Here is a 70,494-nt window from a genome sequence, read left to right on the forward strand (position 1 = left end):
ACAAACTGTGTGGCTGACAGAGTTGGTCTTTAAGACTCTGTTGTCAAACACCTGCCCACGGGTGTATGGATGAGCGAAGAAGATAAGAAGGGAGGGACTGTTTGCAGGAGCAGAGATGATTTAAAAAAAAAAAAAAAAAAAAAAAAAAAAAAAAAAAGATGGCGGCTCTGGGCAGCGCACAGCACACCAGTCCAGAACATTCCATATCTAGCACTTTCTTGAATTCCCACGAACACCTTGGAACACTCAGCTTCCTGTACCAACCTGGGCTTATCTGAGATTATAATTAGAAGTGTGTCCTTGGAGCCTCTCTCTCTCTCTTCTCGAGCCACTTTTCCATGACACTGCTCTGAAAGATAAGGCTCGCCTATAAAAGGACATCTCAGTGTTTCCTCATTGTCCGTGGAACCCGACGGATCCGCCACGGTGAGTCAGGAACCTGATTTGGAGACTCACTTGTTAGGCTGTACCCATTTTCCCCCCAAAGTCTGATTGAACGTGGATTATGGCGATCTGTTGTTCGTCAGACTCAGCCATGTTTTTGCCTCTGTGCAGATGCTGCTGCTGTGGACATTCGCAGTGCTTCTGGGAGCAGTTGCTGGTAAGAAAAGACGTGTGTGGAGATGGGAGAGGTCTTCCCAGGGCTGACAGCCGGGTGCAAGCCATGACGAGGATGTGGACTTAGTTACCGGTAATGTAGAATTAAGGAAGGCTAGAAATAAATTGAGCTCAACATAGGATTAAGAGCACCAGAGCTCGCAGTGTTGTGAGGTACAATTCCCAATGCCATTTCAATTTGTTTCAGAAAAGTAATAGTGCAGACAAATCATACGTGACTTTGAGCTAAACATACACTGTTTATCTGATCTTCCAATTAACTGGATATTTATTTTCTGAACCTAGCCCCTCAAAGGTCAAGAAAGGTGTGTGAACCTAAGTTCATCATCTACACTCCTGTGAGGCTGAACAAAATCCTCAAGCCCTCTGAACTTGAGGATATTTGTGCGTAATGGGTGGAATAGCATCCTTGAGTGGGATGACCATGAGGTTTCAGTCAGAGAAGTAAATCATCTTATTCAGCACCGGGCACATAGTGAAGTCTAGAGAAATTCCTTTACAACAGCTGTCACTCTTACCCTGCCACTATCCTAGACTTGACACGACTCCAGAACTCTTTCTTTGAGTTGTTCCTTCATGGAACACCAGACTACAGCCGTCACATCACCGATGATTTGTATGATGGTTTGTGAGTTATTCCTACATCACAGAAATCAAGAATGGTCCTCAAACACAATTCATATCTTCCACCAAGGTGAAGATTCAAAATTTGGCCCTGGCATGATACTTAGAATTCTTCACCCAAAGAGTAAAGAGAGAGTGCGGAGTTGAGAACCTCCGCACACTCAAACCAGTTCCTGAGACAAAGGGCCACCTCATATCTAGGCACCAATGGCCAAAGATAACATCTGGGTCAAAAGGCTATAATTAGTCCTTGACTGATCCTGAGCAGAGACCTGAGAGGAATGAGTGGTCTCAGAGGCAGAAGGGAGGGGCAGTAGCCTCTGCTATGAGCAGAGGGCGTTTGAGAAAGCCCAGGAAGAAAACCTGCCACAAGATGCAATTCAACTTACATTTGGTTGATCGTGCATTAAAAAGTTAAACTAATATCTGTGAAACATCCGTGGGTGATTTCAGGAAGAGAAGTTTGCTATGACAAAGTCGGCTGCTTCAGTGATGATGCCCCGTGGTCTGGAACTATAGACAGACCTCTGAAAGCACTGCCCTGGAGCCCATCACAGATCAACACCCGCTTTCTCCTGTACACCAATGAGAATCAAAACAACTACCAGGTAGGAATAGCTGTTGTTTTCAGGACTGTTTCACATGCTTTATGTAATTGATATGAATATCCAAGCCTTCTAATGAGAACATAGGAGAAGTAGAATTTGTATCTGTTTACACTGCTGAGCAGTCAGATTAAGGACTCTTTAAAAACTTGTTTATAAATGGCCATTCAATTCTTATTATTCATGTTTTATATCCAGTATACCATATAAAAATATTCCACATACAGGGATAGAATAGTTATATATATATATATATATATATATATATATATATATATATATATATTTCATACTGATGCATATAGTAATAAAGAATATGCTATATTGTATTTGTGTTATTTAAATAAATACTCCTAATATAGTGCAAACACACACATAAGGAATCCCCCTAAGATGATTCAACTTGACAGGATTTGCTTGGAAAGTGATGTGTTTTCAATAGAAGCGTCTAAACTAGCCATATGCTGACCTGTAGCCACAGCGAGGAGAATCAGTGAACGACAGCTTCCAGTCCTGCACCAGTCATGAAGGTGAATGGCTGATGGCTCTGTCTGTGGCAAAGGGATGGTAGAAAAGCTAGGTTTGGTGTTTATGATACATTCCAACGTGTAATGCTTTCCAGCCAGGTATAATAGCATTTTTAATCCAAGCACTTGAAGGGTAGACACTGGCTCAGGAGTTCAAGACCGTCCTCAGCTGTTTAAAGAGTTGAAGACATTTAATCTACATGAGACCTTGCCCAAAACAAAGCAAGACCCAGTTATATGTTTAACTTACACTGGATTTATTGAGCAACAACTCCATTATTATTATTATTATTATTATTATTATTATTATTATTAGATTATTATTAAGAGGATTATTAATTAAGATTAATTAAGGATTATTAATTAAGATTAATTATTAATTAATTAAGGTTATTAAGGAGGATTATTAGAACATGAACATATCTCTTACTGTCAATTATAAAGATAGATGACAGATAGATAGATAGATAGATAGATAGAAGGGTGGGTAGGTAGGTAGGTAGACAGTAGACAGTTAGGCATATGTACAAAGACTTCCACTGAAGATCCTAATGACAAACACCTCGGGAGACATACTGTCTGAGTCAAACAGTTACAAGGAGAGTAACAACTTGGGGGTGGCTGTGAATGGCTTGCCTATGTGTGCTTTTAAGAACCCTACCTACCATCTCTGCCCACACATATATGATCATAGAAGTTACTAGAAGAAACTTGACTCAAACACTTTTCTACCCCAAACAGCAAATTACTTCAGATGCATCAAGCATCAGAAACTCCAATTTCAAAACAAACAGAAAAACCCGTATCATTATCCATGGATTCATCGACAAGGGAGAAGAAAACTGGCTATCCAACATGTGCAAGGTGAGCCATGGTACTCTCTAAGAGAAAGTGTTAGAGACCATCATGACACTGGCCCCAACTAAGGAGGACAAAGGCTGGTCACCGCCAAACCAGAGTCTGAGACCTCCTGAGCCTGGAGCCGGGGATGGGGAGGAGGTAGTGGCAGGTACAAGGGTCCTGGGACACTTGGGGTATGGGGTATGGAGTTATGCAGGTCTCGTGACATCGTTACTTAGTAACTGATGTAGAGATATTTCAGACTTTACCAAAAGAAGCTACTATGCAGTAGCATTCAATTTAAGTATGGACCTTTAATGCTCATGTAATGACTCAATGCACCTGCTGCAATAGAAATACCAAGAATTTAGTTCCCAGAGTGGTCTGTAGCCAATAGTAGGCTTGAGGAAGGACTCCATACTCACTAGAGAGTAGGTTTTGGTCATAGCATTGGGGTTAACATGATAGCTATTATGCAGGTCAAGAAGAGAACTTACCAAATCTTCAAATACGTTAATCAGCAGTGAATAAAGAACCCGGGTTAACTGCACGCTGTGTGTCTCTTCCATCAGAACATGTTCCAAGTGGAGAGTGTGAACTGCATCTGTGTGGACTGGAAAGGCGGTTCCCGAGCTACCTATACCCAGGCTACCCAGAATGTCCGGGTCGTGGGGGCAGAGGTGGCATTGCTGGTCAACGTTCTGCAGGTAACTGAGTCCGAGTTATGTAAAAGCCCTTAAAACACTGCTGTCTGGATTCTCCTTCCGTAACAAAATCTGTAGGTATGATCACTGATAAGGACAAATTTAAATAAGATGACATTCCCCCTTTACTTAAAGATGAATCCCACCCCAATCTAGATTCAGACTTCATCAATAACCTATTTAATTCACTAACTAGTTTTGAACGTTAATTAAATGAACTTAAACAACTAGGTAGGCAATAGCACCTGAATTCCACCTGATTTTTTTACTTAATTTTAGTTCTGATCATGAGCCTGGGGCTGCTTGTACTAAGCAAGTGAGATACATCGCCAAACTCAGATGTTTTAATTTTCCCTTTGGTTATCGATTTGATATGCCGATATCAGCCACATATTTACATTTTTGTTATATTTATTTTTAGTGTGTTGCGGGGGTGCAATGTTCATGTGGGTCTGCAAGCATGTTTGTACACGTGTGTGGAGTCTTCCTGGATTGCTCTACATTCTATTTTCGAACACTGTCTTTCACTGAGTTCTGAACCCATCCATTCTGCTACACAGTCAGGACTGAGTTCCAAGGACCTGCCTGTCTCTGCCTCTCTAGTGCTGCGATTAGAGACATCCATCTTTTTTTTTTTTTAAATGGGTGTTAGGGATCCTAATCTGGGTCTTTGTGCTTCAGTGACTGAGCTATCTTGACAGTTTTCATTTATTTTTATTGAATAGAAACACAAAGGAAGCAATCTAGTCTGACTGGGACACTGAAAAGTCTTAAAAAATGTCAAACTCAAATGTAAATGTGTTTGAGTAATTTCCTCATGGTCCCTGATCCAAATCCTTGCCTCACCATCTCCAATTATGACCTCATGTGTCCTTCCAGGGTTTCTTTGTCAGCAGTGGGAGAACACACAGGATTCTAGGCCTAGGTGAACTAGTTTCCATTTCTTCTTAGTGATGTGGGGGTGCCTTCTCAAGGGGAGGGAACACGTCTCCTTAGAAACCAAGGTTTGGAGGCACCCTTGACCATCTGGCAATTTGCATTACTTGAAAACATTTTAATGAAGCTTTCCTTTCAACAGTCCAATCTGGGATACTCGCCTAACAACGTCCACCTTATTGGCCACAGCCTGGGTTCCCATGTTGCTGGGGAGGCAGGAAAGAGGACATTCGGAGCCATTGGGAGGATCACAGGTTGGTTCAACAGCAAATTCTAGATGTTGAGACCATATGTGCCCTCTGTGGGGACTACAGGGAGGCACAGGAGGAGACTTTGGTGGGGTTGCTCTGAACTTGTCACACTTCCTGAGTTGTGCCAGGTCATCAGAGCTCAGAGTATTGCGACCTGGTGAGTTGCATTCATTTCCAGTATTTGGTCATCACCCTATCATTTAGCATATAAATATATTGCATATAACCAAACCATGAATTAAGACTACCCAGAAGCACTGTGCCTATTTCCAAGCTTGTGTGTAACCAGCTGAATTCTGTTTTACTTCTAGTGGATAGCAAATCTAAGCTTCACTCACTATAATTCCATTGCTGGGGGAGGAGGCAGAGGCTCTGGCTGCCTGGGGCTTCTAGATTTGGGTAGGTCTGATTAGATTCAAAATGCCATGTGCAAGCTGCAGCTGGCTGTATTAGGCCAGGACCACAGGCTCAGGTAACCTGACAAAGAAGATATTACTGTCCTGGGCCTGAGACATGGATACTTCAGGGAATAAGCAGTTTCTTGCTCTGTCTTTCTACTTTGTAAATTGACCTGGAAATTTTCTTATTCTATATATTGGAAAAGTTGATTGCATTTGGGTCAATGGGAACAGCCAGGGTCTCCATTGGTTTATTGAAAACCCATTCTTCCAGAATATTCTTTCCTCTAGTTTACAATTGGTCACCACAGCCTGCTCTGCCAAGTGTTGTACCATGTGAGGCTGTGTACTCAGTCACATAAAGCACCTGCCTTCCCCAGAAGAGTAGAATCTGGCAGAAATTTCTAGCCTGAAGAACCTTTAGTTTGGCGTCTCCTGGGCGCAGCCATTTGAAGGGAACCGATGCTAACAAGTAATATTCTCGAGGGAGCTAGATATCCATGAGCAGAGTCCAGTCCCAACAGCTCTCCGTGCTCACATTACAATAGCGCCTGATACGTGACGAAGTATTAACACATTGACATAACTCTTGTACTGATGATACATCCTATCTGCTTCAGGGTTGGACCCCGCTGAGCCTTACTTCCAGGGCACACCTGAAGAAGTTCGACTGGACCCCACCGATGCTCAGTTTGTGGATGCAATTCATACAGACGCCGCGCCCATTGTCCCCAACTTAGGTGAGCTTCTCCAGTCTGTATGCTGAGTGACTTTAATCTCCGTATTCGAACGTTGGGCAGTGCCTCGGTCGAATAATAATAGAAACTTTCTATTACTTTTAAAAAATCTTCAGGATTTGGAATGAGCCAGACCGTGGGTCACCTAGATTTCTTTCCAAATGGTGGAGTCGAAATGCCCGGATGTCAGAAGAATGTTCTTTCCCAAATCGTTGACATTGACGGGATCTGGGAAGGTAAGAACATTGCGCACACGGATTTCCGCCGTGAAGCTTCGTGTTTCTCATTGTTAAATTTGCTAGCCACTTTGGAATTGTACAGAGATCATGGTTTTTATTTTATTTCAAAGGACTCCTACCATGTCCCTGAAACATAAGTTCCATTGTGACAAGTGAGTGCAAGGAAAGTTTGGGGTGGCCCTTGCATTTACAACCCAACTTTTTCGTTTCTTTTAAGATAATTTGTTTTTGTAGGTATTTTGTCTGTATGTATTTATGAAGATTTGGTGATTTGGGTATTTTGTCTGTATTTGAGTGTATCACACTGGTGCCTACCTGGTTCATGTGGAAGCCATAAAAATTCAGGTGCCCTGGAACTTGTAGTTACAGATGGTAATGAGCTGCCATGTGGGTTTTGGTTGTAGCAAGTGCTCTAAACTGCTGACCTAGTTCTCCAGTCCTTGTAATCTAGTTCTGAGTGACCTAATTTAGGGAAAGTATCACATCCTATATGTCTATATGGGGCAGTCTTTCTCTTCTCAAGTCACTTAATAACTATTGATTCTAAACTATGTTTAATTTCATATTTCTCCTTACACCCTACATATATTTCATAGTTGCTTTATGTTTAGAGCACACATTTGTTAACTCCATATTCTGACCATAATGGGACTTAGAGAAGTAAAATCAGCCATTGATGTCATGTCTGACTCCACAGGATCTCGCAACTTTGCTGCCTGTAACCACTTAAGAAGCTACAAGTTTTACACGGACAGCATCGTCAACCCAACTGGCTTTGCTGGATTCTCCTGCAGCTCTTACAATGTTTTCTCTGCAGTGAGTAACTTCCAGTTTCCCTGTGGGTTTCATTTTATGTTTTATTTTGTTCCCCTTGTGACTTGAGATCCAACTCAGGGCCATGTGCACGCTAATCTCACTCTTGGCACTGTGCTCTGTCTCTGGACCCCTTTTTGAATTTGTGATGATGTCATTTCCTGACCATTTATAGTTGAATATTTGTTATATTAACTCATGCATATGTTTTAGAGGTCAAAAGGCCTTAATGCATTACAGGGGTATAGAAGAAAGGGCTCATAAGTAGAAATGTCTTACCTAACATTCCTCTGTCTCAGGTAAATGTTCAAACTTGTTCCGGGTCAAGGACTCCTAACCAAATACATAGAATGCTGGTTTGTAGCAATCTGAATGCAGCGACTAGAAGATACTGATGAACTAGGAGTTTTATTTAATTGATGACCATTAAGCTATAGAATTATGGACATATGGATATGTCTTTGCTTATATTCATCAATAGTTTTTAAGTTTTGTCACATTTTCAGTGTAATCCTGAACATAATGTTTCCATTAATTTAGATTTTACAAAGTTGGGTTTTTTCACTGTAGCTTTTTCAAATAAAAAAATTTAATCACTATCATATAACAAAGAAAACTTCAAGTAACCAACATTCCATGTAAGAAAGAAGTACAAGAGAAATTACACCTTAGTTATTAAGAACAAGGACTTAAATGACTTTGGGCAAAAAGTATTTCATTTCTCTGAGACTTTCTTCATCAAGAAATGTAATGATGTCAGACCCAATGCCCTTGGTAAAGCAATTAATCACACAACACATGTTAAGTGCTTGGCCCAGAACAACAACAAAAATACAATAATCAAAATATGGGAGAGGGGTACATATTTTTGTTCATATGTAAGTTTGTTGTACAGTAAGAGTTGAGCCTCTCTATTGGTTTGATTTTAGGTTTATCTTCCTGTAAACAGGTGATCTAAAAATATCTAGGTTCCATGCAATGAAAGCAGTCTATTCAACATCATAAAAGTCCTTTTGTAACATTCATAGCACTTTTGTACAGAAAATGTCCCAGTGTTCATATTCCTCTCTCTTTGAACCTCTTCCTATGATTCTGTCTTAACCTGTGAGCCCAGACCATGCTGGTGATGTGTGTGTGCCCAGGCTATCCTGGTGATGTGTGTGAGTCCAGACCATGCTGGTGATGTGTGCATGCCCAGGCTATCCTGGTGATGTGTGCATGCCCAGGCTATCCTAATGATGTGTTGAATGCCCAGGCCATCCTGGTGATGTGTGCATGCCAAGGCTATCTAGGTGATGTGTGTGGGCCCAGACCATCCTGGTGATGTGTGTGGGCCCAGGGTACCTAGGCCAATACATCCAATTATGTGTTCAGCAGAGAAAATGGCTGTGGCCCCTGGGTGCACGGTCTCCTTGCTTCTTTGGAATACCTGTCATCATGAGGATAGCCTGGGCACACATACATCACCTAGACAGCCTGGGCATACACACATCACCTAGACAGCCTGGGCCCACACACATCACCAGGATGGCCTGGGCTCACAGGTTAAGATGGAATCATAGAAAGAGGTTCAAAGACAGAAGAATGTGAACATTGGGACATTCTCTGTACTAAAGTGCTATGAATCTTACAAAAGGACTTTTATGTCATTGAATCAGACTGCTTTCATTGAATGGAACCTAAATATCTTTGGATCACCTGTTTACAGGAAGATAACATATTTAGAGATTAAGGATGAAACTTTTGTACTCTTCTTGGGAAATGTCTGTGGAAACATGATTATGTTTTTCCTTGGCTGACCTAGTCTCTCCTTAGCTTGCTAGCTGACCAAACCCAAGGCTCCTTGGGCCTATTGTCTAGTCTTCTGGTGGAGAAGTCCTCCATAAGCTTCTCCTGTGGGGGAGCCTTCCCTCCAGAGTGGAAATTGGGTGATCTCTCCTCAGCATTCTGCTGTTCATGCCCCACCCTTTTACCACAATTCCTAGCTGAGGGCATTTTCCCTGCACTGGTTTCCTTTAGATGCCAGATACCTGGCTAAGTCTTAATGGACAACTGGGCCATTTTCTCTCCACACTGATCCACATTCGGAGATGTGAGCATGCCAAGTGATGATAAGGGAATGGAGAAGGGTCTGAATTTGGGGGCTGTCACCCTCTGACTGGAACCTGTTGTGCCTGGCAGAAGTTGACCGTCATTTCCTGTTCTTATGTGATCTCTCTGAAATAAATTCTAATGACATAGCAATAGAGTGAATGTTTTAGAATAAACAAAGCAAGTTAGAGAGACAAAGGGGGAAAATGATTAATACATACATACCAGTTATCCTATGGTGTGGCTTTTATAGTTTTGTGCAATTTAACAATGAAACTGAAGGCTTAGTCTGAGGATCATGAGACATACTTTTAACTTTTGCTGAGACATTGTTACTGTCCCCACCATTAAAATCAGAAACAGAATTAGCTTTGACTCTATTCTAAACCATATTGGGAAAAGGTATGCCCTATTAAAAGTCAGAACACTCCCAGTCACCATTTTCTCAATTCCACAGAATAAGTGCTTCCCGTGTGGGAGTGGAGGGTGCCCACAGATGGGTCACTACGCTGACAGATTCCCTGGGAAAACAAGCGGACTCTACCAGAAATTTTACCTCAACACTGGAGATAAGAGCAACTTCGCACGTAAGTTTCCGTTTTAATTGATTTTCAATTTACATCTCCTATCAGGCAGGCATGGATGGGACAGAGTGTGAGACCCAGAGCCTGATAAATGCCAGTAAATGCTCTCTACCACCGATCTACGTCCCTAGTTGCAAATTCAAACAAGACGAACTTCTTAGGCTCTTTCTTGGCTTGAAAAAAGAAAAAAAAAACCCTCCTCATTCATCGACTCTGGAAATGTCCCCCAAGTCCACACTTCCCAGTGTCTGACCCCGAACACCGAAGAAAACAACTGTGGCATTTTACCAGAACTGTGCACAGCACGATGGATTATTCACATTCTGCTGTTGCTGGGTGTGGTTAACCTGTAGTCAGAACTTCTTCCCTCCCAGCTGACAGTGTACAAACATTGGCTCCTGCAGGCTGGCGGTACCAGGTGTCTGTCACCCTGTCTGGACAGAAGGTCACTGGACACATCCTAGTTTCTTTGTTTGGAAGTGGAGGAAACTCTAAACAGTATGAAGTTTTCAAGTGAGTAAAAGGTTTAAAGCATCACGTACATTTTATGTTTTAGCAGGCTATCCATGCCTGGTGTATGTTGTTGATTTTTTTTTCTATTATATGTATGTAGCACGTAGTCACATATAACAAAAAGAAAGCTGCCCTGTAGCCATTACATTAATGCACTACAAAATTGTATTTTTAATTTTTTCTGGTATTTTCTAAGGAAGCCGTTCATGTTTATTTTGTTGCCTGGAAATTGATTTATAATGAGTAAATAATTATTCCCAGCACAACAGTAGAGAAAAGACTTTCTAATGACAGCACTATTTATTAAACTAGTGAGAATTGTGGCAAAGACACATTTGAGTCTCTGGTAAAGAAAGGATGACTAAAATAATCTGAGTTATTGATAGAAAACCCACCGCTGGGCTCAAGTGCACGTGGGAATTTACTTCAGGCATTTGAGTGACAAATGTTTTCTCAAGCAGCTTAGATTCCAGTGGAATTCGAACTGTGCTGTGTATATGTGTGTGTGTAGTTAATCCTGTGTCTCTTTATGTGTGTTCACATATGCGTTTGTTGACATTTTAACTTCTCAGGGGCTCTCTGCAGCCAGGTGTTACTCACGTCAATGAATTCGACTCTGACGTGGATGTTGGAGATTTGCAGAAGGTTAAATTTATTTGGTACAACAATGTGATCAACCCGACTCTACCCCGAGTGGGAGCATCAAGGATTTCAGTGGAAAGAAATGATGGCAGAGTGTGAGTAACAAGAGTAGAAAAGATAAGGAGGGTTAAAGGTGTCTATTCACACTAAAACAGTTCATACCTCCCATAGGAGATCACACATGCCCCAGTCAGGTCTGCTTCCTAAGATCTCATGTGTCCTTAGAAGACAGTGTCAAGTGTTAGGAATGCCACTTTGATAGATTCTTAGACACGGGAGAAGAATGTTTCTTTTATAAGATAGGCTTCGACTATGTGGGTGACTCATATGTATGCCCTGTGCCCCCAACTTCATGGGTTCACCAAACTTAGGTTGTCAGGAACTCATTATCAGGGAACAAAACAGAAATACACTGTTCTGTGTCACTGGTCTTCTTGGTGAAGCCTACTGTCCAGAAGATCAATTCTCCATTTTTACCAAAACTGACATGGTCTGAGCTAAGATGTTCACAAAGGGATGCCAGAACAGATCCAAGGAGGACACCAGTGTCAGCCCCACTGCCTGTGAGGTAACCACATTCTGCTGCAGAGTGCCGCAAAGGCTGGATCATCCTTCAGAAACCAGTGAGACTGGCACTCTTGCCAGAGGTGTCCAAGGCCCCTCAGATAACAAAGGAAGTGACCAAAAGTTCACACAAAACACATGTGTGTCAGTTTTCAAGACTCTGAACTTTAAGCAACAGTGGACGGTGAAAGCTGAAAGATAAAAAAAAACAAGCCAGGTAGAGCCTTAACATTGTCTCATCGGCTGGCATCCCAAGGGAATCTCTAGAATGTGGTGCAGGCAGGTTTTAGCGAACTCTCAACATCTAGGAGATGGAGCTAAGAATTGAGATGCTAAGCAGCTAGATTTTGTGGCATAGCCTACCAGAGAAGATGGGGGCACAGAGAGGCATAGTAGAGTTCTAAAGTCCCCTTGGCTATTTGGCACAGTCTGACAACCTCACATGGTGAGCAAGCCAGCCACAGCTAGGGAACAAGCCATTCAGAAGGACTAGAGTGGTGTCCAATTCTCTCCAGGATGAGACTAGAGCCTGTTTCCACCAGGAAGATTACAGAACCCTACTGTTTTATTGATACTGGGTGGAGTACTTAGTAAGATCCTGTTTTTGGTTGGTTGGTTTGGTTTTATTATTGCTTTTGTCTTGTTTTGCCAGATTTAGCAAGACTTGAAATAATGACATCCCACAACTCACTTAAATAAGACGTAAAATTATTTAGCAGTAACAAGATAAAAATCCAATACTTGACACTAATTCTAATAGCCCAAGGTACACAAACTGTAGGACAATACAACCTATAACAAAGAAAGTAATCACCGAGTTAACATCCAATTGAGTTGGTATAAATGTGAGAATAACAGATGAGGGTATTATTATCATTATCAGCACTCATTCTGTTGTTCCAAAAATGTCAGGAGAAAATGGCTCACTCCGATGACAGTATTGGGAGGATGGGGGTTTATGTACATGCATATTATATGATAAGGGAGGGGGTGTGGTATACATATAAGTACAACATTTGGTGAGAGTGTAGTGAGGGTATGTTTAAATATAGCATATGCTGATGGAGTATAGGGAGGATATTATATATGTGTAAATACAGCATTTGATGGTAGAGTGTGGGAAGGGTAATTTATATATACAGTATATGAATGGAGGGGGCATGGTACATATATAAATGCCGTGTATGATGATGGAGTATGGGGAGGTGACAGGATATAAACAGATACAGCATATGATAAGAACATCATGAAGGGTAGGAGAGGAGAATTGGAGAGATCCTGTTGGAAGGCCCCATGCCATCTGTGAATTGGTAGACTGTCATTTCCAAGTTTAATAAAATAAGTTACTTTTGTGTATTGCCGACTGTAAGCACTGCAAGAGTAAAGGTCTATAACAGACAGATTAACCAAAAGTCATAAAAGGGAAAATTTTAAAATGTCAGAGTGAGCCTAAAGAGGTGAAGAGAACAAAAAATTAAAACAAACAAACAAACAAACAAACAAACCACATAGGAAGACGATGGAACTCAACCCAGCTAATACAGTGATTATATTAAACGAATGTGGTTAATGTCAGGGTCAGGAGGCTGAGCTTTTTTGCATCAATATCTAATTGAATTATGTCTATCTGAATCGTATTTTAAATATAAATCACAAGCACACAGAGAAAGTTGTGCCATTACTCATTAGAAAAGCACAAATTGAAGCAATGATGGATGCCACCATAATGTATTAAAATACTTAAATTTAAAGAAGATTGACAATACCAACAATGTTTGAAGACAAGGGGAATCCTAAACGCTCAGGCATTGTTCCTGGCATATAAAATGATGCAGCCATCTAGAAAGCAGTTTGATGGCAATTCCTTAAAAGCCAGACATACCAACCTCAACACTGCTAGAGTCTCTGATCACCATGGCTTTGCTCCCCGGTTTCAGTTACACACAGTCAACAGTCGTCTGAAATGACATGAAAATCAGTACTTCTAGTCCTTTGTGGGTGACTGACAACTCTTCTCCAGACATTGCAATCATGGTAGGAGGTTGGTGGGGTAATCCAGTCTCCAGTATCCTAATGTCTGACTGTGCCTGTCTCAGACTGCTGGGGCAGTGGGTGGAGAAGCATGAAGGGACAGGTGTGTCTGTGCTCATACACAACTCTCCCTTTGTGTGAGGAAGAGGTGACCTTTATGTGTTTTCTCTCCTCAGGTTCAACTTCTGTAGTCAAGAGACAGTGAGAGAGGACATCCTGCTCACACTGTCTGCATGTTAGGAGGCTGCTGATGTGTGGCCGCAGAGTCCCACTGTAATAAAGCCTAGTATTAAAGCAATATATTCTGTTGTCAGTGTTGATTATTTCTAATGGGTTTGCTGGATAAGATGATAAAACCTTAAGTTCTCAGTTGTTGTCAAGAGCCATAAATGATTGTAAACTTCTGTGGTGGTGTTTGGGTTTGGGACTAGCGCTTAAGTGATAAAGCCACCATGTCCTCTGTTAGCATTATTAATGCTTCTGACTACCTCAGGCAGCACTCAAAGCTCTTGGTAACGCTGTGGTGACAAGTGCTAGAATTGGCCACTTCCCCCATCACTCTCTGGTCAGACATCTTCGGAGTGATGGAACAGCAGGAGACGAGGAGAGGACTGAGACATGCCTGATCTTTTCTCTGATCTTGCTTCTCTTACTGTTTTTTCCACAGAACCTCTTCCTCCCCATAATCTATTTGATCTTCCAAAAGCACAAAACAAAGCCATCCTACTCCAGAAAACCCAGGACAGAGTTGCTATTTCACAGTCAGCCTTGCTGGTCCCTTCTCTGTCTGGCTTTCACCCAGGACCCCAGTCTTATACCACCTAACACATTCTATCTGAAACTCCATACTCTGGAGTTATCCCCAGGGACAGACTATTTGTTGTCTTACAAAGTTTTATTTATACTTGTACTTGATCTCAATACTACAGAACTATAGAAACAGAACCAGGATGGTACTGTCACAGAAACATTCGAGTAGACCAATAGACTGCCATGGCCACCTAATCTTTGACAAAGATGTCAAAACATGCATTAGAGGAAAGGGAGCCTCTTCACTTGGTGCTGCAGAAACTGGATATCTACATGTCCAAGATGGACAAAAGATTCCCATCCCTCCCCCTACAAAAAAAAAAAAGTCAACTCAAAATGCAGCAAAGACCAGAAGCTGCAGTGGGAAAGCACTTATGCATACAGACACTGACTGGGACTTGCTAAAAGTGACTTGCATAGCATGGGAAGTCACTGAAATACTTAATACATGTGGTTATGTGAAATTGAAAATCTGCAGCATGGCAAAGGAATCAATCAGCAAAGAAAAGAGAGAGCTTACAGAAGGGGAAACATCATTTCTAGCTACATCAGGGAACTTCCCATGTCTTCCTCTGGGTTTGTCTTATTACTCAGTAGTGTTTAGCCAGTCTTGCCATTTCTGCTTTATACACTAGTCCCCAAACCCCAAGGCTCTAGAGGTTACTCTAGCACTATAGATAGATAGGCAGATATATAATTAATAGATGATAGATACATACATGCATATATGTATGTATGTATGCATGTATGTATACACAAATAACAGACATTCACAAGAAAGACAAGGAGAGACAGAAACAGATAGACAAATATACACACATACACACATAGAGAGAAGGAAGAGGGAAAGGAGGAGGGAGGGAGGAAGAGAGAGAGAGAGAGAGAGAGAGAGAGAGAGAGAGAGAGAGAGAGCACATATGAGAGAGACAGAGACAAAATACCTAAAGGAAAACTGTAAGAAATAAACACAGATTTCTTAATTTCTACCAAGTAAGGAATACATTGTCTCTTATATGTATGTGATAGCTACTCTTGGCTGTACTCTTGACTGCATCTGTAGATTAATTCAAATGACTGGGCACATCTGTAAGGTTTTCTTCACTTAATTAAATCATGTGAAGTAGGAAGCCCGACTTCTAGTCCAGATCTTGGAGGTAGAAATATAAAGCTTTAATCTACATCTTTTGAGGTGGGAAGATCCACCTTTAATCTGAACTGCATCTTCTGCTGGCAGCATATATAAAAGACATAGAAGGAAGCTGTCCTTTTTGGCTGCTTGCTCTCACCCTCATTAGCAAGTCAATTCTGTCACTGGCATTAGAGCTCGCTTTGGGATTCTGATATATACTGAAGACTAGCTGTGCTAGGAGTCAGCCCTGGCACTTCTTTTTTCTTCTCTCTTGAAGGTAAGCCTCCCGGGAAGAGGAGCATCAGAGGGGGAGAGACATTTAGAATTGCTGTTTAATAATAAAACATTTACCTATCTTAAGTCTAAGTCACTTTGATACTGTAGCTGACTTGCCTGGGTTCCTATTGGGCCAGAAACTGTTTAGCACCTCATCCTAAAACAGCAAAATATTAAGTAACGTTGCCTTTGTTCTATCTATGCAGGAACTGTGTGTATCTAACTCCCAGCCTGCTAGTTGAAGTCACGGGAAGATAAAGAGACACTGGAAAGTGATTTTAATCTTTATTTCTAAGTTCTCTCAAAATGTTTGCTTTGGAAGTTTTCTAAGAAAAGGGATCAGGGGTCTAAGAAAAAAGGGGGATAAGGGTTCTTTTGCTCTTCTCTTTGTCCTCAGCACTTACACATCTTTCAGAATACACGATCACATGGTAAAAAGTTCATTACAAGTTTACACATAAATTCAAATCATAAATTGAATAAGAAGTTTATAACAGAGAATGTTTACATGCCTACCCATTATAAGTAATTATCTAGCTAAACATTCCTCATCTGTTACCAGCTCTACAGATTCATGGAGAGTTAAAAACCATACATTTGTGACTAAGTTATTAGTGAAGTTTGTATAGACAAATCCAGTGAATATTTTATCTTCTGTACTGGCACCTGTAGTAAATCCTTAGTTCCCTTTTTATGACCTATGGTTAATGGTTTTACAACTTCTTGGAATGTGTTCTAAGTTGTAAATGCCTTCTTTCTATCTTGGAAGCAATTAACTCATGACACTTGAAGAATGGCAGGGTTCTCATTGCAGATTTCATAACAGAGAGTGTTAGTCTCTGTTATAGCAGTCCTATTATAGAGGGCTTAATAATTACTAGTATAATCTTAGGAATTCTTATAGGATCATTATTAAGAATTAAGAAATCATCTATTTGTCTATATAGCAACACTATAAGACAGCACATCTTTGTAGTTCTGTAGAAATTTGCTCAAAAGGGTGGGTTAATACCTAGTGATTGTTATACATATTTAATAATACCAGGAAAAGCATATTAATAGCAGGAATCTTTCCTAAAATGAAATTCTTGGCCTTGCCTAAAGGAACAACTTCATCATAGATTTTAATCCATGGCAGACCATCTCAGGAAGATCACCTGCTAGCTTTTTGTTTCTCCTAGATGGTTCCTGGCACAGCTGAGACTTCTAGCTTTATGAGCTGAACAGCTACTGGATTCTTGAAACTTCCATTCATAGAAAGCCATTGGGTTAGCTGTAAGAACTCTCATTGATACAATGTATAATATAAAATGAAAAATAGAAAATAAATTAGTTTAAATTCTTACTGGCTTTCATTTGTAATTGCTGAGTTGGGCAGTCTTTGAAATGGATGAGAGGCAGATGCCACGAAGAGCTGCAGTGAGCAAGTAAGCTTCCGTGAGATGGTGTGCCACTTTACATGGCTGAGATGGGTGTATCATGGAAAGGTGTGGCCCCAGGGGCTGTATCCCAGGATTGCTTCTTGATGCTGCTGTCCCTTCTCATGTTGGTTGTACTGTATTCCTTGTTCATCTGACACTGTGTGATTGGGCAAAGAATGACTCAATATGCCGATAGTTATGATAGATTCTTGAGCATCAGCTCCCCCTATTGGGCAAATTTCCTGCAGATGAACATGAAGATGAACTTTTATGAAAGAATGTTGTGTAGATGAGTTAATGGTTTTACAGAATTCCTAATTTGATTCAAGTAATTTTAAGAAGATAGTTGATAGGATGTTTCGTTAGGATCAAAGGAGAATGTTGCTCTTCCTTGTAAAATAGTAAAGGTTACATGAGTTTGAAAGGAGTTCAATGAACTTTTACATGCATTGCTCTAGGAAGAAGAATAGGCTTGGAAAAAATCAATGTTCAAAGAAAAACATTCATTCTAGACTAGGTCCAGGGATGAGGCTACAGGTATTCACCATGATAAAGTAAGGCCATGAACAAGGAGTGGGCAATTCTATTACATAAAAGCTACTGCTTTGAAGGTATAATGAACATGTGGCTAAAACTACTGCTTTGAGTTTGTTTTTTTTAATTATTTGAATATTTAATTATACTTTGAGTAATAAGTCTTCCATGACGTCCATAAATCTAATTTTTCATAAACAGCCTTTATCTGTCACATAGTAGGTTTGTAAGGCACTGTTACCTCTAAGACATAGTTATGCTTTCAAATCTGTTCATTTTAAAAGCTTTTCTATTTCTTGGGTCTTATTAAATATTTTTCAATAATTTATTTTTATTCACTTTACATCCTGATTGCAGCCCCCACCCTGATCTCTGCCCCATCCTGCCCTTAAAAATCCCTCTCCCAATATCCCTCCTCTTCTCCTCAGAAAAGGGGAATCCCCCCTTGGGTACAGTCCTGCTGTAATACCCTCTGTGCAACCTTTTATCTGTTGTTTAATGAGGTAATTTTTTTCCTTACATAGAGAATTTGTCTTCAGGGATATAAAAGAACTAAAGGAAAAAATAAAATTGTTAGAGCCGCTCATTAGAGCTTTGCTCTATCCATCAACTGTATATATGTGTATGTGTGCATATCAGATGGTTAGAGCTTATTCATTAGAGCTTTGTTCTATCCACCAAGTGTGTGTGTGTGTGTGTGTGTGTGTGTGTGTGTGTGTTAGATGGTTGGAGCTTTTCTCCATCTACCAAATATGTGTATGTATGTATGTATGTATGCATGTATGTATATATATATGTGTGTATATGTGTATATGATATGTATATGTATATATGTGTATATGTGTATATGTGTATGTGTAAGATGTTTGGAGCCTGTTTTTCTTTATCCAGTGTGTGTGTGTGTGTGTTAGATGGTTGGAGCTTTTCTCCATCTACAAAATATATTTATGCATGTATGTATGTATATATATGTGTGTGTGTGTGTGTGTGTGTGTGTGTATGTGTGTAAGATGTTTGGAGCTTGCTTTGCTTTTATCCTGTGTGTGTGTGTGTGTGTGTGTGTGTGTGTGTGTGTGCGCGCGCGCGCGCGCGCACGCACGCACGCACATAATTTTTTCTCCTTTTTTTTGATTGCTGGCCACTATCAGTGGCAACTCCCTCTGGCCACTCTCAGTAGCAGCTTAAACTGGTTGCCACCAGCTCCTTCTCTTTCTTTTCTCCAGTTGCCCACTGCCATCAGTAGAGGCTCACTCCTGGCACCATCAATAGAAGCTCACGCCTGGCACTACCATCAGTAGAGGCTCACGCCTGGTGCTGCCAAAGCCAGTTTTCTTCTCCTCTCTTTTTCCTTTTAATCTTTTGCTGCTATCAATGGGGTCTCATTGGTTGCTATCAACATGGGCCCCAATCACTGATTTCACACTCATTGCCTCAGTTTACCCTGTGGTATCAAGGCTATTCTTCAACAGATGAGTGATCCAATGAGCTAAAGAGAGAAATTTTGCTTTATGAGCCAGTGTATAGGACAAAGCAGAAAGGAAGTAAAGAGTGTGGCTCCGTTCAAAGTTGGCTTCCCTGCAGAGTTAAAAGACAGGACTTTTTAAAAATTACACTAGAGCTGGTAGCTTTGAGTTTTCTGTGCTAGAAAACTGTTGGATTGTGTGACACATAGCACAGCTAATTCTTTTCTGCTTTGGTCTCTTGGGTGCAAGTGTCTAAAAATGACGGTCATTCATAAGATTTTGTTAAGGATCCTCCCACTCCATACTTGCCCTTGGGGCATCAATGCTGCCCTTGGTCACCATCGTGCTGGGTTTTTATTCCCAACCCTACATTTTCTATTTGCAGTGTCCATCATTCCAGCTGCATGGAATTCCAGCTGCACAGAATTCTAGCTGCAAAAAATTCCAGATGCAAGAAATTCCAGCTGCATGGAATTCCAGATGCAAGGAATTCCAGCTGCATGGAATTCCAGATGTACAGATAGCTCATTTAGTTCATTCTAGCACATGGCTCTATGTGGACATCTGAAGTGCATTGAAAGAACACACACATTGTAGGACCATGAAAGGCAGCCTGGTTCCTGGTCGAGCATAGGCTGGAAACTCCGGTGATCATGAGGGACGGAAGGCATTTTTGCCATGCTCCCAGACACCAGGCTCCCGACAGGAGGTCACAGCCCTCCATAGATTTGTAGCCATCAGTCACGTAAGAACAATACCCCAATCCCCTCCTCAGGTAGAGGACTTGACCTATGGTCATGTAGGCTCAAGACAGATCTCCATTTTAATGAGGTACCTAAAGGCCTGGAGGGCTTAGCCAATTAAGCTTTCCTTTCTAGACATTCCTCCCTGCAAAAGGTATTTAACCTCAGGCCCACCCTGAGAAGTGGGGTATGGCTTTTACTTATCCCTTTCTACCATGACAATAAACGTGTTAAAACCATGGACTGTCTGTTGGGATCCACCCCCTCCCCCCCCCACCCCCACCCCCCCCACCCCCCGTGGGGAGCCATAGAGAAGGCATTCGCCTACAGAGCCTCCTGAGTCTCCTGTACTAGGCCTCTCTGTGCTTCCAGCCACTACTACCAAGCCAGCAGTCACCAAACCAAGATCTCATCCCCAAAGGACCCAGCCGGAGCTGCCCCAACTTTCCCAAGGTAACCAGACAAGGCAGCCCAGATGGGAAACAGATACCACAGTCAGGCGACAGCTTTAGGGATAGCTCCCCTCCCCAGTTTGAACAGTAGAATTAGGATGCTGTTAACATTAGCCACAAGGTTCCAAAAAAAAAAAAAATTCTTAGGCCATGTGAAGACCTGGGCTTTGCACAACCAATAGGTGCTACAGAGGGTTATTAGGTTTCTGTGATGGGACAATTGTTCTTCCTTTTCTTTCATCCTCATCCTCATCCTCATCATCCTCATCATCCTCATCATCACCATCTATATTATGCATCCTTAGTTCTTAATTTCAGTAGCATGTACTCACTGTATATAGTGACAAGTTTCATAAAGATATCTTTATAGGTGAATCTGAACGCAACAGGTCCAAAACCAAACTAACTTGGACTATCTTAGTGTTGTTCTGAATAGGTGGTCTATTGCTTTGCTCTGTGCATGATCAATCAGTGTTGTTCCGAATAGGTGGTCTATTGCTTTGCTCTGTGCATAAATGAACACTCTTGTTATCAAAGCAATCACTGGATTACCTTTGAGACCTATGACCATGCTGCTTTAACCACCTCGATGCTGAGGTTATAAAAGTTTGCTATAACATGGCTCTTAGTGTTTTTTTAATCCTTTGTGAAAAGGATTGTTTTCTTAATTATCATTTAAATAGTTCATTCCTAGTGTGTAAAAAATGTTAATTTTTAAATGTAAACTTTATACCCTGAAGTTTTACTGGTTCTTTATATAGGATCTTTTTGTTCAGCATTTAGTGCTTGCTGTGTGTAGGATCATGCTGTCTTACACGAAGGGACAACCTGGCCGCTCCCTTTCTATCCTGGACATTGTTTCTTTTCTGCTGGCTGCTAGGTCTGGCTAAGGCATGTAGTTTTATATTGGGTAGATGTGATGAGAGCAGAGAAGCTCTCACTTACTACAGACCTCAGGATCAGATCAGAACTTTTCCTCCATCGGTATCATGCTCGTATGTAACGGCCATGCATGAATTTCTCAACATCGATGAAATAGTCTCAGAATACATCACATGTTAGTCCACAAAAGGCCTTAGAAATTTAGGAAGAATGAAATCATTCCAATTATTCTTTCCAACCACAATGGCGTGAAACTATAAACTGGCAGCAAGAAATTTGGCAACTTTCCCCATGCATGAAAATTAACTAGCACAGTTCATTGAAGAGACTCAAAGGGGAAATTATTTTTTTTTTCAGATAAATGATAAAGGAAACATTGCATAATGACAATGCGATTTTATTATATTATTATCTTTAAACATTGCTGTCTCGTAGGACACAGAAAAGTCATTATGAGGGTTGTTTATAGTGTAAATGTCTACATTAAAGAAGTAGCATGGATAACCTAATAATGCACCAGGGGCTAGAAAACCAAGAACACATCAAGCCCTAAATTATTAGAAGAATGTAAATAGTAAGGATAAAGGAAAAGACAGGTGAGACAGAGGTCAAAGAGATGTTTAAGATCAATAACAGGAGAAGCCCCTTGACAAAGGGAAAAATCAATAGAGCATTGTTTAGAAGGAGACGTGGATGAGAACAGAGTCTGCTGCAAAGGGAGATGTTTCTGCCGGTGTGTCAGAAATACAAAACACTGTAAGAGACAACTGTAAAAACAACAGACCAAAAAGCTCATGATCTAGGGCAAGTGGTGAACTCTGGGCCCATAGAATGTACCAGAACTAAGCAATAAAGAAATCAAACATTTGCGCACCCATGAGCCGGAAAAGGGAATTAACAGTAAACAAACATGTTCAATCAGAGAAAACCCTAAGACCCTGGGAGTTCATGCTGAGACCCTGAAACTTACAAACCCTTCAAGAGGAGGGACTGCCTCCCAAGGTGATTGATTACCTTAACTGGCAATTTGATCTAGAACCAACTGACTGAGAAGCCTGTAGGCAGCAGTTTTCTACCTGTGGGTCGGGACTCCTTTGGCAAACCTCCACCTCCAAAGATAATTACATTATGATTCATAACGGCAGCTAAATTACAGCTATGAAGTAGCTACAGCAACAATTTTATGGCTGGGGATCACCACAAATCGAGGAACTGTGTTCCTCACATATGGGTCTCAGCATTAGGAAGATTGAGAACCAGTGCTCTAGGCAGACCTGTGAGGGCCTTTCCAGGAAGGACCGAGGCACTCCCCAAACTAGGGTTGTACCTTCTGGAATGGGTCAAATTACATCATGGTCTTGTGGTTTGTTGTGTGCAGTCTCCATTTAAATATATGTCTGACCTATTTTTATATTTCTAAAGTGTCTAGTATTGCATTCCTATCAAGCAGTGTATACCAAGAAAAATACAGACCAAGGAAAGGGGAAATTAGATTTTTAAGGATAGTGACAGGATCATCCACACAGCATATCTGACTGTCTGGCAGACTGTCTAGAGGACAGACAAGGGGACAGCTAGAAAACCCCTGCCATGTGGTCCAGCAAAATGGCTCAGTTGGAAAAGGTGCTTGCTGCCAAATCTGAAAAACTAAGTTTGATTCCTAGAATCTACATGGTGGATGTATACTGACTTCCATGCATGTGCAAATACCTACACATGTATGCACATAGATAAAGCAAATACATTTTTTAAAGTAAATTTGTTTTTTCAACATAAGCAAAATCTGTTTATTGTAATATATTAAGTGATAATGTTCTATGTAACCAAAAAATGCATTCGAAATTATCATATGCAAGGTTTTGAAGAAGAAAAACATATTTTCCCAGTAGAAACTATCCTCAAATGTATTAAAATATGTAAACATGCCCTAGATATATCAGGAGAGTATTTGTGAAATATCACACTGCTCAAAGTTTATTCTCATAATTATGCTGTACAGCTTTCAAAATTGTATGACTCTGAACTCATATGGAGATACAGGAAGTCAGGATTCAGATGTGTATACGGTGTTTGCATGATTCCTTGTTTGGATGACTAGGACACTAATGATTTTTATTATTTTTTTTTTTAGAACTAAAACATATATCTTTTGGTACTGGCAAAAAAAAAAGTAAATGTGTTTTTGAAAACCCATTGTGATAGCCTAGAAGAGAAATAATTGCCACATTCAATTTCAGAGAGTTTACGTGTTTACTTAAATTGGCATTTGAGCAGTGAAGAGGGATTTCTGCAGCAAAACTATGTTCTCAGAAACGGTGAGTGCAGATTTGCTTCCTATTCTAAAACCACCTCTGTGCTCACTCCTGAGCACTCTTCAGATCAAGTCTGTACTAATGCGACCCAAGAACATTGGCCTTCCGTGTGCTGACACAAACAGGCCTGCCGAAGTCACTGGGAGGCGCACATCTCCAGAGTAGTCTACCAGGAACCAGGAACCCACAGTGTAAGCTCTCTGAACTCCACTCCTTCATAAGAAAAGAGCCAGACCTCCCACAGAGATGAATTGGATTCAATTCAAAAGTGCATACATATGGAAACTTCAATAAAATGTAGCTATGTTTATTTCTCTTATCTAATTTGATTCTTGGATACTTGACTGTCATCTCACCTTCCAGGGCTGGAGCCCTTGTGTTTAGTGAGATGACATTCTGAAGACGAACACTACCAACCTTCTGTAGCAACAGAATTTCCTTCTCAGGGCACTTTGGAGTCTGAGGTCCACATGTCCTCTTTCCCATGGACAGCCTTGGCCATGGCAGAGCTAGATAAGAGGCCCTAAGACAGGCTCTCTGAAGGCTGGGCCCCTGTGCTGGTTATCTGGCCACACAGGTGTCTCATGCTCTTTATTTTCCCTCACCAGAAGTTGAGTATCACAAAGCTGCCAGAATCAGGCTGCTGTGTAAGGGAAGACTTACCTCCTGTGCAAACAGAGCTGTTTGATTAGAACCCTCATGATAGACCAGAATTGGCACGTACTCCTATAGGACATAACTGTATGTTCAGTGTAAGCTGAGTGACTGTAAATTCTACAGAACTGCAAAGCCTCTGCCCTGAGCTGCTTGGAAAAAGCTTTCACGTTTTCAGCTTGGGCTTTTGTTTAATTGAGCAAGTGGCTATGAAGAGACCATTTGGAGTTCTTTGCTGTGGGATGGTGCAGGCCGTTGTTATTGGAGCCAGTATGCAAAACACGATGCTTTCCAGGTTCATTCTTTCTTGGTTTGCTCATTTATTTGACAGTGACTTGAGGGCCTGCCATGCAGCAAGCACTCAGATACATGTTTAGCTGTGTCAAAGTGTTCCAGATAATGCCATCCTTTATTTATAATCACAGATAAGTCCTATGTCTTTGTGGCCTAGCACCCAGTGTGATGAGTCTTAAGTGAGGAAAGTGATAAGGGGAGACCCTTGGATGGCAACAAAGGAGAGCTGGAGAAGTCATCTGAGGGAGAAGAGCTCATGGAGATGAGGCATCATTCCCACTGTGGGATTCTGTCCCTGTGCCTTGTTTTCATGATTTCTTTGCCAAACTTTCTAGGTACGTACATACACACACATACACACACACACTCATATACATATACATACACTGTAAACACATTCATGTACACACACATACATACACACACATACACATATACATACACTGCACACACATTCATGTACACACACATACACACAAACATACACACACACTACACACATACATAAACTGTGCACACACACATATACACACTGCATACACATATATACACACATACACACACACACAAATAATCTTTAAAATTTTATTTTAGGGCCTGGAGAGATGGCCCAGTTCTTAAGAATATTAGCTGCTCTTCCAGGGGACCCAGGTTTATTCCCAATATCTGTATGGTGTCTAACAACTGTCTCTAAGTTCAGGAGGATCTAGCATCCTCTTCTGGCCTTCACAGACACTGCATGCTCTCTGCTACACAGGCATGCGTGCGGGCAAAATACCTATACATGTAAAATAAAAATAAGTAAAACTTAAAGAAACTTGGCTTCATTTTAACTAACCTGTCACAACTGAAGACATCTAGTTGTTTTCTATCAGATGTTTTCTTAGGACAAATCCCCAGATCACTTTTCCCAAAGCTTTCTATTTCTCTCTCTCTTTGTCTCAGTCACTCTTCTATTCCTATAAAGAGACAACATGTTCGATGCAACTCTTGTTTATGGCTTTAAATGTTTCATCCATTATCACCATTGTGGGGAGCTTGGCAATACACAGCCAGACACAGTGCTAAAGAAGTAGCTGAGAGCTACACCCTGATCCAGTGACGGGGAGAGCTCACCCCCAAGAGATAGACTTCCTTGAACTATGCCACACCTCCCAATCCTTCTCAAGCAGTGCCACTCCCGATGACTAAGCATTCAAATATCTGAGCCTACAGGGGACCATTCTTATTCAAACCACCACTCTCTGACTTATACTTTCCTTCAATAATGGGCTCACTAACCACATCTCTGGTTCTCAGCAATTCATAGGATTTCCTTCATTTCTTATTTGTTCCTTGTACATGTTAGTCTTGAGAAATTGTCAAGTTCTTTGGACTATCAACAGAAGCACCATTTGCTTTTCTAGAGGGTATGTGCCTTCTGGAGGATAATATGTGCCTCTCTTTTCTGTGTTTGAGAGGATGAAAAACTAACAGACAAACCATGTATGTTGGTTCATGTGATTATTCAAATCTGTGGGGATTGGCCACACACTCAGAGTCCTGTATATTGAACTATAAACTAAGAAGGGGTAACAAGAACCTTCTCTACAGTAAAAAGACAAATGCTGTATTTCTCTTTCATCAGCGGAATCTAGTTTCCAAGGGTTAGATATGTGGGCCTGAGGGCAGTAACAAAGCAACGAATCCAGAAATGAGCCTTTGTCAAGGTTACATGAATAAGTGCTGAGGGTGAGAGGGAAAGCGGTATAAAACATAGAACACTGAAGTAGAAGTTGGCAATGGGGGTAAAGGGGAGGGGCAGAGAAATGGGACATGTGGGTTACAAAACACAGATGTAAGTAAAGTAGAAAGCTGATTTTTAATTTGATAAAATAACTAATTCTTAAAAAAAAAAAAAAAAAAAAAAAAGTGGTTCTGAGCAGCGCACAGCACACTGGTCCAGAACATTCCATATCTAGCACTTTCTCGAGTTCCCACGAACACCTTGGAACACTCAGCTTCCTGTACCAACCTGGGCTTATCTGAAATTATAATTAGAAGTGCGTCCTTGGAGCCTCTCTCTCTCTCTTCTCGAGCCACTTTTCCATGACACTGCTCTGAAAGATAAGGCTCGCCTATAAAAGGACATCTCAGTGTTTCCTTGTTGTCCGTGGAACCCGACAGATCCGCCACGGTGAGTCAGGAACCTGATTTGGAGACTCACTTGTTAGGCTGTACCCATTTTCCCCCCAAAATCTGATTGAACGTGGATTATGGCGATCAGTTGTTCGTCAGACTCAGCCATGTTTTTGCCTCTGTGCAGATGCTGCTGCCGTGGACATTCGCAGTGCTGCTGGGAGCAGTTGCTGGTAAGAAAAGACGTGTGTGGAGATGGGAGAGGTCTTCCCAGGGCTGACGGCCGGGTGCAAGCCATGACGAGGATGAGTCAAGTGGGTTTGATGGAGTTAGGTCACAGCACTTAGGCTATGTTGTCAGAGAAAACCCCCATGGCCTGGTCAAGTGAATCACAAGCACAAAAATAAAGCAGATGAGTATAAATGTGTAATATGTCTATTTATAATTTTTTTCTCAAAAATATTCTGATAAACATTTGATTTTTAACATTTACCTTCAGAGACCAACTTGGATCCTAACTTGGATCCGAGGAAAGGAGTTTAAAACCTTTTCACCAACTAACTTTATGACCCTAACAATAATCCATAATCCTTTCCCTCCTGAGCTTTGGTATCTTGATCTGTGAAATATAAATAATGAACTCTCTCTCAAGATGACAGTGATGGTTAAGGTAAAGTAAATTATCAATCATCTTGTGCCAGCATCAGGTACAAAGTAATATTTAGAGAAACACATCCCTCCACAGATGTTATCACTCTCACTTGGCCATTAATCTGGTCTTAATACTGCTCCAGACTCCCTTCACAGACTAGCTTGTCAGACTACATCTGTGTTAAATCCTAGATGTTTTATTTTTGAGTGATTTCTTCATCACAGGAATTCAGGATGGTCCTCAAATATATTTAACCAAGATGGAGATACAAAGTTTGGCTCTTGAATGAAACTTAATGTATCCACCTTAAGTACAAAGCCAAATGATGGCTGCTGGTAGCTGAGAACCTGCATACACATAGTGACCATCAGGAACAGGACACAAAACACTTTAGTTTCTGGGCATTAGTGGTCAAACAGTTGAGTTGGGAAGCTGGAATGAGAGGAGCTGGAGAGATGGCTCAGCGGTTAAGAACACTGACTGCTCTTCCAGAGGTCTTGAGTTCAATTCCCAGCAACCACATGGTCGCTCACAACCATCTGTAATAGGAGAAGCTGGAATGAATCCCTCCTTGGGGTTGGGCAGAGACATGAGGGGAACATGATGTTCCCTGAGGCAGAAGTGAGGACCAGCAGATTGTCTGAAACAGAAGCATTTTGCCCCGAAACTGTTTTGTGTGAGCAGGAGAGTGTTTGGGAAAACAGAAAGAAAATCTGCCACAAGGTGAAATTTAACTCCTATTTCACATGAGAGACGGTTAAAAGAACATTCTGGTTAAACTAACATCCTTGAAATACTGGATGGTTTTAGGACGAGAAGTTTGCTATGGTAGACTTAGCTGCTTCGCTGATGATCCTCTAAATGGAGAGACTTTTGAAAGACCTCTCAGACTGTTGCCCTGGCCTCTAAAAGTGGTCAACACTGGCTTCCTTCTGTACACTCAGGAGAATTACAATAGTTACCAAGTGAAAGGACTCATGATTTTTATGGCTTGGCTCCATCTTTTATATAATAAGGACACATTTAGACTTGTTTTATGCGTCTGTAAAAGAATACTACAGACAGTAAGTTGTTTGAAATGTGATGTTTATTTGGCTCGTGATGTAGAAGAAGGGGACTCTAGGATTAAAGGTGTAGACTCTCAAAGCCCCTGCTTGGGCGCTTTCATACCACACTGCGATATAGTGAACAGCATCACATGGTGAGAAGCGCGTAAGAGAGATGAGGAAGAGTAGATTCAGGCACTATGTAGCGACAAATTTGAAGTTTTGGTTTCTTTAGAAAACTCTCAAATATTATGAGACTATGTTTTCGTTTTAATCTCAGGTGTGGGATGTGTGGTTGCTTCAGATTGTCCACAACAGCTGACTACCTTGTTTTCTGGCAGGCATGATTTTGCCAGCTGCAGATAGAAATTCTGGGGACTTCTCAGAGGGTATATAAATGCTAGGGCCCTGAGAGGAAGGGTAGGTTATTGGCTAATTGCTGCTTAACAAGTTGTTAAGTGGATATGCTCAAACAAGAGGAAGAAATTAGATATCCTGACTATGAAGATCAAACTTGCCCTGAGGAACTCCATGCCCCTAATCAGCAGAAAGTAGTCTAATAATGTCGCCTGCTTTCCTTTCTAGCCTGTTTTGTCTCTTCTCTAATGTTGGCTTGGAAGGGTAGAAAAGGGTGGAGAAGGGGGAATAAAAGAAGAACCCAAAAAATCTTAAGAAGACTGACTATAGTACTGTTTCATAAGGAGTGTACTCTTGCACTTTGTAATCTTCTCATGAAGGCACAGCCCCTGGGACCTAATCACTCATTAACAGCTCTCCTTCTTAACATCATGTCAGTGGTAATAAAATTTTCAACTATTCAAACTGTGTCCATAATTCTGTCATAACTTCTCCAAATCCATGCCCTTCTCCCATATACAACATATCCGGCTTCTCCCCAGTAGCCCTGTCTTAAACACATCCCTGAATTCTCTCCAAACCCAAAGCTCAAAGCCTGATCAAAATCAGGTGTAGGTAAGATTCAAGGCATGATTCGTCCTCAGACAAAGTCCGTCAGTCCTGAGCCTGTGGGAGTAAAACAAGATGTCTACTTGCAAAGTACATTTATGGTACAGGTATAGAGTAGATGCTTCTGTTTCGAACAGGAGAAATATGCCAGAAAAGAAAGACTAATACCTCCAAGTAAATCCAAACCAAGCAGGGATGATAACGTTGAACTTAAAAACAACCTGTGCTCTACAAACCACCTCCAGAATGTTCTAGGGTAAAGGCTGGGCTTCCAACTGTTCTTACTGTTTTGAGGGCTCAATCCATACAGAAGCTCTCATAGGCTTGGGCCAACATTCCTACATATCTGGGATAGTGTGAAAATGATGCTAATTCTGAGGTCTCAGGGACTCAGGTACCAGGCATTGATCAAGTGGGGGTTCTCTGTAGGGTAGAACAGAGACATGTTTACTACAGAGACATATTATAGAGAGAGACATATTATGGCATGTCTTCATGCTCAGGCTATCCCAGCTGTCTCTCACATCTAGATGAAAGTTTATGTCTCCCAGCTCTTGATTTCTGCAAGTTTGAGGAGAATATTACATGTGTATAACCAAGATTTACTGATGTGCCTTCTGGAGGGGTGTGGTCTGAGTCACGCTTGAGCCACACATGAACTCCTATAGAGACCTCTGAGACTTATATCAGCAAGACCATGATGGTGGGCCAGGTCTGCCTCTCGTCATCATTTGGTCCTTGTAGGGCTCTTGTCCTATGAAAGAAGACTCGGCCTCCAAAATCTTGGGAATGTCTCTGGACTCTTTCTCCCCTCATCATAATGAATGTCACCTGGCTTCCCCAAGTTGTAATCCCTTTTGAAAGCTGTCACTGGGCACAAGCCTGTTCTGCCCTCCTAAGGCCACCCTTTAACCCTTTAAATGTGTGTGTGCTTAAATGTGTGCTGTGTGTTTTCCCAGTCTCTCTGTTTTGCTTCACTTTTTTGTTATACCGTCTACCTTGAAATTATTTATTTTCTTTCATTCACTTATGCAGTGAAAAGCATCTGTGTAGAAGCCTGAACACTTTGCTTCCTTGATATTTCATATGCTTTTAAGCTCTGTGATTTATAAAATCCTAAAACATGAACACAATCCAGCTAAGTTATTTGTAACAATGAAAGGGAGATGGTCTTCTCTCCATTTGCTGTGTGCTGTTTTTCATTTCTTTTTGATGCCTGATGAGAATTACCTTTCTGCCCATGTTTCTATTAGGACGCTGATCATAAGTATTTTAGCAGTCTCTAAAAGAAAAAGTCACATCTCTGCCGCAGTCATTACCTTCTTCCAGAGTTCTCACTACTGCTATCCTGATGCCCCATTCTTAGTAAAATGGGGTCATTCTGAATCTGCTTCTCTGTACTAAGATTCAGAACAGCACCCACATTTGTAGGTGGTTATTGTAACAACCCCACTCCTGGGTCCAATTTCCTATCTTAGTCATTTTGGGGGAAGGAGGAGAGTGGTATAATAGCATTGTTAATTTGGTAAATTATGAAATCTATATATTTATTTGGCTCAAAGTTTTGGAGTCTAGGGAACCCAATATTCAACATGTGAGCTGGTGAAAGTCTTTCTGTTGCATCACAAAAAAAAGATGGAGGTGAGAGATGAGGGAGAGGGAGAAATAAAGACAGAGAGGGGTGGGGCAGGAGGGTGTGAACATGTGCTTTTATCAGGCACTCATTCCCACAATAACTAAACAACCCTACAATTCACTCATAAATGCTGTGCACAATCACTTCCTAAAGTCCCACCTCCTCCTGTCATCAAAATGGCAAATGTAAGCCATGTGTTTCCACAGTGACAGTTAAGTCAGTAGAGAATAAGTCTTCTGAGGATAATCAATCAGGTGTTGAAATTTGTATTTTTGTAGACTTTCAGAGGAAGTTCTATTTAACTTGTTTATGAATGTTCCACTGTATCCATATTGTTTCATATTTCCCATTAGTGTATGTAATACACATGCACACATACAAACACACATACACACACAAGCTTCTACTATGTGCAGAATTATCAAAATTACATTATCATATAACCTCAAATTAGGTAGCTATGCAATTTTTGTGTTGACTTAAAGGCACTGACTTGATGGTTTAGCTATAAAGTGAGAATTCTTACTTCAAAGGATCTCAAATTCCAATAGTCTCTGCCTACTCGCAACCTACCAGAAGAAACTTCGCTTAAATACTTTTGCAAACTAGCGATCACTACATATCGAGGGTCAGCATCAAGTATTGGCAGGGCCAATTCCAAAACAAACAGAAAACCCGGCTTCTTAATTCATAGATTCACAGACAAGACTGGAGACCACTGACTGTCTGATATCTGTGAGGTGAGGGCAGGTACTCACCTAAAGGGGGAGCTGTCACAGAAGGGAACAGGCCCTGCACTGAGAAAGTGTTGGTAGCCACAACACAGAGAAGCCTCTGAAGTGTGCTGAACCTGGACTATCACAGCAGAGGGAGGAGGAGGTGGAGCAAGGGCCATGGGACCATCAGGATACTGAGGTTGGTGGATGGCCCAGGCAGTAGCCATTAGACTACACATTCAGGGACAGTTTTGGCTTTAACAGGAGAAGCTGCCACACATGCTTCCCACGAGATCATGGAGCCTTTTGTTCTCTGGCCTTGAAATTTCCATATGAAGACTTAAGGGTCCATTCACAACAAACTTCTTTTCACCAGGTGCCTGACAGGCTTTTGAGAAATACTGCGAGGGTTTTCACGGCTGTTTTTTTTTTTTTTTAATGTTTTTGCAATTTTGATGTTTTCTATTTTCCTTAATTTGTCTCTGGCTCTATTCCCAGTGATAATGAACACTGAAAAGACAAAACCAGAAAGAATGTCTCCTTAGTGACTGAGGAACAGTATCATTAACTTGGTTATTCGTGGATGCCAGGACATAGATGGTAGATGGTGCTTTCCTGTGAGATAAATTCAATGATGCACAATACAATATGCTGATCCAAAGCCAGACTAGACTTCCAGCATGGAAAAGCTTGCTCCGATCCCCCTTACTCTGTCCTCATGTGGAAGAGATCCTTTTGATTCTTACTGAGCACCCGTGAGAGAATAGACAGTGTCCTCGAGAGCTGTCTAGTAAGGCATAGTGGGGTCCTAAGACGGGGCTACTCTGAGGAGATGATTCACGAAGCCACATCTACATTTTTTAAATTAAAAATGTCTATGCATCTGCTGCAGTTGAAATACAGTTCCCACGGGGGCCATGCCTCTGGTCTGGAGTCAGTGACAGACTGGAAGAGGAATTCTATACCCATTCCTAGGTGTTTTGTTAATAACTTTTGGATTAAAAAATATGTGTGTGATATTGTTCAGGTAAAGGAGAAAGTTTATTCGGTCTTTAAATGTACGAGTAACAAATAAAGGATTTAAATATGGATTATTTACATCCTTGTTGTGTGCCATTCCCTTCAGAATATATTTCAGGTGGCAAGTGCAAACTGAATCTGTGTGGACTCAGATGGTGGCTCTTGACCTGGATACACTCTGCTATGCTGAACTTCCAAATCGTAGGTGCAGAAATTGTGTATTTGATTCGGGCCCTTCAGGTAAGTACTTCTTGATTACTTAATAACACACACCTTTTCCTTTCTCCATTCTCTTACAAAAAGAAAACTGTAGCTGTGTGCACTTCCTGTTTCAACATATTTTTAAGCTGATACATAAAAATAGAACATATTTAATCAGTACCATGTAGCATTTCCACACAATTTATACTTTGTTGTGTTCAAATCAAGGTAAACACTTGTGTCCAAGGTGAAACCATCCATCAGCAATTCTGGCTTTTGAAACATGTGTTTTACACCCTATGCTCACCTCACTGGGCAGTCCCATCCTGGAAGTTCTACCCTGCTTCTTACTTAGTGCCCACTGACCAACAGTTTCACATTTCTCTGCCTTTATGTTTTCTAGACTCTAGTATTCATAGATCCACCCCTCGTGTTCTACACGATCACCTTCCTTATAGTTCACACATTCATTGGTGAGATCATGTGATACCTATCCGTCTATGCCCGACTTGACATGGGTCTATCCATGTTCTTGCAAATGACAGAATGCCACCCTTGTCATGACCAAGTCATATTCCATTGTGTACTGTATGTGTCATGTTTTCTTTATTTGTCCATCAGTTGGTTGACACTTAGGGTGTTTCCACTTCTTGGCTGTTACTTGGCAGATGTCCCTTGTCATCCTCAACTGTAGGGTTGTTGAGTCATATGATAATTCTGTTTAATTTTGAGGACGGTCCCTGGTGCTTTCCACAATGACTGCACAGTTTCATACTCTACCTCACTAGGGCTCTTTTTCTCCTAATCCTTGTCAGCAGGTAGTATCTTTGGTCTTTTTTCCACTAGCTATTCTTGGTGGAACCAGGTGTTAGCTTGCCATGGTGTTGATTTGTACTTTGCTGTTGGGTGTTTTTTTCATATGCCCATTGGCTCTCTGCCTTTTGAGAAGTGTCTCTTTGGCTGCATTGCCCATGTATAAAACCAGACCATTCCCATTCTGCTATTGTGTTGCTTGAGCACATCTTCAGCATTGCATATTACCTTCTTGTTGATTTCACAGTCTGAATATTTTCTCTCATTCTGTAAGTCTCCTCACAATGTCTTATGAAGTCCTTTGCTATGTAGAAACTTTTTAAATTGGCATTATCCACTTGTCCATTTTTGCTCTTGTTTTCCATAACTTGGGGATCATATAAAAAATAATTCTTGCTTAGACTGCTACCCTGAAGCAAGTAAAGCAATTGACAAAGATATTCTTTGTCTTTGTGGAAGACATGGCCTTCCATCTCATTGAAAACCATGTAAAGCAATCTTGATTTGGGTTGACCTATAACCTACCTAAGCTCAGAAAGTTGTTTGTTTGATTTTATTTAAGAGAATTTACAAGTTCTATTTGTTCTAGTTTTATTGGTTATTGGACATGATAATGTTGATTCAGGACTAAGCTGGTTACATTTTTTAAGAGAAGCACAAAAATTCAAAGTTAGTGTGACTGGGTATCCTAAGGCAGAAAATGTTAGCCCTCGATTGGATTTGATAGTTCCTTTCCCTGTGCATTTCCAGTTCTTACTTCATTATCTTGGGGTAGCGGCTGTCCCTCACTGAATACAATATAATAGTTAAGTTTCTCCATAAGCCTATCTTTAAGAGCACTGGTCAAGGTTTTTTTTTTTCCCTGTGAGTTTCCAAACCTTCAGAGAAAAATTGGCTTCACTGTTGAGGCCCACATTCTGCCTCAACACTTTGCCTCAACACTTTTGGGGCTAAGTGCTCTGGTCAAGAGAGAGTGTGGCTCTTGGGGCAAGAGACTCGAAGAATGGAGACAAGACAGGGTGTGATTCAGTCTCTTCTATTTTCTCAAGTCTCTTCTTATTGAAGGGAATTCTGAGGTATTTATATATACAAGCAGGAGAACACAGGTGAAAACATTTTACCACGTGCACCATACAGCTGAGGTCACTAAACAGCAAAACAAGCTATGTGGGATAAACAATATATTTATCAGAGTGTGCTTCAGCTGTTATAGGCTTTTGACAACCAAGTCTTTCATCAGGGTATATGGTTCCAGATGGCTGCAAAGTTGATCTAGCCGCTTTCTACTAAAGTCAGCTCCCAACACTTCACACAACAAATACCTGTAGAGAACTATACTCAGGTAAAAACTAGAACTGGCAAAGGGACATGTCATTCCAGGTGTGGGTGCATGCCTTTAATACAGAGGCAAAGGTAGAGGCAGGAGAGAAGGGAAGGGGCATGAGAGAGGTGAGGTGGAGGGAGGAGACGAGGGCAGGAGAGACACAGAGGGGAGATGTCTTGGATAATGAAGTCTGACTTCAGATATTCACCCTCCACCGTTTACCTCATCGCCCACAGTCTGGGCTCCCATGTTGCTGGCAAGGCTGGAAAGAGGTTGAATGGGGGCCATTGGATGAGTCACAGGCTGGTCACAACGACAAAAGCTACAAAATTAACCGCACGTGCCTCTGTGAGATTCAAGAGGAAGGCTGGGAGGGAAATCTGGAGCAGTGCGCTTTCTGGCTTGTCAGACTTGGGTGTCATGTCAGGCCTAGTGACTTGGTAAGTGACATTTATTCTTGGGTTACAGTATCCTCTTTAAAATATATTGTTACTGCGCCTAATGTAAGGCGTAGCAACAACCAGAAGACTCATTCCTTTATTTCCTCCATGTTCAGGTCTTCACCAAAGTTGAGGTTCACAAATAGAATAAAGGTCACAGTGTTGGCATCTCACCCATAGCTAACATACCTGGAATTACCTGAATTCTATTTCAATGGGGTACATGAGGACCCTGAGCCTTGTCAGCTGCAGTCATGGGCTGCAGGGCAGGGAGACTTCCTCTTTCCCTTGTGTGTGCTGCTAACTGTATTTGAAGTGCCCTTTTCCACATGCTGACCCTTCCAGTAACCCCAGGAAGAAGACACTGGATCTGAGGCATGGCCACTACAGGAACACCCAATTTCCTCTTCTGCCTTCCAACTTTTTGTGCTGATCTGACGATTCTCTTCTTAAAATTTGTATGTATATATGGTGTGTGCTTCTGCGTGTGTGTGTGTGTGTGTGCGCGTGTGCTTGTGTGTGTGTGTGTGTGTGAATCCATTCATGTATACTCAAAGACCAGACACACTGAATCTATTCATGTATATTCAGACACATTTGGTGTCTTCCTCTATAAACCCTGCCCCTGCTACCTTTCTCTGTAAGACAAGGTTTTACTATGTGTCCCTGGCTATTCTGAGAATTGCTATGTAGACCTGGCTGGCCTTGAACAGAGATTTTTTCCTGCCTCGGTCACCAGAGTGCTGGGGTTAAAGGCATATGCTATCATGTTTTATTTGAGGCAACAAATCTCCAGTTAGCTAGACTGAATGGCTGGTGAGCTCAGGGGTTCCTCTGAGCTGGGGTTACAGATGTGGAGTGTTGAATGTCACTTTTATGTGGGTATTGGGGAGCCTAACTCATGGCAATATTTTATCTAATGAACCATTCCATCAGCCCCTCTTTTTTTTATACTTTGTAAAAAGTTAGTTACATTTAGATTGATGGGAATATCTGAAGTTTCTATCTATTAATTTGCTGAAAAAAAAAGTTCTTCCAGAATGTTCTATCTTTTCTTTTTTAAATATTTTTATTTGTTTTTACACTCCAGATTTTATTCCCTTCCGGGTCCACCCTCCAACTGTTCCACATCCCATACTTCCTCCCTGAACCCATCTCCATAAGGATGTCCCCCCACACCCCTCAATCCACCAGATCTCTAAAATCCCTGGGGCCTCCAGTCTCTTGAGGGTTAGGTGCATCTTCTCTGATTGAACCCAGACCCGGCAGTCCTCTGCTGTCTATGTGTTGGGGGCCTCATATCAGTTGATGTACGCTGCCTTTTTGGTGGTCTAGTGTTTAAGAGATCTCAGGGGTCCAGGGGACTGTGGGTCCTCCTATAGGGTAGCCCTCCTCCTCCTCAGCTTCTTCCAGCTTTTCCCTAATTCAACCACAGGGGTCAGCAGCTTCTGTCCATGGTTGGGTACAAATATCTGTATCTGACTCTTTCAGCTGCTTGTTGTGTCTTCTGGAGGGCAGTCGTGATAGGTCCCTTTTTGTGAGTGCTCCATATTCTCAGTAATAGTGTCAGGCCTTGGGGCCTTTGCTCAAGCTGGATCCCACTTTGGGCCTGTCACTGGACCTTCTTTTCCTCAGACTCCTCTCCATTTCCTTCCCTGCAATTTTTTCAGACAGGAACAATTATGTGTCAGAGTTTTGACTGTGGGATGGCAAACCCATCCCTCACTTGATGTCCTGTCTTCCTGCTGAAGGTGGACTCTACAAGTTCCCTCTCCCCACTGTAGTGCATTTTATCTAAGGTCCCTCCCTTTGAGTCCTGGGAGTGTCTCACCTCCCAGTTCTCTGGTGCATTCTGGAGGATCCCCAACCTCCCACCTCCCGAGGTTGCCTGTTTCCATTTTTCCTGTCGGCCCTCAGGGCTTCAGTTCTTCTCCCCTGCTCAGTGAACTGCTATGCCATTCTGGGGCCTTACTCTTCTGGGAGTTTGTTGTCTGTTGCTCTATAGTCTGCTGTCTCTCACGGTCAGCCTCTTCTCTGCTGCCAGTGACCAGGGTTCTCTCAGGGACTAAACATCCTTAAGCAGAGGCAAATGCTATTCTCAGAGGGAAATTGGCCTTAAGTAAACAGCAAACAAACTAAAAGCAGATTTCTTTTGAGAAATTAGAGGCGAGGAAGAAGTCATGTCCCTCTCCCAAGGGTGCTCAGGCCTGGACCTAATGAAGTAAGCTGGATGCACCTAATGACCAACATAGTGGATAGATAGCACAGGTTATTTGCCTTAGGGTTGGATCCAGTTGAGCCTTACTTTCAGGATACTCCTGAGCTTGTCCGATTGAACCCCAGTGATGCCCAATCTGTAGACGTGATTCACACAGATTCTGCCCCCATGATTCCCAACATGGGTGAGTCCCAAAGCCCAACTGGCCAGATGCTGGGCATGCACTTTGCATTAGCGAGAATGTCTTCAGGAAACAATAAGTAACATAAACCTTTCCTTGCTTTTAAAAACGACTTCAGTATTAGGAATGGACCAAACTGTGGGTCACTTAGATTTCTTTCCGAATGGAGGAAAAGAAATGCCCAGATGTCAGAAGAGCACTCTCTCAGATTTTGGACATCAATGGAATCTGAGAAAGTAAAATGTTCATGGAGACCAAGATTTTATGTTGTTCCCTAACAATAACTGTGCTCTGTATTAAACTTGCTGAAGCCACACAGCCCTCTCAGTTTATACAGCAGAGGTCTCTTAAACTACATCCCTTAGATCATAGGTCTCCATAGGGAAAAGTGGGCTTTCAGAGATGGAGAAATGTAGTTTCTTATCAGTGGACATTTCAAGAACCTAATTCAGGGGGCTGGTGCAGTTTAACAATTGAGAGTACATACTTGCAGCGGAACTGAGTTCAGTTCCCAGAACCTACGCCAGGCAGCTCACAACCACCTGTAATTCTAGGTCCAGGGGGATCCATATCCTCTGGCCTTCAGAGCACAACACACACACACACACACACACACACACACACACACACACATATACACTTTAAAATATAATAAATAAAAATATAAGCACTTTTAAAGACTAATTCAGGGAACACATTACTCAATCTTCATTTTTATCTTTCTCTTCTCATTACTTTTCCACTCAACAACATTCAATTATTTTAATCTTAAGTAGTGATGACCTTCAGATCACATGTCACATGGATACACTTCATAAATGGTTTTGTGCTGTGACCTCCCTGATCTCATGCCCATGAGAGAAGTCTATTCCATACCCTGCATCCTTATTTCAGTGATAATCTTAGAAAAGTGAGATCTGTCACTGATGTCATGCCTAACTTCACAGGAACTTGTGACTTTGTGGCCTGCAAGCACTTCAGAAGCTACAAGTATTACACAGACAGCATTGCCAACCCGGCTGGCTTTGCTGGGTTCTCTCACACCTCACACAATGATTTCATTCTGGCAAGTAGCTGCATTTCAATGAGAGACCTGTGTGATTCACTGCACATGATGTCATTCTGTGAACCTCGTACTTTTATATTCATCTTTAGACATAGAGATACACTTTGATATGAAATATTCAAGGACTAAAGAGAATTCAGCTTGAAGATGCAATGTCCTGTGTTTGTGGCAGATGTGAGCCTTTGTTTTAAAAGAAATGCTGAGTGAGTCTGCAGACATCTGAGCGCTGTGTTGATACGATGTGCTAAACATGGAAAACTTTCTTGACTCCTGTCCTTTATAACTGTGGAGTTATGGTCAACAGACATTGTATAATGTCCCACAGTAGCTTCCATGTCTTTGAGTCTTCATTTTGCTTCTCATTTTGACCCTGCGGTTGGATTCTCACATGTGCTCTAGAATGCAGCATGCCTGGTCATTGCTGTTGTTTGTAAGGTTGACTTTTCTTCCCCTTTGTAAATCATCATTTCTAACCTGTGCCATTTAATAAGAAAAATTTCATGTGAGCACATCCAGAGGCAGTCACAATTACCAAGAGGTATGCCCTGGTGTGTAAAGGGGAGACTGAAATTCAGCTTTCACTATTAAATAACTGAATGACTTTAGGAAAACTTGCCACTCCCTCCAAGGCGTTTCTCCATCTGTACATAGTCATGGCAGTCTAAACGTTTTTTGAGAGAAAGTGTTGATGAGATGGCATATCTTGATTACTTACCCTAAAGCAAATAATTATTACTTAGTAAATGTTAGCTATTAGGAGAATATGGCACTGTATTCACTGTACAAGTACAGGAAGAATACACAGTGACTAGAAACAACTTATGATACCCAAGGATGGAGAATAATATGATATCCAAGGATGGAGAATAATGGTACCCAAGGATAGAGAATAATATGATACCCAAGGATGGAGAATAGTGATACCCAAGGATGGAGAATAATGGTACCCAAGGATGGAGAATAATGGTACCCAAGGATGGAGAATAATGATACCCAAGGATGGAGAATAATGATGTCCAAGGATGAAGAATAATGATACCCAAGGACGGAGAATAATGGTGCCCAAGGACGGAGAATAATGATGCCCAAGGACGGAGAATAGTGGTGCTCAAGGACGGAGAATAATGATACCCAAGGATGGAGAATAATGATGTCCAAGGATGGAGAATAATGATGTCCAAGGATGGAGAATAATGATGTCCAAGGATGAAGAATAATGATACCCAAGGATGGAGAATAATGGTACCCAAGGATGGAGAATAATGGACCCCAAGCATGGAGAATGGGGGACAGAGATAAATGACAGCATTAAGTCTCACCTGATTGGTGCAGGGCAGATTCAACAGCATGAAGATCCCATCAGAGAGCACTTGGCCCTTTTATAAAATGGTGTCTTGATCTCACAGATGTCTCTGCCTTGGACTCACTTCTTCAGCATCTAAGAATTCCCCAGGGAAGACGTGTCAGTGTGTGTTCCATACAGACAGTGACTTGGGGTACATGGTCCCTGGGCTACTTCGGGTTCTGAGCCATATCCCTGTCTGTCTTACTGATGTTACACACCTTGGTGGTTGGAGATGAAATCTAGCACCTGCCTATTCTTCTAGCTTCAGAAATGCCTCCAGAGGCCCTCCAAATAGGCTTAGATGATGTTAAAGAAAATTGGGAGAGAAGATAGGAGGGGAAGGGAGGGGAGGGGATTAGAGGAGAGGGGAAAGGAGAGGAGAGCAGTGTTTTAGGACCTTTCCTGCCCATTGAATTTATAGTGGAGTTCTGCCATTGGATAGAAAAGAGGTAGGCGGGGCTAGGAGTTGGGAAGAGGAAGGAACAAGGGAGGAGAAGAAAGAGAAGGAGGAGGAGAGAGATGTGGATGTCCAAGTGTCTCTAGCAGTCTAAGGTAGTTATTCTTATCAAGGTTAGGTAATTGAGTTAACAATTCTAATTGTGTGGGCATCTTGTGTAGTGAGTATTTGCTAATCTATAAATCCATTGGATAATCTTAAGCATTAAGTGTTGTGAGCCATCTCCTAGCAGAAAGCAGCTATCATCTTTGCAGCCATCTTGGGCCATGTATTTGCAGGTTGATACTTTTCACCCTAACAAGAGACTTGTTTTTCTAGCATGATATTTCTGCAAGCAGCCCACAGCAGCTGAGCATACTCTGATAACATCTTGTTTTTCTCAGACATATCCTGGACTTGTGGTTAAGGGTCTCCAGCTGCATTCCCTTGCTTGTGCTTATATACCCATAATTGCCTTTCAATAAATGAGACCTGATCAGACAACTGTCTTGTCTCCATTCTTCCCATCTCTTTCCCCTCCATCCCCGCTCTCTCCCTTGCAGACCCTGTTGACTGACCCGCAGATCAGGCCAATTAAGAGTCTTACTTCTACTGGGTACTGGGAATTGTTATACCTACAGCATGGGGTTAGTGGAGTTGGTCCTTGAGCCATGGACTCCACAGAGCTGACTGGTGGAGGCAGCAGCCACACCAATGTCTCGTGGGTCTCAGGCTGGTGCTCCTGGCCATCCAGTGCCGCTTTAGTGTGGGAACGTAGAGCTGGAACATGGCGGCAGCCGAGAGCTAGTGCGGCCACTTTTTCAAATACTTCCCGCTACAGGGGAGGGAGACTTATTTTATTTGCTGCATATCCAAATAGTGGGTTGAAGAACATCTACTCCAGTAGACGTCATAGTGGATCCGTTAGAGCATGATTTCAGGGTCCTTATAGGGACTCAGTGAGCCACAGGATTGTTTATGACTAGAAAACAAATGGACTTTAGAGTGCATGAGTCTTACGTGGACCTCCTAAGCCCAAACCCTAGGTGTTGCGGCCTGAGCTGGCCCACATTTGTGGCCAAAATGTCTCGGACCGCTCTGTCAAAAGCCTTGGGGGCTAAGTTGTTAGAGCCCGCACTGCCCCAGGCTGCTCCTATCTGTGGGTCAGGGTTCAGCAAGAAAGAGAGTGAAGACAGACTCGAGGAATGGAGACCAGACAGAGTGTGATTCAATCGCGTTTGTTCTTCAGTCTCTCTTCTTCTCTTCAAGTCCCAAGTCTTGAGTTCCTAGTCCCTAGTTCCTAGTCCCTAGTACCTTCAAGTTCCAAGTTACTTCTTCCAAGTGCTAAGTGACTAATGTCTAATGCCTGTCTCGAGTCTCGAGTGCCTACTCCAAGTGCCTAATACTTAGTAATAATAATGTCTTTTTCCGAGTTCTCTAGTCCAAGTGTCTTCTACCTCATGCCTAATAAGTAACTCACTTCTTCTGTCTGCCTCTCGCCTTTTATATGTCTCACTTCTAAGCCACATCTTTAGGTCACGCCTTTAAGTCATGCCCTTAGGTCTTGTCTCTAAATCTGATCTCTAAGTCACGCCCTTAAATCACACACCTTTAAGTCTCACACACCCAAGGGAAAATCCTGGGTATCTAAAACAAGATGTTATCAGAGTGTGCTTAGCTGTTGTAGACTAGTGTAATCAATTCTCTTGTCAGGGTATATGGCTCAAGATGGCTGCAGGGATGATAGCCACCTTCTGTTGGCTCCCCACACCTAGGTATAATCAGAATGTACTTTTCAGTAAACAGTGCCCTTTCAGCATACCAGCAAGTTCATCGCATGGCTCGTATAACACAAGATGAAGACTAGGTCATATATGGGGACATTACTGTCACCTTCCAAATGCATTTACCCACTACATAGCAGCTGTACACTCTCCCCTTAGCTTCTGACCAGGAGACTCTATCAGCTCCATCATCTTGTCTCATTCAACTCTCCATGTGCCTCTCCTGTGGAGATGCCTCCTGTGGAGGTGTGGAGGGAGCAGGCTGCTTCTATCTTTGCAATCTCTTCTTCCCTATCCACCTCTTTTCATGGTCTCTTGTCCCTACAGAGGAGGACATTTTCTTCTGTCTTCTTCAGTCACCAGCCACCTAGTTAAGCTCCAACACTAAACTGTATGATTTTTCTCTGCATGTCAGGGAGGTTTTTAAAATGTGATTTTGCATTCACCTCCTAAGAGAAAGCCATGGGAACTGAGGAAGGCCTGCCTTGGGGCTGAGTAAAACCCCAAGGTGGTTATTTCCCTACCAGTCACTGACTGATACCTCCTCCTACTCTTGATTTACAGCTTTTCCAAAACAGTCTTTGGAGATCTAGCTCCTGCCTATCACACACTACATCTTGAGTTTTATGACAAAGACTCTGGGTTGTATCGTTTGTACAAACATTAATGTATGAATAAATGAAGAATGAATGAATGCATTCTAACAATTCTTCAGCCAGATGAATGCCAAGCTAGAGAAGCAAAGAGGAGGTAATTACAAGCAGGTCAGGATGCTTCCCCTGTAACGAGCCCTGTAGGATGGTTCACCATTAAGAAAAGATCACCCTCATCCATCATTTGCTTGTCCTAGGACAATGCTTCCTCTGCCTGCGTGGAGGATGCCCTCAGATGGGTTATTATGCTGACAGATTTATTGGAGAACAAGCAGAGTCAGCCAGAACTTTTACCTAACACTGGGGACACCAGTAAATTTGCTCATCTGTTTCTATTTTATTTACCCTATATTCCTAGTACAAAATAGATTCTCATGTTCACTGATAATGTGTGAAATTGGTTTCCACGTGGAAGCTTTAAACGCTGCTCTCCATTGTGGAAAATGTTCAGCGCCACACAAATAACGATGCAGTCTGAGAGCAGAACAGAACGTGAGACCTGGGCTCTTAATGAAACAAAAATCAATTTCATCATGCTTGATAGTGGAGCTGATTTCAAAAGCTTCCTCTGGTCCATCCTCTTAGTATTCAGCCATAAGCTTTGTCGAGCAGAATCCTGGGATTCTGTACCAGAAGGAAGTAATCTCTGAGCGGTGACCAGGATAGTCAGAATAAAAAGGAACCATGGAGCAGAGATGTATTGAGGACAGTAGGCCTGAGGGGGAGGGTGGGGATGGTTTGGTACAGGAACAGGCTGGGGTTTTTTGGGGAGTAGTGGAGGAAGTAAATTACTTTAATGGGTGTCAGTCAATAGGGTTAAGAACTCTGTAGAAACTAAAGACAAAATTACCCCAGGCTAACACTAAATGGCAAAGACTAATGGCTCACTGAGGATTGGTGGCAAGGCGGCCTCCTTTGGATTGTCTGACTTTCCAAGGCTAATACAAAATGGGATTGTAAAATTTTAAAAATAAACACAGATCACTTGGACAGAAACATGACAAAACTCTAAAACTTGGAGATCAATAAGAAATGAAGCGAAGCGAGCTGTCTACTGCTTTCTAATCCCTTTCGTAGAACACCGAACAGTGAATTGCCAGGTTACTAAATTGAAAGCAAAATATATCTGCTAGTACTGTGGCTTGAAAATAAAACTATATGAATTTTAGAAATTTCCACACAACCCTCAAACCCCTAAACAGGAGTGGGTTGTGACTGTGCTGTCAATAGGCTTGTGTATAAATATTCCAATAGACCCGATCCAGTGGGATCTAAAGTAATCTTGCTGAACTCTGCCTTCTGTATGATTGTGATCATTTTGCTCTTGAAGGCTGGAGGTACCAGGTGGCTGTCACCTTGTCTGTACAGAAAGTCGTAGAACAATCGGGTCTCCCTGTTTGGAAATAGAGGGAGCTCTAAACACTATTTCATTTTCACGTGAGTAGAATATCACCCTGACCTCCTTCACTGTATAATAGACTGCATAAGAGTGGGCTCTTCACAATGACATGGGGGCACCATTATGAATAGCATGGAGAAAATACTTTTCAAACTTACATCTCAACACATTCAGAATTCTCCTGTTTTCTCTGCTGTATCCTGAGAGAACCTTTTATGTTTACTCTTACGCATCATGCCTGAGTTGTAAGCGGTAATTATTTTATTTTATTTTATTTTATTTTTGCAGAAAGCTGGAGGAAAGATTACACAGTAGTGTCATGAATAAATTATATCCCAAGAAAACTGGGTCGACTCCTGGGAGAATTGTGTAAAATACTGTCTTTGGTTTTATTAAAGTTACAGGTGTCCTTGAAGTAATTAAAATCATCAACAGTGAAAGCTGCAAGTTAGCATGCAAGTGTGAGCGTATTTAACACAGGGAAATGGCAATGTCCTATCAACCAGTTCAACCCAAGAAGCCTTCTAAGCTCTTTCGGAAATCCACACACATATATGTGCACAAATGACGACACCCGTGTTTATTCATACCCAGATGCATCACACACGTGTTTTTATGCACATGCTTCTGTGTGCTCACATATTTTTATTACATTCTCCACCCACCCCTCGGGGACTCTCTCCAACACTGAAAACTCTTACCAGTGAGACTGACTTTCTGTGGTTGTTGGAGATTTGCAGAAGGCTAAATATAGTTGATGCAACAATGTGATCAACCCAACTCGACCCACAGTGGGAGCATCGGGGATAACGGAGGGAAGAAATGATGGCAGAGTGTAAGAAGAAACGGGATAAGAAGGGTCTAGGAGTATTTACTATTCTCTTCTCTCTATAAAATTCTCTTTGAGGTACATCACCTACAGAGTCACACATGCCCCTGCCAGGTCTGTTTACTAACACCCCATATGTCTTTAGGAGATGGTGCCAACTGTTAGGAATGTCACTTTGATAGATTCAGACAAGGGAGAAGACTGTTTCCTTCAACCGACAGGCTTAGACTATGTGGGTGACTCGTGTGTGCACCCCCACCCCAAACTTCATGAGGTCACCAAACTTAGGTTTTGGGGAACTTGTCAACTTTATCAAGGAAGAGAAATATCCCACAGGCTCTTAAAGTTTCAGCCACTGAAGCTAAGTGAGGATCAGGAGGTACAAGACAACTGGATTTCAAAGCACAGCCTACTACCGAGGTGTGGAGGGAGGGTAGTAGAGGTTTAGAGTTCTCTTGAATGTTTAGCATGGCCCTGATGAGCACACACGTATAAGCAAATCAGCCATGGCCCAGGAACAAGCCTTGTGGAAGGATTAGAGGCAGCAGTGTCCTGTTCTGTCCAGCAGTGAGATCACGGTCTGTTTCCACCAGGCAGACTGCAAAAGTCTGTCATTCTGCTGACATCGCACATCGACTTGGGACAGTCCTATTTCATGGTGTGGAATGAATCACTTAGACTGAGCACTGTTTGACATGATTGAGCTCTTTCCAAGCAACCAAACTGGATATCAGAACAATCTTAGATTTGTAGAGACACAAAATCGCCCATCAGGAAACACCTGAACATCCACGTGTGGAAATGTAACTCAAAGACTGACAACACTACAAAGAAATCAGATAATATAACTTCAGATGAAGAGTCCAAATAAAATGATGTCTAGTCAGAGCCGACACTCGTGTTAAACATGTAATTTCAAGAAGTTAGCACACATCCCTTTTACTTATTCAACAAGGTTAAAAGAAATATAGCAGGTGTAAAAAACAAAACATAAAGACATAAGGTGAACTTCCACAGATTAAAAATAGAATGTCTCACATGAACATACAATTAATAGCTTACAAACTGAATAAGAAATCCATAAAGACAAAGGACAAACTATACAAAATGAAATATAGATAAACAAAACCATTTCTAAGTGGCAAACATTATCTTGACCCACTAGAAAATTCAAGACGCCAATGTTGCTGGTTTTGAAAACCAGGTAGGCAGGGGGTACAGAAAAATCTATTTACAAAAGTTATGTCTCCAAAATTTTCCAAAGTGTTGAGAAACTGTAAACCAACAGATCCAGAAAACACAGATAACACACATCCAAATCAAATAAATCAAACAAGATATGGTAGGGAAACTCATGAAAACAGCCAGAAGGAAAAGATACCACACAGGGAACACAGAGACCAGTCTCATAGACAGTTCCGCACAGAAGACGTGTCTCTAATATTCTGAAGAGAAAGACCCTTCGTGCTGTATTTCTTCCTGTTGCTATGAAAAGAATCACTCTGGGCAAAAGCAACTTGGGGAAAGAGTTGGTTTATATGGCTTACGCTTCCACTCACAGCCCACCACTGGGGGAACTCTGGGTAGGAATCCAAGTGGAAACTTGGAGTTACCTTTCTTGTTTAGCCCAAGACCACCTCCCAGGGAATGGTGTGGCCCACATTGAGCTGCACCTCCACATTCAGTTAAGACAGTCAATACAAACACCTCGATGGACATATCCACAGACAAACCTGATAAAGAATTTCTCAATTAAGACTCCCCCTCCACCAGGTAATTCTAGGCTCTGTCAGGTTGGCAGTTAATGCTAAGATACATAATCTCTTAAGTTAGGCTTTATACCCACATAAATACTTTCCAAGGCTGAGAATGAAATGCTTTTCAAACTACCAGCACTTAGTTCTTCACCAGCTACTCAGTACTAAAAGAATTGCTGTGGAGAGACTTCAGAGATGTTATTTCAGTAGGAAATTAAACAGAAAGGAACCATGAGAGGCAAATAAAAAGTATTTATCTTGAACATGCATGATATTTTAGGCATTCTTTAAATTTTATTAAAGCCATTGGCTATTAAGAAATAATATTATTTGGAGGGTTTATATGATAGGCATAAGTGAAGTGTATTCTTAAATGCCATGTAGGACAGGAAAAGAGATGGAATACAGTCTTGAAGGTTCCTCATCCTGTCGGTGAACTGCTGTAATATCATTTGGAGGTTTGCTATGACAATTAAACATATGTGCTTTTAATTCTAAAGCAACCAGTATATCAGCAAACTGGGGAGAAAGGAAGAAAAATATATCAACAATATATGGGGAGAAAGGAAGAAAAATACTTCAAGGTGTGACATGAATGTTGGAAAGAAACACAGAAACAATGGAGCAGATGCAGAATGGAAAGGCCACAGCCACTGTTGGGGTAGGGTTGACGATTTCTTAAAAAGCTGAGCATACACCAACCTGCAATGTGGCCCATGCTGCTCTCAGGTCAGTAGCCTTTCCTCATCTGAAATGTTAAATGGGAATTCCAGAGGTGAACATTATCGACATTTAAATCGCATGCTGTCCTGAACAGGGTAACGGAAGCTCACACTTGTTGGGAGCCGACTCCTAGCAGAAAGCGGCTATCATCTTTGCAGCCATCTCGAGCCATATACCCTGACAAGAGACTTGTTTTCAACAGCCTATGACAGCTGAGCACACTCTGATAAACGTCTTGTTTTTCCCACATATCTTGTTTTGCTGTTTAGTGTCCCCAGCTGCAAGGCATGTGGTATCCATGCCTCCAAGGCACTCGGCAAAGTGTATAAATACCCAAGATTTCCTTTTAATAAACGAGACTTGAGAAGAGACTTGAGACTTGATCACACACCCTGTCTTGTCTGCATTCTTCACGTCTCTTGCCCCTCCATCCCCACTCTCTCTCTCTCTCTTGTTAGACACTGACCTGCAGACCAGAGCAGCAGCAGTGGGTCGGGACATAGCGGCCCCAAGCATGGGGCAGTTCGGTCCTAGACACACAGTGCCATTTCATCCCCATATGCAGACTGTCTGCTTTCTAGTGTAGTGATGCTGTGTAAACTGCCCACTCTTGTTAGTCACTAATAGCCCTCATGGGCGTCAGAGTGTCTGCTGTATCATAGGAGATGGGATCACGTTTTTATAGTTTTGCTCACTATATAAAGCTCCAGACTACAGTTGTTACACTTCCACTAAGCACTGTGTCGCTCTATTTAACTTGATATTTTGTTGTTGTTGATATCTTGCTGTTTCCCATATGTGTGTGTGTGTGTGTGTATATACTGTTTCCCATATAATATATATACACATATAATATATATAATATATACATATATACATATATGCATATATCATATATACATATTATATATATATACACATATATTATATGGTGCAAGTGAATAAGACACAGAATTCAACTCTCTCCTTATACCATGTGGGTCCCAGAGATCAGACTCAAGCCATCAGGCTTGGCAGCAAGTGCCTTTACCCACTGAGCAACTCTCCAGCCTCTACATTTCTGTAGCAGAAACAGCACAGCCACCTCTATGTAAACAGCGGAGGCCACACAGTCGCAAAAGCATTTCCTGCAGAAGGATCTAATTTTTAAAAATTGTATGTGTATGACTGTAGCATGTATAAGTGTGCATGATGTGTATGCCTGGTGCCTGTGAAAGCCAGAAGAGAGTGTTGGATCTATTGAGATAGGAATTACACACGGCTGTGAGCTGCCACATGGATACTGGGAATCAAACCCAACCCCCCTGCAAGAGTATCAGATCTCTTAACCGATGAACCATCTTGGCAGCCCTTTAATATATATATATGTGTGTGTGTGTATATATATATGTATATAATATATACATGCATAATATATATATAATATATATTATATCATATATAATATATAATATGTATACATACATAATATATATAATATGTGTGTATATATGTGTATATATATTTTTTATTGTTTATTTATTTTATTTATTTTTTATTTATTTTTATTTATTTATTTATTTTTATTTATTTTTATTTATTTATTTATTTTTATTATTTAATTTATTTAATTTATTTAATTTATTTATTTTATGTATGTTTATTTATTTTATATATTTATTTGTTTGTTTGTTTATTTTATTTATTTATTTATTTATTTATGTTTATTTATTTTATATATATTATGTATGTATACATACATAATATATAATATGTGTGTGTATATATGTGTATATATATTTTTATTGTTTATTTATTTTATTTATTTTTTATTTATTTTTATTTATTTATTTTATTTATTTTTTATTTATTTATTTTTATTGTTTATTTATTTTATTTATTTATTTTTATTGTCATCCCCGTTAACTCTACCTGGTTCCCTTTTCTCCTCTAAATAGCCCCCTCTTCTGCTTTCTTAACAAGTATATTTCTTTGAAGAAACAATTCCAATGTTCATAATTTATTCTATGTTAATCAGTGTTCAGTAGAGCTATTGAAATAAATATGTCTGCCTTTAAGGCAATTCCCATTGTTATCCCTATATTAAAATGACTATATATAAACCAATGCTACAATTCATATAAAATTTAACTGCAGCAAGCTCACTACATATGATCATACTACAAAATTTCAGTACGTCTATACTTTTCACATATAGATATTATGTAACTTTCATTAATATTCGCTCTTAACCTTTACCCTGACATTTGCAAAGCCGACAGACCACAGGGAGCTAAATGATGAAGAGAAAAGAAGGATTTTCTGAACATTTTAAAAAGGCCATGCACTTAATGCATGGCAGTATATTTTATTAGAGAAAATTAAACCCAAAACATCATAATATTGCTTACAGAGAAAATTCAGTTATTGCAGTTTAATGTTGAATTGAAATAAGAGTAGCGAGCTAGCAAAAGGCCGTCTAAGCTCTGTGCAGGGCTGGCATTGTGTGCCATCCTCCACTCTTGCTCAGTTGCTTTGGTTGGCCGAGTGTTCAGTAATTATTTGACGGAGCAGACAAAAGAGCTCTTGATGGTCTTTGAGGCATCCAATGGTAGCATCTTTTTTTTTCTATCTGTACAACTATAAAATAAACTTGGACTGGATAATTTAGTGCTGCAAAGGTCAGTGCCCAGGACCTGCAGACTGGGCTCTTCACTCAGACTCAAGGAAAGTTGTAGTGGTCTCACGCCCAGCACTGTATCCCCAGCAGTGTGCCAGGAAGAAGAAACTTTATGAACCTGTGTTTTCTCTCCGCAGGTTTAAGTTCTGCAGTTCCAACACCGTGAAGGAGGACTCTTGGTGACCCTGACTTCATATTAAAAGCTGTTGACAAGGGGTCACTGCATCTAGCTGCTAATAAAACCCAGCAGCGATCTGTAGAGGGTGGTTCTGATGCTTAGATCAGAATCTGTGTGCGAACACTGAAGGTCCTGTTCCCCAATTGGTTCTTATTCAATCAATAAAGATACCAGCAGCCAATGGTTGGGCGGAAGAGGTGGGACTTTCAGGTTCTCACAGGCAGGCTGGATGACACCGGAGGAGTTTGGTGGTTATATTAAGAATTCCTCTGGGAAAAATGTCAAGCTAAACATTTAATGATTTCTGGTTACTGGACCAAGGATATGTTATTTTGGGAGAGAGATTCTGTGTTTGTGTTGGCATCAAGGGAGAGAGGGCTTTGGACCCCACCCAGAGTTATATGGATCAGATATGACAGGGGGAGATGCCCTGAAGAACTAGAAAAATTCAAGAAAATCAAACAAGACAGGTAATTGATCTACTCATTCCTTGGCATGGGAGGGATTCACCATGCTTCTGAGGGAGAGTGAGCCACCAGCCATGTGAGATCTCAGGTGGAGTGGCCATTGGCCACTTCCCCGACTGGGCCTGGGATAGCAGGCAGTAGCCTAGAAATGTAACTGAGCTTAGGGCAGATTTAGGGTGCTGAGCAAGGAGAAAGTAAATTGTGCCACTATGTTGAGGGCAGATTTAGAATGTTGGGCAAGGAGTAAAGGGCAGGGCACGGTAGCCACAGAAGACTTAGAAGAGCCCAGCCACTGTGTGGTAAAGCAGATTAAAAATGAGCTAATGTTGAGTGAGTAGGGCCATCTGTCTTGCTACATATGTTTCGCACACATTTTCCTTTTATACAGAGGCCAGCTGATGGAAGACTTCACCCATCAGTGTAAACTGTTTCAATTTTTAAAATGCCATAAAAAAGTGATGTTTTGTATTCGTTATTTTTCAATCATGATGGACATGGTGAAAGGGCTAAAAACAAAGTCCTCGGGAAATTACTATGTGTAAATGTGTCCTGCATTTATTACATTTTTTAGTAAACTGCAAGATTACTCAAAACACCAACTACTTTGTCTTACCTTTTATGACACTGTTTATACAAGTTTATTATATAATGTTTTTAAAGATTTTTGAAGCTCAAGAATGGGATTGTTTTCACTTAATAAAATGTTTAAAACTCAAAAAAAAAAAAAAAAGAAAAGAAAAGAAAAAAGAGAGCTAATGTGTTTGTGTGTCTTTCATACACGGATCCAAGGGAACCAGGGTGGTGACTGGTGACTGGTAGTGCACTCTACCTGGAGCTTAAAGTGGTTTAGTAGAGACTACAACCTACAGATGGCATGCCACATGGAAGACAAGAATCCACTATTAATTTAGAAATTCTTGGATGATATTGAGATATATATATATATATATCACAAATGATATAAATCTAGGAGGAGGGGAGAATTGGTTTCTCAGAGAGCCAAGTCGACTCATGTGGCTCCAGCACAAGGGAGGAAAGGGAGGGGGGACCAGGGACTAGAACAAAGGAACACAGCCACCACCACCAGAGACAGCTTAAGCCAAGAGGCTAGGAGCTCCTGCTGTGCACACAGGCTGACTGGTTCCCTGAATCCTAGGAGGCAGAAGTTAGAAACAAACAATAAAACTGCCTGTCTCCAACCAGCAAAATATCAAAGGATAGATTTTTTAAATTTTTATTTAACTATTTTTAAGGATGGAAGGGAGTATGATAGTAATTGTTTAAATGTTCTTAACTATACAGATATTAAGCTCCACAGGAGAGAGAAGTTAGGGGAGAGTGATACAGTAAGCAGAAGGGAATTTAATTAAAGTAAAATACAGAGAAATAGAAATATTGAGGCATTCCATCTTTACGAAATTAAATGGAAGGCAGGGGTTAGGAAGCCTAGCCTATCTCAGACAGTAGAAATTTAGGCCTTGAGACTTATATAAAGAGAGAGTCTGGAAATAGGCTTATACTGTAAGCAGAAGGGAATTTAAGTTTACATTATATAAATAATTTAGGCCTTGATCTCATGAAGGTCAAGGCAGGGAACAGTTGAAACATTGTCTCATTGGTTAATATTTATTTAGATTGATTTATTGCTTTGAATTGTTTTAATTATCAAAATGAGTATGATTATGAGTTTGGTAGTTATATTAAAAATTCCTCTGGGAAAGATGTCAAGCTAAACATTTAATGATTTCTGGTTACTGGACCAAGGATATATTATTTTGGGAGAGAGATTCTGTGTTTGTGTTGGCATCAAGGGAGAGAGGGCTTTGGACCCCACCCAGAGTTATATGGATCAGATATGACAGGGGAAGATGCCCTGAAGAACTAGAAAAATTCAAGAAAATCAAACAAGACAGGTAATTGATCTATTCATTCCTTGACATGGGAACAGCTCAATAACTAACTGGCTTAGATATAAAAATGTCTCTAGCCAAAACTTCAACTAAAATGAGGTAATAAATCTTATTGGATATGGAATCCCTAAGATTGATTGTGCCCTCCTTCATATGGCATAAATGAAGACTTATTACATTTGGTTATTGATAAAATTAACTCATGAAAAAGACAGTTGTCTTTCATCTGCTCAAACAAGAAGCAAAATTCATCTTTACCTCCAGATGAGGTTGCTTGATGTGGCAAGGTAGCCACTAGACCGAAATTGTTTGTATCATCTGCAGACAATATACTGTCCAAGAAGGACAAACAGAGGTGGGTTAACTCTGCCAATACAGGGTAAGCTAGTCTTTCATATTTCCTCCTTCACAAAAGGTCTGCCAGATGGTTCTGGGCCAGAAGTCTGAAGAACAGATGCTCCAATGTTATAAGAACTTAGTGGCTGCCCAGGTAGTCAGCTGTCTCTATAATTGTTTAAGTTTTAGACGTATGTTTTGTGCTTCCTATATACTCAAGCAATATGTAATTTATTCTCCGATTTCTGGGAAAGTTGAAGACTAGTTATAGTCTCATAATCAAACGCAAGTTGTTTAGCATTGAGAAAGAGTTTATAGATTAGAAGACATGGTTTTCAAATGGTGTTACAGGCTAAAATCTAAACATAATCCAGGGATAGAATCATAATTCTTTAAGTTAGGAATGATGGTGGAGTACTTTATGTAATTAACAAATATGATGGACTGGATGTTAATTGTACATCATACTTTGTAATTTAAAAAGGCTGAACTGTTATGTCCAAAGGGGATTTAAAAAAAACAAACAAAAAAAAAAAAAAAAAAAAAAAAACAAGCACTTCTAAAGAGGCCAAGCCCACTTGACTTGGTCCAAAATACATTCTTGGCTCAACTCAAGCAGGACAATAGGATTGCAGTGGAGAGATAAAAGCTCACTCTTACTACTCCTCAGGAATCTACTCCTGTTCTTCTTTCTGCTCTGATACATAGCCCTGGCCTTGACCAGTCTGCTCTTCTCTCTATCTTAGAGAGATAGCCATGGTGGCTTCGGACTTCCCCAAAGGCCTCTGGCTAGTCTGTCTCTTATATCTATGAGAAAACCCTTCTTTCCACCCATTGATCTCTCGGGTGGCTCTCTGAGCCCTAGCTTACATGGAATAATAAGGGCAAGACAGTAATTAATTAAACAAAGGCCAACAGAACAATACTTAGAATTAAATTGGGTTTCTGAGTGGCAGGACTTTTCGCGGCACAACTGTATTAGACTGAAGGACCTAGGGTGTCAGACACCCATGGTCACCAAACCTGGAGCAGTGCCTTTGGAGTCTCTTGTCTCATTCCAATACAAATTAACTTGGTAAAAAGTCACGGGAGCAAGCAAAAGCAGAAGCAGGCTTTATTAGAAAGTATTCTAGAAAATTGAAAATCTGAGGCAAGATGAGAAACTGAGGGAATGTGAAGCTTCCAAGGGAGAGAGGGGAGGAACTTTTGAACTCTGTCATCCAGGAGTTTACAGGCCCATGGCACAAACTGGGCAAAGGATGAGGTAATTGTTGTGAGATTGTTTTTCTAGACTACCATGGGTCTAGCCAATCAGGGTCCCACATGCCCTATGTATATTCCACTGGCCCAACCTTGTCATGGAGTGTTGAAGACACTCCCCCTGCCCCGTGGTATCACTTCTGACCTCTTTGCTTAGTTATTGACCTGTGGGTTACCTATGTGTCACTTGCCAGATGGGAGTTCTGCTCTCCTTCCTTGCAGGTTAGCTCCTTGTCTATGGGATGCTCTGTGGTCTTGTTCCTAAAATAGGGGAAGGCTTTCCTAGAAGCTCCCTGTTAGGATTAGCTGGGTTAGAACCAAAAATATGTAAATGAGCAATAGTGTGACGCACGTGCTTCCCAGGAGGTTCTCACAGAAGCCCCACTGTTTGCCCCTAACATTCCCTCCAATGCTAACACTGTTCCGACTACAGCATGTGTGAACTTGCACTTTTCACACTGGGGTCCTTTCCCTTCTACCTATGAAGGCATAGATTCTGCCTTAGAACAAGATTGATTTTTAAAAAGAGAAATAATATTGACAAATGTTGAGAGTTTTTGGTGTCACTTCTAGGAATTTGGCATTTGTCACTGGTCTAGTACAAGGAAATAGGCTCAGATAAGATTATTACAAACAGTGACCATAGGGCTTTGTTTACTACTTTGCTGAATTACTACCTTGTGTGGTCTCTTTTCTTACTACTTTACTTATTGCCTTCTGTGATCCTTTTGCTTACTACTTTGTTTAATTATTATCTTGAGTGATCTCGTTTACTACTTCATTTGATTACTTTGTCTTTGATCTGGAACCAACCATATTCTTTGGATGTACCTAGAATGGTATAAAAGCAGACTGGAGAAAAACAAACCTGCTTCAGCCTCAGCACTGGCTGGAGTCATGTTATAATTTTTTTTAAAGATTATTTATTTTATGTATGAGTACACTGTAGCTATCTTCAGACACACCAGAAGAGGGCATTAGACCCCATTACAGATGGTTGTGAGTCACCATGTAGTTGCTGGGAATTGAACTCAGGACCTGAGTGGATAAGAGTTCAGTGCTCTTATCCACTGAGCCATTTCTCCAGCTCCGTCATGTTATAATTTTGTCTAACTGTTTTTCTTTTTCAAGTCTCACTCCCTCCCTTGAGACCCTGTTGACTGACTGAGCTGGCTTGGTCAGACAAACTCCTGGCCAAACTAATAAAAAGAAGACCCAAATTAGTAAGATTATAGATGGGAAATGGGAAGTTGCTACAGATTCAAATGAAATCTTGAGTTTCGTTAAGGAATTATGTGTGAAATTATATGTTCCCCAACCCTGAAAAATTTAGAAGTAGAAATTCCTAGACATATATGACCTGCTAGAGTTAAATCAAAGAAATATAAGCAACTTAAGCAGACTCGAATGAGCAACAGTAGAGAAGCCATAACAGTGTCCACACAAAAGAATATCTCAAGACAAATTCACTGCTGAATTCTACCAGACAGACTATTTACACACAGTATATACCACATACACAAATACACCATACACGACACACAACACATACACATACCACTCTCACACACTACACAGTACATACACCACACACATAACACGCAATACTCTCACACACCACACACACACACACACACCACACATAACACTCACCACACACTACAGACACTCACCACACTCTCACACACCACACAGTATATACACCACACCATATACACACACCACAATACACCACACACATAACACATGATACTCTCATACACCACACACACCATACCACACACACACACCATACATACCACACCACACACCTAACACATATCACACACAACACTCTCACACACCACATACTACACACACCACACCACACACACTGCACACACCATACACACCACACTCTCACACCATATACCAATATACCATATATACCATATACACACAATATACACCATACACCACACACACACACCACATACACCACACACATAACACAACACACACAACACTCTCACATACCACACACACCACACGCACCATACACACCACATACCACACTCTCACCATATACCACACACATAATATACACCATACACAACATACAACACTCTCACACACCACATATCACACATACAAACACCACATACACACACATACCACACTACACTGTACATAGTATATACCACATACCACAGACACTCAATCACACACTTACATCACACTCTCACAAACCACACACCACCACACACACACACCACACACACCACACATACCAACACATGATTAAAAAAATACCCTGAAGAAAGAAATTAAAAGGATACTAGCATGCGGGGCGGTGGTGGTGCACGCCTTTAATCCCAGCACTTGGGAGGCAGAGGCAGGCGGATTTCTGAGTTTGAGGCCAGCCTGGTCTACAGAGTGAGTTCCAGGACAGCCAGGACTACACAGAGAAACCCTGTCTAAAAAAAAAAAAAAAAAAAAAAAAAAAAAAAAAAAAAAAAAAAGGATACTAGCAGACAGAGTCTCCTGCTCGTGGATTTGCAGAATCAGTGTTGTAAAGAATGGCTCTCCTGTCTAAAGCAATCTCCCAAGTCAACACAAGTTCCTCAAAATTCCAATGACGTTCTTCACAAAATAGGAAAACAATCCTAAAATTCATGTAGAAATACAAAAGCATTTCCAAACAGAAAGCAGTGCTGAAAGTACCATAGTTGATTATCTCAAACTATACTCCAGAGCCATAGTTAAAAAAAAAACACACACACACAGCACGGTACCGACACAAAGATAAACATGTAACTCAATGATGTAGAAAACAGGAATAAAGGACCTGCACAGATATTGACATGTGGTGCACATACATACACACATGCAGGCAAACAGCCATACATTAAAAATGAAAAAATTATAATATTGATTTTTAAATATTGTATCTTTCCTCAGAATGGCTACCATCAAGGAAACAGATTAATTCTGAGAAGGAAGTGAGGAAGGAACTTGTGTACACTGCTGGCAGGAATATGAACTAGTGTAGCCACTATGAAAATTGGAGTGGAGGTTGCTCAAAATCTGACAATAGAAATACATATGATTCAGCTGTACCACTCCTGCTAAGTACACAATGGGCTCCTAATCTACGCACCACAGAGATAACATGCATATTTATGTTTATTGCTACACTATTTATAAGAGCTAAAAGATGGAACAAGTTTAGCTGTCCATCAACTGAAGCATAAAGGAAACATGGTACCTACATACAATCAGCCATGAAGAAATATTTCCGGCAAATGAAGGTGATTGTGTTGTGTTAAATAAGCCAGACTCAGAATGACAAATTTTGGGTGTTTTCTCTCATATGCAGACACTAAATTTGTGTGGGGGAGACATGAAAGGCAAGCAAGAATTCTTACAGAGGAGTATGTGGAGGAGGAGGAAGATACGCTATATGCATGGATATATACGATGAGTCGACACTGATAAAACAGAATTCAGATGTCATATTTCAATGCAAATTTCAGTGCAATAATAGATTCTGATCTGATTAGTTTGGCTTTGCAGGCAGAAACGTGGTGACAAAGCAAAACCAGAGACACAGCTTGGGTTGGTCACTTCAGAGTTATTTCCCTGTATAGCTAAAGCAAGGGGGACTTTCCTCTTGTGGTTATTTTTGTTGACTAGACTCTCCTGCTTTATTGAAAAGGTAACTGGCCCGTTTCATCATTCACTTGGGTTATGTGACTTATAACACACATAATTCTGTTTGGTGCTAACAGTGGATGTTTATAACTACTGTTAAGTGAATTTTGTGGGCGGGCACAGTCCTGGAGTAGCCTCCCGTTCTAGGCCCCACAGATTATAACCAAAGCATTTCTTCCGAGTAATGCTCCTGCAAGCATGCTGTTTGTTCAAATCAATGACAGTGTGAGGCTTCACTTGAACAACAAAGTAGGACAGGGTCACCTCACAGTATGAGATCTGGCACCTCTGGACAGGCTTAAGCTTATCCCTCAGCTTTCCCTCTGTTTATAGGACTATGGGTCATCTAGAGTTTCTGTGTTGTATCTGTCCTCATTATATTCTCTTCCCTCAAATCTACCCAAGCAGCACTTCAGTGGCCGTAGAGTCTAGATTTAAAGAGAAGGCAACCGTTATGTTGCAGTGGCATAATTACTATTGTGCCATTGCACTGTGTACTATGTAGTAACTAATGGTTACTATTGTAACCATTGTGCTCTTGCCGTAAATCAGACACCTAAACCAGTGTAGCAGAATAGAGAATTCATAAGAACTTTTGCATCTGCGGCCTGCCAGTTTTTAACAAGGGAGCCAAAAGCATATACTAGAAAGTGAAAATTCTCTTTAATAAATTGTCCTTAATTGTTTCAGGGAGATAATATGTCCACCTGGAGAACATCCTTCAAAAACTCTCTTCCAGTGTATGTAACAATGGACACAAAATCGATACTGAACATTCTAGTAGAAAATATATGGGAAGTGTTTCATGACCTTTGTCCAGACACATATTTCTTATCTTTGACCCCAAAATTACAGGCAAAAAAAAAGGGGAGGGGCAAAAAATTAGTAGGCTTGCGTCTTTACTCATTAGCTGTGTGATGTATTTCTCTTTGTGCCTCAGTTTCTCTATGCATAAAGGGACACTAACAATAAGTCCTGCCTGGTGTGGTAGCTGTCAGGGCGAAATGAGGTCATTAGAGCACTGCTTGTACTTGAATCACAGTAGCTGAAGGTAGCTGTTTCTGTTTTGGTTTTTGACAAGGTCTCTTGTAGCCTGGGCTGGCCTCATTCGCCGGGTAGTCAAGGAAGACTTTGAACTCTGATCTCTTGCCTCTACCTCCCCAGTGCTGAGACAGGAATAACCTACAATGAACACCCTCTGTGTGCAAGGTGCCAGGGGTAGAACCCAGGGCTTCACACATGGTAGTCAATTACTTTAGCAAATCAGGTCCTTCCCCAGCCTGGCTGCTCTTCCTTGTTACTATGGAGGATGGATGACCTTTCTTAACAGGAGGGCCCTTTGACCTTTACCCCAGTTCTTAGGCTATTTTGGTGCATGTACTTGACATAGAAACACATTTAACTTAGAGCGAATCTGGGGCCCCCACCATGCTTGCTCTGTGAGGGCTTATCTGCCTCGTGTGAACTGGCCGGCTGCTTCCAGGTACACAGATCTGAAGGTAAATCGGGGTCTAGTCTGTCTTGCAGCTGTGGAGCCTTTTGAAGATCTGGGGGAACAAACCTGACATGCTGTCGAGTGCTGGATGGGGGGGGGCTGAACCCCAACTGTTCAAATTAGAAGGAGATACCATTGCAGCTGCTTTAAGTACTATGTTTCAGATTGATTCACTGCACCACAGTAGAAACAGGTCGCTGAGGCTGGAGACTGTGCTAGGGTCGTTGGGAGGCCCCTTGAATCTGCCTTCAAGGCTCTTGGGCCTGAGTGTTTCCAGCCTGTAAGGAGAGGGAGGCACTAGAGAGAAAATTCTCTTAACAGATGTTTCCTTTAACTTACCACACTTCTAGGACATTCCTATCTATTATACATGAGAGAGAGAAAGAGAGAGAGAGAGAGAGAGAGAGAGAGAGAGAGAGAGAGAGACCCTTATCGTAGGGCTTGCTGCTGTCTTATTTTATTCTATTTTTTTGTTGTTGTTTTAGTTTATTTTATTGAAGAAAAGATTCATGTTGGAAACAGAAACCAAGCTCTCGACCATGCTGAGAAAGCACTCTGCCTTTGAGCTACAACTAGACCTTTTTGGGGGGGTGGGGTGGGGTGGGGATAATTCTTTTTATTTTATTTTGAGACAGAAAGTGACTTAGTCTCACTAAGTCACTGGTCTGCACAGCCTAGGCAGGCCTGCAGCTCCCACTCTGCCCATCTCAGTGCAGCTGCATGCAGACTGAGACCTGCACAGTGCCAGGTGGTAAAACTGAAGCCGAGAAGCAGAGCTCGCTTGGCTCCTAAGGATTCTCACAGACACACAAGGAAAAGCTTCTTCTGCGTCTTTCAGTCAAGCACTCTTTCATCTTCCCAGGCTTGTGGGAAGATCTGCCTGCCATCCCAAGCTTGTTGTGTGTAAATACAACACACGGGTTGAAGGACAGATTTAAGGTGAGATTAAAGGATAAAGTTCCCATAACTCTGGCTCTCATCACGCACTATTTGCTTGAACTACAGTCCAAACGATAAGGCTGGAACATAAAAAGGTCCTGGTGGGTCCCAGGAGAGCAAGCACCTGGCTCCTGTGACCACATAAGCCACCTTTGGATCTGCATTTCCTCCAGCTGAAAAGCAGAGGTGAGACAAACAGCCCTGCATGCCCCAGAGACTTTGCTCGAACCCGGGCTGAGTATGTTTGATGTCATTGACTTTGTTGTAGATGCCGATCCTCTGGACAATCTCTCTTTTCCTACTGGGAGCAGCTTACGGTAAGCAACACCACAGTGCCCCATGGTTGTTAGCATGTGCTCCGGCAACGCTCTCTAAGGCTGGAGAAAGCTTTGGCCCAGACAAAACTTGCAGGAGCCCCAGACTTTCCCACGGTTCTGGGAAAGATGGTGGAACAGCCTGGGAGAATGGGCTGGGCAATTGATGGGGGATGGTTTCCTATGCCTGGAGAAGCTTGGGGCCTGAATTTTTAAGGGAAAATTCTAGAACATCTAGAAGAGACAGGTAGACTTTTACTGCATTACTTCTGGGGGCGGGGTTGCTCTGCAAATATGCTGGAAGAGTTTGAGAAGGGATTTTGAATGTTTTAGGTTTTTTTCTTTTATTGAAAATAGGTTTTTTTTCCCACGCAATATATTCTGATTACAGTTTTCTCTCCTCCCACTCCTCCCAATTCATCCCCACCTCCCCTCTTCACCCTGATCTACATGCCCTCTGTCTCTTGTTAGAAAACAAACAGGCTTCTAAAAAAAATGATAATAAAATAAAAATAAATCAAAAGCCAAACAAATCTGAATATGACAAAAGTTCCAAACAAGAAAAAGAGCCAACTAACAAGTATAAGCTCACATGTAGAGACATACATGTTCACACACATGCAGAAGTCCCATAAAATCCCCAAACTGGAAGCCATAATATATATGCAAAGGACCTGTACAGTTAAAAACAAATTCATTGTGAAACAAAAGGCCCTTCAAAGATGCTGTTGGAGGGCCTTATGTTATTATGTTGACCATCTACTGCTGGCCATGAGGCCCACCCTAAGAGTGGTTTCCCCAGTGAGACTTTCTTGGAGGAAACTAGACTTTCATTTTGCAAGTGGCTGTCAATTTGAAATAGCTTCTGGGTTAGCACGCCTTGCACAGCCATCATCAGAGAAGCTTCCCCCTGCAGAGATGGGAACAACCAGCCAGACAATCTGCAGAGAGTGAGAGACCTTGAAGCACTCAGGTCCATATCAAACTCCTCCCTCGGGACTGAGGGGCTCTGCTGAAGAGGAGTGGGGTGCTTGGAAGCTCAGCCACAGTAGCTTCTTCTTGAGCCTATCCATTCTCTCCCCAGGAAAAGAGGTTTGCTATGATAACCTTGGATGCTTTTCTGACGATGAACCCTGGGCAGGGACATCTATCAGGCCTCTAAAACTTCTCCCTTGGAGCCCTGAGAAGATCAACACTCGCTTCCTGCTCTACACCAATGAGAACCCAACTGCTTTCCAGGTAAGACTTCTCTTCATGAACTCTAGGGACACCTCCTTATCTTTGTACCTGTCTCCTATGCCATGCCCCACCTTCTGGGTGAGTGGTTCACAGCTGGGTTGTTCCTGCTTGCTCTTTAGCTCTGGTCTAGACATGAGCTTACTGTCCAACAATCCCACAGGAATGTTAGCTGTGTAAGCCCCCATCCCAAACCCAGTGGACGCAGAGCATCAGGAGTGGAGAGGTCAGGATGTCCTCCTGAGGAGCTGACTTAGTACTCAACTTTAAAATGCTGACACAGTGGGCCAGGCAAGGGTGGAGATGGGGCAAGATGGGTTAAAGGGGACAGGTTGGAAAATACATAAACCCTTTCTGTTTGTCACAGACTCTCCAGCTTTCTGACCCATCAACCATTGAGGCCTCCAATTTTCAAGTTACCAGGAAGACTCGGTTTATCATCCATGGCTTCATAGACAAAGGAGAGGAGAACTGGGTGGTTGACATGTGCAAGGTAGGGAACACCTCTCGTAGCTCTGCCCTTCTTACCTATCTGTCGCTCTTTACACAGACACAATACATAAGCTTGAAAGCAAAAGATCTTCAGGACAGTTCAAATGCTTCTCTTCATCAAACCCCAGTTCCTCTCCCATTTCTAATCCGCATTTGCAGCCCAAAGCAGGAATTTGCTATAGGAACTCACCCTTCCCCCACGGCCAGGCATCCTGTTTAGCTGTGGTTCCGGAAGTACTTACTGTTGTCTGGAGTGTTTGTATTTCTGTAAATGAGGGACTGTGGAGTTTCATTTGTCCAAATTGTCTTCACATTCCAAGAGTCAGAGGCATGTGTCTGTGATCACGTATTGAAGACACAAAGGACTAAGGTTGACAGGGTGACTTTGAAGAGGCCCAGCAGAGAGCAGGACATCAGGTAATAAGGGCAGCCACAGGAGGACACAGACCTACACACATGTGCACATGGAAACAGGCATAGAGGCACATGTAGCTGTACATGTGTAGTCTACACATCTGTAAAACTTAATATACTCCTTTCTTATTATATATACTCCTTTTTAATTATATATACAGATTCCATCTATTTGTCTCAGAAATTGTGCAGCCACCCGCCTTCCACGCATGCAGAAATAACAGCACCAAGTGATAATGTTGACAAGAAAAATTACAATTTGTCCCTCTGCGCCTGTCACCCTCAACCTGTCCTTAATAAACATCTCATTAATCCAGTTATGGCCCCAAATTTTGCAAGATCTGGAGATTCCTTAGGGTTGCTTTGAGAATGGAAGTCTCGAGGAACACGAGCCTCAGAAACTCGAGATATCATATGTGTTAGCACCATTGTCTAAACATTAGACAGGACTCTCAGATGTCGGTACCAGCAGGCATGTGCATAGCCTGGCTGGGCTCGAGGATGCTCTCCTTAATTCCTTGATCTCTCCCACATTACCGCTCATCTATTTTCTATAAGCCCGAAGTGTGTGTTCCCTCCATGAAGTGTTACACCATCTTGCCTGAATAATAATACCCTCCTCATAGCTCAAGAAATGCCCAGTGGCCTGGCGTGTCACCTAAAGGGCTTCTCACAAGCAGAATCATGAGGTCACATAAACACCAGACACCAGACACTACTCTGAAGCCATTTCTTGTCACAACTGGATTCCTTTAAGGCTGTAATCCATCCACCTTGTCAGTTTTTGGTTAAAGAAATCAGAGGGGCTGGCTTTTCCTCCATCTTTAGGGTATAGATTTTCTCTGCTGCTAGATTTCTTCTTAGGGACTTCAGGATCCCCTGGACAGAGTCCAGCCCATCTCAGCACCCCAGCTAGAAGACACAAGGCACCTTCTGATCCCTGGCGGCTGAAATGTGTTCCCCATGCCCTATGACAATACCGTGTCTCTTCAACCCTAGAACATGTTCCAAGTGGAAGAAGTGAACTGCATCTGTGTGGACTGGAAGAGAGGTTCTCAGACTACCTACACACAGGCTGCCAACAACGTGCGAGTAGTGGGTGCCCAGGTGGCTCAGATGATTGACATCCTTGTGGTGAGTGGGTCCTACATGGTGGTGGAGCACAAAGGTGAATTTAGAAGTTATGAAAGAAGCGGATGCCACTTTAGTGGCACATGAGTAAAGGGAGAAGGTACCAGCTAACATTCAGTGCTGAAATTTTATTATCCTCTCCTATTTACAGTTAAAAAAACTGAGGCACAGGGAGGTTGACTAGCTTGCCAAAACACAGAGCAGATGAGTTGAAGACTTGTCTGGGGGCTCAGATCATCCAGCCCCAGGAGCTGCCCATGACACAAGTGGCGTGGCATCCGTGTGAGGCAAAGCCTGGTATTGCAAGGAAAGCCACACGGAGCCGGGGGTGGGGTATGCAACTGACAAGCGTGGGTTTCCTGTGATCTGAGTCCCTGAGACTCTGGGTCCCTATGATCTGGATCACTGTGTTCTGGGTTCCTGTGACTCTGGGTCTCTGTGATCTGGGTCCCCGAGACTCTGGGTCCCTGTGATCTAGGTCTCTGTGATCTGGATCACTGTGTTCTGGGTTCCTGTGACTCTGGGTCTTTGTGATCTGGGTCCCACTCTTGCTGGGAAATCTTTCCTGCCATAATCACTTCAGTTCTTCCCTCCTACCCTGGTCTTTGATCGTAGCTAATACTGTAAGTCTCTTCTTCTCTATGTTAATTCAGGGATTCTTTATGGCCAGTTTCTGTATCAGGTCAAAGTTCCACTAGTCCCTGTCTTCGAGGTCATAGGTCTACAAAGAACCAACTACTCCTGCACCCCTAGAGAAATCAGAACCTGTTGGGTTTGTGCAGGAAGCATTGTGGACCCATTGATGAGAGACCTGTTGAAGGATATCACAGAACAGTACATGGGGATACCTTGGTTGTCTTGTGTTCCTAGAGCACAGGGACAATAGCTTGTGAGGAGGTAGAGGAGGTTAATGGGGTCCTGGGCCTTCAGGAAGCTGCATGCAAGGAACCACGTGACCATGATGAATTAGAGGGTTCTTGGGGTGGGGGAGGGGTACACAGGCTTTGTGTGGGAATATGGGAATAGTTAGTCCACCTTGTATGTGGGCATGGGTGATATTTGGGAAGACTCCCCAGGAATGGGTTGCTGAAGACAGGGTCTTTATATAGCAGTTGGACAAGTAATAAGGAAGATGGGCTACCATGGTATAAGCCAGATCCAGGGGACACAGTGAAGGAAAGGGACACTATTCGAGACCACAATGATTTTTAGCTTGATAAGAGTCTAGGAAGGGCCATGTTGAGTCGGGAAAGCTCTGAGGTTCCTGTCAGGAGCTAGAGTTCAATTCTGAGGCCCCCAGAGAGCAGGGAAAATTCACAGCAGGAGAACCCAGAGTCTAAACATGTCCAGCGTATGTGACCTCTCTTCTCTAGAGAAACTACAGCTACTCGCCTTCCAAAGTCCACCTCATTGGCCACAGCCTAGGAGCCCATGTGGCAGGAGAAGCAGGAAGTCGGACTCCAGGTCTAAGCAGGATTACAGGTAAGGCCCCAGGTCCCATACCAACAACCCCAGAATGGTCACAAGTTCATAGCCCAGCTTAGAGCCGTCCCGAACCCCTTGGCTGTGGCAGGGATGGGTACAACCTGGACGGGGATTTTAGGAAGCTTCTAAGAAACTCATAGGCCATCACTGTTGGCAAGGAAGATGGTAGTTGTGTTTCTCTGTCATACTTCTGTTGGGACCACAGTCATTCCTCCCCAAGGGCAATCCTTCCTTGATGTGGGCCGTGTAGCAGCTTTCAATACCCAGGAAAGCTAGTGTGCAGAGGATGGTTAGTATGGACGTGAGCAAGTAGATCTGAGCAGGGACTACACTATTTACTCCTTGTCTTCTTTGTGAAGTCAGGGGAAGAGGGAAATCTGGAAGTTGCTTCCCACTTTTCTGCTGGTAAAGGTTTCTACCTGCCATATCCTAAGTACTTAAGAAACCCAGTCAGGGAAGCACTAACCTGCCTAAGAGCACATAGATTTTATGATTCCATGTCAGTCTTTGTGCCATATGTTGTATATTAAACTATTTAATTAACAACTATATAAAATTAATGAAATCGTTACCTTCAATTTATGAAATCTTGAATGACTTTTGCAAAGCCAGACACAATTTGCTCCAAAAGTAGCTTAGTAGAAACTTAGAACCCACACAGGCCCAAGACACTGGGTGTTTTTCTTCACTAAAATAAAAGGAAGAAAATGAGAATATTCAATATGAAAGATACATGCAAGAATCTGGTGTGGAAAGGAATCCTTGCTCAAACATAGTCTGAATTTTTTGGTGTGCCTTCCTCTCCTGCCACAAAGAGCCCTATAAATGAATAGCATTGAGACTCCATGTCCTCATGTTCCAAACCCAGGCCATGGACCTGAACTACAAATGTGGTACCGTCCAACTGCATAATCCCCAGCCTGTGCAACCTGCTCTTCATGAACCTACAGTCTGACATGTCTGCCATCCCTTTTAGGACTGGATCCTGTAGAAGCAAATTTTGAGGGCACTCCTGAAGAGGTTCGGCTCGACCCCTCAGATGCTGACTTTGTTGATGTGATTCACACAGATGCAGCTCCCTTGATCCCATTCTTGGGTGAGCCCCGTGGTGCTCTGGCCTCTAATTATGGTGGTGATTTAACCCTAAGAGCCCTGTGCTTCCCAAACCCTGTCTCATTGCTGTACACATATTTTAGGCTTTGGAACAAACCAAATGGTGGGGCACCTTGACTTCTTCCCCAATGGAGGACAGAACATGCCCGGGTGCAAGAAGAACGCTCTGTCACAGATTGTGGACATAGATGGCATCTGGTCAGGTAAAGCCATGGGGGTCAGTCTCATAGGATGTTGTTTCTTTGGGATACTCAGTGCTTGCCATAACTAATCTGTGTGTGTGTGTGTGTGTGTGTGTGTGTGTGTGTGTGTGTGTGTGTGTGTAGGCATGTGAGTGTAGGTATGTGTGTGTAGGGGTGCATATATGTGTAGGACTCGGTGTAGGGGTATGTGTGTTTGCATGGTGGTACATGTGTGTGTGTATGGGTGTGGGGGTATGTTTGTGTGTAGGGGCATGTGTAGGTGTATGTGTGTAGGGGTGCATGCATGTATAGGTGTGTGTGTATAGGGTGCATGTGTGTAGGAGTGCATGTGTGTGTAGTTGTGTATGTGTGTGCAGGTGTGTGTGTAGGGGTGTGTGTGTCTGCTGCCTGTGTAGGGATGTGTGTATGTGTGTGTGTGTGTGTAGAGGTGCATGTGAGGTCAGTGGAAATTTTTCTGTGTTATTCCTTAGACACTATGGACCCTTTTTTAATGATATCAGGTCCCATTGTCCTAGAGAAGTATCTGCACCGTGCCAGCACTATCAGAATCACATGTATTTAGCTTCTTTTTAAACATGGGTTTGGGCATCAAATTCAGGTCCTCATACTTTCAAGGCAAGCATTTTACCGACCGAGACATTTTTCTCCTCAGCCCCCATAGCAAATCTTAGTAATGAAAATGCACTTCCTTTTTAAAAACATAAAATTTTTCTTTCTGCATATTATTTCTGGAAAAAATAACTATGTAGTTCTTACATCTCAGATCTACCAATTCTGTATTTCCTTCAAAAATTGTCCTCCATGTGCTGGAATACATAAGCCACAAAAAAAAAAAAAAAATCAAAAAGCTCTGTACAATCTCAGCCATCAGCTGGAAGTCATCTCACAGAGAATGGGAAGTGGCAAGAGGGATCATGCAGGATGTCTCAGAATTTTCTTGCCAACACCCCCTGTGAATCAGTATTGCAGCTCAGGCCTAGGCAGCTAGCTTCTGTTCTGTCCCTAGAATACGGGTATCCCAGAGGTCTGCATGGAGAAGCCATCTCTACAGCATGAGTCATTGCTTACTTATGGTGAGAAGGGCAGTCACAGAAGGGAGACTAGAAGGAGGACCGTCCACTTGCCCTTGATGAGCACACTGGGGTTAAAGGGTGCTTCCTTCTGTTACAGCACCAATACTATCCATATCAAGAACACAACGGTCATTTCCAGCCATACTAATCAACTAGCACCATTCAAGCTAAAACCCTTGGTGGTGTGATAGAATCTTCCGAGTGTCCATTCTATTCCATCTAAATGGCATGGATGGCCTCTATGCAAACATTAAGGCTTCATGTTTAGACTTTGACTGCTCCATCAGCAATGGAGAGTGGTTAAGGCCATGTCGAGAGGGTTGCTGGGACATTTGTCAGGTGGCTTGGGTGAAGACAGGGAAGAATACTGAGGGAGAGGGGCTAAGGGGAATGCTCAGGTGAAGCCACTGGAAGCTACTTTTACCTTCCTGTGCATAAGAACATTGTGACGATGCCCTAATGTCGACCTTGTCACATCTGGAAGAATAAGGCCCATCTGGTTATGTCTCTGGGGATTTCTAACCTTGTACCTGGACACAGAGGCTGGAGGGACAGTATTGAACCAGATGAACTTGTGTTCATTACAGCTCTCCCCCTTGCTAGCTGGAATCTGTGAATCATTGTGGATACTTTTATAAAAGTGGTACTGGGACATCTGTCTCCTGGGAAACGGGGTTTACACAAACAAGGCCAATGAGGTAACCAGAGCATCACCCCCAATACCCAAAGCCTTGTTTGCTTATTGTCATTATTGTGAATAAATTATGAACTTAAATTCTGGAGATACCACCCCACTCTGGACTTACTACATTGGAGAAAGAGAGGCATAGATCCTGTCACATCCTGCCCCCAATCGCCTGGAGTGACCTCTTGCCTTGTCTTCCCCAGGAACCCGGGACTTTGTGGCTTGTAACCACCTGAGAAGCTACAAGTACTACCTGGAGAGCATCCTTAACCCCGACGGGTTCGCTGCATACCCCTGTGCTTCCTACAGGGACTTTGAATCTGTAAGCTGTTACTCTGCCATGAGCGAAGGGCATCACACACCGAGGTCCTGCTGTATGGAGATCTGTAGTGCCCTCTCTCTGCAGGCTACATCCTGTCCCTCAGAACACACAGTCAGATGAGCCACATAGGAGAGGATGGTCAGATCTGTTCTCTGATGATCACAGATCCACATGAACAGGCGCTTGAGAGGCATCCTGCAGAAGGGTACACTGGAAACTGGCTTAAAAAATAATAATAGAGATCGGAAGGGTCAGGGACATGTCTTTCTGCAGATCAAACATAGAAGGGGATATGTAAGAAGTATCACCCCAGTGCAGAGTGGAGGAAAAGCAGATGGTAGGATTCTCTGTGCCAAGCTGGTCACAGTGAAGAGACAGACACCATGACACACTGCTGCCTGCCTCTTTGACTCATGAGATCCAGTAGGGACACCCTTCATTAGCTCCAGACTTGTGACACCATGTTGGCAACCTAAAGTTGGCTAGGGTTGAAATATTCACAGCATAGAAATTGGCAGACCCAGGGCTGTAGCTGTAGCTCAGTTGGGAGAGTACGTGTTGGCATGCACAAAGCCCCGGGTTCAATATCCAGCACCTTATAAACCAGATATCAAAGCCCAGACCTATGACCCAAGCAGTAGGGAGGCGATAGCAGGAGAATCAGAAGTTCAAGGTCATTCTCTACTATATAGTGAGGTCAAACACAGCCTGGGCAACATATGATTCTGTCTTTAAAAACAACAACAACAACAACAACAACAAAAACAAAAAAAAACAAAAAAACAAAGAGAAGAAAACTGTTGATGAACTCTACAATCAATATGGAGAGTTGACACCACTTTCACATGCCTGCCTGGGAAACACAGCTTACTGCTGTTAGAGGTCCCTGATAATTCTAACACAGAGAACATCACAGCTAGGAATTGTGCTGAGGTGAAGGGAATTTGGAGGTGTTGAGTTCTAACTCCCTTCCCACTGCAAATGGGGGGACTGGGCTACAGGGAATGGAGCATTGTCTTTTTCCAGATATCATAGGAAGATAAACCTGTTTCACAGCCCCCTGTTCTCTTTACCAGAAC

At 42.0% G+C, this 70,494-nt stretch overlaps 3 protein-coding genes across 4 annotated transcripts in view; all 3 read left to right on the forward strand.

Moving 5' to 3' along the window:
* Positions 1-369: 369 nt before the first annotated feature.
* LOC117718645 (pancreatic triacylglycerol lipase) lies at positions 370-14,017 on the forward strand. The gene is made up of 13 exons (XM_034516490.2): positions 370-426; positions 556-601; positions 1,696-1,850; positions 3,116-3,238; positions 3,787-3,921; positions 4,997-5,108; positions 6,124-6,243; positions 6,357-6,476; positions 7,177-7,295; positions 9,841-9,970; positions 10,372-10,480; positions 11,053-11,217; positions 13,894-14,017. The coding sequence occupies exons 2-13, from the start codon at positions 556-558 to the stop codon at positions 13,955-13,957; spliced, it is 1,398 nt and encodes a 465-aa protein (XP_034372381.1). The 5' UTR covers positions 370-426; the 3' UTR covers positions 13,958-14,017.
* A 12,701-nt stretch (positions 14,018-26,718) lies between these two features.
* On the forward strand, positions 26,719-48,379 carry LOC117698137 (uncharacterized). 2 transcript variants are annotated; one of them, XM_076925895.1, is made up of 4 exons: positions 26,719-26,863; positions 26,993-27,038; positions 32,948-33,081; positions 44,633-48,379. In XM_076925895.1, the coding sequence occupies exons 2-4, from the start codon at positions 26,993-26,995 to the stop codon at positions 44,678-44,680; spliced, it is 228 nt and encodes a 75-aa protein (XP_076782010.1). In that variant the 5' UTR covers positions 26,719-26,863; the 3' UTR covers positions 44,681-48,379. The 2 variants fall into 2 exon arrangements, with proteins under 2 accessions (XP_076782010.1, XP_076782006.1); XM_076925891.1 differs by lacking the exon at positions 44,633-48,379 and adding an exon at positions 38,966-44,005.
* A 12,650-nt stretch (positions 48,380-61,029) lies between these two features.
* The window catches only part of LOC117715905 (inactive pancreatic lipase-related protein 1), a 14,532-nt gene continuing 5,067 nt past the window's right edge, over positions 61,030-70,494 (forward strand). The window contains exons 1-10 of the mRNA XM_034512698.2: positions 61,030-61,133; positions 61,216-61,264; positions 62,346-62,500; positions 62,865-62,990; positions 64,403-64,537; positions 65,908-66,016; positions 66,996-67,115; positions 67,216-67,335; positions 69,297-69,415; positions 70,492-70,494. The exon at positions 70,492-70,494 is cut by the window's right edge and continues 127 nt beyond it. Coding sequence (XP_034368589.1) covers positions 61,216-61,264; positions 62,346-62,500; positions 62,865-62,990; positions 64,403-64,537; positions 65,908-66,016; positions 66,996-67,115; positions 67,216-67,335; positions 69,297-69,415; positions 70,492-70,494 — 936 coding nt within the window. The 5' untranslated portion in view covers positions 61,030-61,133. The remainder of the gene's footprint in view (positions 61,134-61,215; positions 61,265-62,345; positions 62,501-62,864; positions 62,991-64,402; positions 64,538-65,907; positions 66,017-66,995; positions 67,116-67,215; positions 67,336-69,296; positions 69,416-70,491) is intronic.

This window comes from Arvicanthis niloticus, chromosome 1 (assembly GCF_011762505.2).
Source record: "Arvicanthis niloticus isolate mArvNil1 chromosome 1, mArvNil1.pat.X, whole genome shotgun sequence".
Taxonomy (NCBI): Eukaryota; Metazoa; Chordata; class Mammalia; order Rodentia; family Muridae; genus Arvicanthis; species Arvicanthis niloticus.

Coding starts and splice junctions, on each gene's coding strand:
- LOC117718645 (XM_034516490.2), top strand. CDS start 556: ATGCTGCTGCTGTGGACATTCGCAGTGCTTCTGGGAGCAGTTGCTG. Junction 7,296..9,840: donor CTTACAATGTTTTCTCTGCA/GTGAGTAACTTC, acceptor TCAATTCCACAG/AATAAGTGCTTCCCGTGTGG. Junction 10,481..11,052: donor AAACAGTATGAAGTTTTCAA/GTGAGTAAAAGG, acceptor TTAACTTCTCAG/GGGCTCTCTGCAGCCAGGTG.
- LOC117698137 (XM_076925891.1), top strand. CDS start 26,993: ATGCTGCTGCCGTGGACATTCGCAGTGCTGCTGGGAGCAGTTGCTG. Junction 27,039..32,947: donor GCTGCTGGGAGCAGTTGCTG/GTAAGAAAAGAC, acceptor CATTCCCTTCAG/AATATATTTCAGGTGGCAAG. Junction 33,082..38,965: donor ATTTGATTCGGGCCCTTCAG/GTAAGTACTTCT, acceptor CTAACTTCACAG/GAACTTGTGACTTTGTGGCC.